The 58,174-nt window shown below is 46.8% G+C and overlaps 1 protein-coding gene across 6 annotated transcripts; it reads left to right on the top strand.

Moving 5' to 3' along the window:
* Positions 1 to 18,316: 18,316 nt before the first annotated feature.
* Positions 18,317 to 42,209, top strand: LOC141751563 (ankyrin repeat and MYND domain-containing protein 1-like). Of its 6 annotated transcripts, none has more exons than XM_074608616.1 (17): positions 18,405 to 18,899; positions 20,012 to 20,158; positions 23,839 to 24,275; positions 25,253 to 25,469; positions 26,249 to 26,413; positions 27,474 to 27,532; positions 28,932 to 29,109; positions 29,581 to 29,721; positions 32,018 to 32,188; positions 32,888 to 32,995; positions 33,508 to 33,597; positions 34,815 to 34,946; positions 35,788 to 35,901; positions 38,105 to 38,270; positions 39,157 to 39,223; positions 39,802 to 39,956; positions 41,686 to 42,209. In XM_074608616.1, the coding sequence occupies exons 1-17, from the start codon at positions 18,777 to 18,779 to the stop codon at positions 41,850 to 41,852; spliced, it is 2,637 nt and encodes an 878-aa protein (XP_074464717.1). In that variant the 5' UTR covers positions 18,405 to 18,776; the 3' UTR covers positions 41,853 to 42,209. The 6 variants fall into 6 exon arrangements, 5 of the variants coding, with proteins under 5 accessions (XP_074464717.1, XP_074464720.1, XP_074464719.1 ...); XM_074608621.1 differs by having other exon boundaries at positions 18,765 to 18,899; positions 24,128 to 24,275; XM_074608620.1 differs by having other exon boundaries at positions 18,765 to 18,899; positions 23,984 to 24,275.
* The last annotated feature ends 15,965 nt before the right edge of the window (positions 42,210 to 58,174 follow it).

The raw sequence follows: 58,174 nt of genomic DNA, 5'->3' as shown, positions 1-58,174 counted from the left end.
GAAAGAGGAGACCAGTCTCCACCTGGAATGTCTTTTTTACGTCACCACAGGATCAGGGGATAGCTCAGGCTGTGAAGGACCTCAGGAGGTCTCTACTTCAAGCTCCTGCTCAAAACAGGTTCAGTGCTGAGCTCAGACCAGGTTGCTCACAGCTTTTTGCAGTTGGGTCTCGAAAATCTCCGCGGATGGAGACAGCACTCCTCATGGGAGAAATGTGCTTGAATTTGTTTTATTCGGATGATGTAGACCCAGAGGTTTCTGTGGAACATTGACCAGGTGCCCCTAAGGGCTGCGGGGAGTGGAGGAGCCACTCGCCTCCCCGAGGGAGACAGATTTCTCAAGTTGTATGGCTCAGTTTTGCTGTCTGACAACAGCAATGGGGAGCCCATCACACCTCCCGGTGCACAGGTATCTGACTCCTGTAAAGCAGGTACACTGTAACTTTCTTTCCTTGATTTATGGAATAATGTAGAAAACCCATACGCTGACATCTTTTAGACTTCCTGGTGGGAAAAGAAGTGAGCAGAAACCTCTCACCAAGACACACCTGGACTAATCCTTACCAGTCGATACTTGCTGGGTTTCTGTCCCAGAAGCTATAAAGGGTTGTAAAATAATAGGAAAAGTGCAAGATATTTATTAAAAAAAAAAAAAGAGAGAGAAAAGAAAAAAAGGGCATGTGTGAGAGAGAGGAGCAAAAAATTAGTTTGGCAAGGGATTAAATACATTCTTAGCAGAAACCAAACCCCAAAAACCCCAAGGCTACATCAAGATGCTCTTCTGCTTCAAGGAGCATCACCATGACAGCCTGCGGGACGTGGGACACGGGATGTGGGAGGGCTTCCCTGGAAGAGCACCTCAGTGTCTGTGCTCTGCCGAGGCACTTCCCACGGCACCACGGGCTGTCACCAGCAGCAAGCATCATGGCCCTCAGCAGTCTGCCCTGAAACTATTTCTTCAGACAAAACAAGACCCTGAAACACGCTTGTAGTGACTTCACGCGCCTGAAACCCTATTGTAAAACTACATCCTTAGTCCTGGGGACACTCCCCACCCTTTGTCCGTCAGGCACTGCACATTCAGCAGACTTGAGAGGCACCTCTGCTGACTGAAGGTCCGTAGGACTGGTGGGGAAGGAGGTTCACCTTCACTTACCTGGACACGATTCATCAGCACTACAGCTGCTAGGCAGAGGAGAGCAAGAGGTGTTTGCTGGCCAGTCCTCCCCATGGTGGGCGGTGATTTCTCCAGAATCAGCTCAGTGTCTTTGCCTGTTCTTTCAGACCTCTGAGCCTCTTATAAGCAGTGGAAGAGCACTTCCCAAACGTCAGACTCCCAGCTTGCCTTCCCTCCCCCCATTCCCACTTGTTACCCTGCGACAATTTGTGTGGAAAGGTTTTGTTTAATCACTAGCTGAAGTCTGTTTTCGGTATGAAAGTGATCATTATCTAGTTGATTGCAAAGCTGCTGTTGAGTGTTTGGTCCTGTTTCCAAGTGCATACTCGGAAATGCTGAGAGCAGAAGCAGTGCACAGACCTGCTGCTGGCTCCCTGACCTACTGTACATTTCACCATCAGCCTCGGGCAGGTTAGGGAAAAAAGGCTTAATTTGGTTCTCTCTGTCAAATCAAAATAGAGTGCATTTTGTTGCCCAGAGAAGCTGTGGCTGCCCCGTCCCTGGAGGGGTTCAAGGCCAGGCTGGACGGGGCTTGGAGCAACCTGGTCTGGTGGGAGGTGTCCCTGCCCAGGGCAGGGGGTGGCACTGGGTGGGCTTTAGGGTCCCTTCCAACCCAAACCATTCTGTGATTCTATGGTTCTATGTAGAAACAAAGACCCAGAAACCTTAGCATTGTCTGGCAACAGAGACATGTCATCTGTGAGGGCAAGGAAAAAGTGCAACCCTCAGCACAGCTTACCCACATATGGGAACGAAAGCTTCAGTCTTCATCTCCAAGCCATTTCTATGCTGGTAACACAGGGTATTGCAGCCCCGAGGGGTCTGGTGGAGAACCACGCCACATGCATTACACGTGAAGAAGGAAAACAGAAAGTGTCTACAGGCTTTGTAGATGACACTGACTGTCCTCTGTCTTTCTTTTGCTCTTTACAGCATGTATTTTCTCTCCGTGTTTTCTCGCCTATCTTACTGATTCTACTAATTCCATGCAAAATCAGAGCAGGAAATAACTTTATTTTATTAGATTTTGCTTTATCAGCTCTGAGGCTGTGTCAGGAAGCCCATGGGAGATTCTCATTGTTTCACACAGTGTGTGAGCCGATGCAGGCAGGACGCAGGAACAACCACAAGACCACAGATGAAAGGCAAAGTACAAATTTAATCTTGATACCTCGGGGATCGGGGAATCTCTGAGGCAGCACCCGGGCAGAGGCACACGAGCAGGGGACACAGGCACCGCGGAGTGAGAGGGAGACCTTATTCGCAAGAGAGGCCTTGTTAGCAAGAGAGGGAGAGAGCGAGAGCGCACAGACTCCCTGTTCTTGACGGTATTTCAAGAGTTCCAGCAGGCTTAGTTTTCCCACTGCGCTTCGATCTTGAACAACGGGCCAGGATTCTCAAGCGGATAGATGAGGTGTCCCTGAGCCCATAGCAGACTCACGTTATCTAAGTGCATGTTCTACTAGCAAGCACATAAGACTGGACAACAATTAGTGTGATATATGTGTTTCCCAGCACCCCTGGTGCGAGTCACTTGAGCGTATTCACAATCTTCACCTGCCCTGCTTCATGCTATGGGAATTCCCTGACTTAACTCATTTTCAGAAGAAATGTTCTGCACAATGCAGGGGTTGAAAGATCCTTTGCTCACTTGCCATTACAGCAGATATAGATAATGACTGATAATAAGTAGATGGAAGTTTCTTTCAGTGCTATAGCTTACCGATGAGTGGTGTAACAGGTCTCAAAGGGGCCTTCTATGCCATAAAATCCAGTCTGTGCTTGTGGGTAGCTGCATCAAGTCCTCTCATTTGAAGTGTAATCACCAGAGCTGGCAGGAGTACATCACTACATGAAACCAGCAGGAAAATTATTCTCCTAGACACCTCCCAGCTGGCTGCATGTGCTTCCTCTCTTTGCCATCTTCCCGAAGGGGACACAGGTTGAAGAGGGCTTTATGGGGCTTGGAGACGGCAACCCTGCCCCAAGCTTCCCCAGCACACAGAGGGCAGCTGTGGGGGCCACCAAACCCACCTTAGCGCATGAGCAGTGTCCACACAGCAGGTGTGAGGCTGTTCACCCACGTGCAGCTGGTGGCAGTGGGGGAGCCTGGACGAGGGCTGTGGACACTCATGCTACCTCTCCCCAGCGAGGACCTTCTGGAGCTGGCTGCGCGGAGCTGTGGGCACCTTGCACATGGGCAGCTGCTGCTGTCAAGCAAAGGCAGAGCCAGTCACAAAGCTCTGGCCACGGCAGACATGGCAGTAAGGACCTTCCAGTGCTGATCCAGTGGTGTGGGTGAAGGCTGAGCCCTGGCCGAAGCACTCCTGCACTGCACGCAGCACATGGCCGATCCCTGTGCACACTCTCAACTGGGGTCTTGTGCACGCTCTGACGCTGTGTGCATGGGCAGCGCGTGCCCAGGGCAGCTGCACTGGCTAGCGATGGCAGCCGATGCTTCCCCATGGGGCCAAGCGGGTCCAACCTGCCTGTTTTCCTGGGGTTTTCTCTGATGTCGTCATCATCTTAACCAGAGGTCCCCCTGGTGTGACTTCTGGGCCTTGACACTGGGATCTTGCTCGGCAAGGCCTGGGAAGGTTTATTTGCCCAAAGCTGTTATCCAAGGAGCTCTGCTTCTTGATCTGTGCTGCAAAGAAGAGACATCTCAGGATGGGTCATTGCACTGGGGGGTGTTGGACACAGAAGCCACCAGAAACAAACCATGGGGTGTATGTCAAACCCTGACTCACCAACCCTGCCCAGAGGTACGACGAGATGGGGAGAAGAGGGTGGAAAGACAAACGTGACAAGGATAAAGTGCTGGTTACTCTGGTGAAGGGGAGGGTCTGCAAAAGCTGGAAGGGTTTGAATTTTTCCTTCCCCTGTTTGTACACTGCTCAACACCTCCTCGTAAGCTTGACTGTCAGGGCTCATGGCTCTCCAAAAACTGCTTCGTATTTAAGATGATGCTTTCCTCTGCAGGAAAAAAGACAGTTGAAATTAAGATTTATGTAATTGCTGACACACACTGAAGACTCAGTGGAAGAGATATCTCATCAGTAACCTGGGCAAAAATATTATTACCGAAGACTGTAGGAGTAGCAGGAACAGAACCTGGCCATGCCTGTGATAGGAGGAGGAGTGGTATTTGACAGGTCCTGAAATAACTGAAATGACTGAAATAACCATCACACTCGGTGAGAATTACAACTGAGTCAGTTGTCCTCTGGGTGGTAAAGGAGCAGACAACTCCATTTATAGGGAGAAAAAACTTATTTTCTGGAACCCATGAGTTCAGAATCCCTTAAAAAAAGGTCTGTAGAGACTGAATAAGCTGCAGAAATAGCAGTTTAAATTTCAGCCACAACTCTCAAAAAATTATTTCGATATTGCTCAATAATCAAGAATCAAAAGACATGCCACTTTCAATCATCTGACTCGAGAAAAATCACTCAGGTGCCCGTTGTTCACATTGCGGCTTGCAGAACCCACATATGGCTGGAGGAAGATGCGAGAGTTTGTTGTGTGGAAGTGATCAGATTCAGATGCGCAGCAGAATCTGCTCCCCCAGAAAGCTCAGAAGACGGGGGAAATATATCTGCTATGCCCTGAGCCATGGAAGGAACATACATTCAGTCACAGCACAAGAATGGAGCCAAATAGGAAAATGTAAAAATGCGGATGCAGTATTTCCAGTTGGATTCGCAAGGCTGGATCGGACTAAAACCCCACCCAATGGGGAAGCCATAATCGGATATTTCAAGAAAGCACGGACTGCATGAAAATATGTGAACTCTTTAATTACTCCTGGATAACTGGGATTTCATCATTCAGTAAAACACCCCACAACCATCATACTAAAATTCCCAAGTCACAGAAAGAGCTGTGCTGTCATTTCAGTCGGGACGGACAAACGACAAGACTCTCCTTGAAGAGTTAAGTTAAGCTCTCTCCTTTGTTACAAACTTGGCTTTCTTATATATCTGATCTTTTGTTCACGCTCCGTTCATGCGTTCTTTCTGCGCATTCAATCGGTTAGGTTACACAGCACAGGCGCTCGTAGCTACAATACGATTGGTTATCGAAATCCTGTTCACATTGCTCAAAATCTGCCTTTCTCACAGCCTAACTCTCCTTGTTCTTTGAAGCAATCTTCTTCTTTCTCCTTTTTGTTACATTGTCCTTATATGACACAACTCGCGGCCTTCTTATGGGTACACTGCAATCTCTATCTCTTCTGTCAAGGGGTCTACGGACCTGCCGTATCCCCCAACACTGTGCCATGATGAGGTGCTGTGCTGACTCTTCTGGTGTTTCCTCTGGGGTATGCTTCTTCTAGGCAGAGGCAAGTAAGTTGGTTTAGATCCTTTCTCCTTGATCCTAGGTTAAAAAAGACTTATCTGCCCAGGGACAGGGCTAAATACAGTAGCTTGCAATTCATTCTAGCCCCTATTTCTTGATCTTCCCCTTTCGGACAACTATCATCTGCCTTCATTAATTTCAGAAAACTATCATCCGCCATCATTAATTCCTCTCCAGCCCCTGCCATTCATCAGTGTCGTGGTTCCAGCGGGGATAGGATTAATTCTCCGCAGGCTCCGGCAGGGACACAGGTATTCCATGCCATGGGAGCCATGCCCAGGCTGGAGCCAGGAGCTGCCGGCGGAGGGGGTGGGAGGTCGCCGCTGGGAGCAGGATGGGGCGTCCCAGGTCTGGCCGGTGAGCGATGGTTCCGTCATTGTGTTTCTACATTCCTCTATCCGTGTTGTTGTTGTTGTTTTCTTGTTCCCTTTGCTGTTGTGTTAAACTGCCTTTGTCTCATCCCCAGAGTTTGGCCTCTTCTTACGATGCTCCCGCACAGCCGTGGGGGGGTGAGAGAGCGGCCGCCTGGTTCTTCTGTCCATCTGAGGCCAAACCAGGACAACCAGCCAACGCAGAAGTCCCCCTGGCTCTGCAGGAGGGCTTGTTCTGAGATGTCAGGGCAGGGATGAGGTTTCTGTGACAGCCAATATCAGAGGTCGAGGGAATTTGGGTCTGGAAAGCAAGCAGCATCCATCTCTTGCTATCTGTTTTCCTCCTCCCTGTTTTTCCCAGGATAAGGATTGGGGAATTCTCCTGGGAGCTGTGCCAGCTCCCCTGGCCTCTGACAACTGTCTGCAGCCATTATCAACCCAGCCCACCGCCATGACCTCCCCTGGCATCACGCTGGAGCTTTTACAGAGCATTTCATCAAGGGAAAAGCATTCATTTTCCTCTATGGCCAGATGTTATATAAGGAAACCTACCTGGAAATAGACGTACATTACCAGAGACAAAGAATTTTGTCCCTGTATTAAAAGTCTATCCTGCCTTGACTGGCTCAGCCTGCTAATCCCACTGGATTTTGCAGGGCAAGGATTTAAGCAGCTGAGCTTAGAAGGAGAAAGAAAGGAAAAGAAGGGAAAGGGAAGGGAAAGGGAAGGGAAGGGAAGGGAAGGGAAGGGAAGGGAAGGGAAGGGAAGGGAAGGGAAGGGAAGGGAAGGGAAGGGAAGGGAAGGGAAGGGAAGGGAAGGGAAGGGAAGGGAAGGGAAGGGAAGGGAAGGGAGGGCAGAGAAGAGCAGGGCAGGGTTATGCAGGGCAAGGAAGAGCAGGGGAAGGGCAAAGCAAGGCAGGGCAAGGCAAGGAAAGGCAAGGCAAGGCAAAGCAAGGAAAGTAAGGCAAGGCAAGGCAAGGCAATGACGGGCAAGGAGAGGCAAAACAAGGCAAGTCAAGGCAGGGCCGGGAAGGGTAGTGCAAGGAGAGGCATGCAAATGCAGGCCAGGGCTGGGCAGGGGAAGGCAAGGCAAGACAAGGTAACGCAAGGCAGTGTAAAGCAGGGAAAGGAGGCAAGGCAAGGCAAGGCAGGGCAAGTCAAGGTGGCAAGGCAAAGCGAGAGACGGCAAGGTAAGGCATGGAATACAAGGGCAAGTCAGGACAGGGCAAGACAAGGGAAGGTAAGTCAGGGAAAGGCAAGGAACAGCAGGAGAATACAGGGCAAGGCTGGGCAAGACAAGGTAGATCAGGACAAGGCAAGGCAAGACAAGGAATGGCAAGGCAAGGCAAGTCAGAGAAGGCAGGTCACAGATGTGCAGGAGAAGACAAGGCATGGTGGTGCCAGGCAAGGCAAGGCAGAGCACGGCAGGGCAAGCTAGGGTAAGGCAAGGTGAGGTGAGTCAAGACAAGGCAAGGACAGGGAAGGGAAGGCAAGCCAAGGCAAGGAAAGGCAGCGCAGGGCAGGGCAAGACAGGGCAGATCGATGTAGGGCAGGGCAAGGTAAGGCAATGCATGGCAAGCAGGAAAGGCAGGGCAGGGCAAGTCAGGTCATGCCATGGCAATGCAGGGCAAGACAAGGCAGGCCAAGGCAGAGCAGGGTAAGCAAGGCGAGACAAGGCAAGGCAAAGGCAAGGCTAGGCAAGGCAAAGGCAATGCTAGGCAAGGCAAGGAAACGCAAAGGTAAGAAAACGCAAAGGGAAGGCTAGGAAAGGCAATGCAAGTCAAAGCAAGACAAGGCAAGGCAAGGAGCAGCTACCATTTGTCTCCTGAGCAACTTTTAATCCTCTGAGTCCCTCTGATCTTGAACAATCAGTGAAGCAGTGCAGAGTAGGCCTTGCTCTGCAGTTTTTCTACCTCCCAACAACAGAGGCTCGTTAAACTGTCTGTGTTGAGTCTACCTGGGTACACCATGCAGCACACAAAGGTTCTGGTTTCATGTGCAGTCTATGGACATGTTGGAAACCCAGCCATGAGACTCGCTGTACAGGCGCAGCATCCAGTCATAGGAACTGCATTAGCCTACATCTGTGCTAAAATACGGACAAAACCTCTGTGCCTCTGATTAGCTACAATCATGGCACCCTTTCTCTGTACAGCATGTAAATGTTTGCAGATGAAAATAGCGACGGTATGAGATGCCAACCCTCTACTGTGCTACGTGGCTATTATTCTGTCCTCTTTGAACTGGAGGAATAAACCTTCCAGGAGGGAAACATTTTTACAAGATCCAATAGTGAACTTTGGCATGGTCTCATCAGCACAGTAAGAGAGGCTGGTGTCTGGATGGATGATGGGAGGTTTTAGATGCAAGTGGTAAAAAGAGGCACTAAAGTCAATATGTATGTGAAGAAAGAGCCCCCATTTATGGTCAGCCTTCCTTTTCATGTCCCTTACAGATTTCTCTGTGTTTCCTGTTGCTTTCTGTATAGGCTCTGAGACACAGGGGAGTGACTTTTAACAGTGATTCAGCCTTAAATTCTAGTCTTAAATTCTAGTTCTGCTGTTTACTGGCCAGTCTCTAGCAGGAGTAAACAAAATTTTGTTGCTCTTGACTTTTCTGCAATGGCAGAAACGCCCAGTGATATAACAATGCTGCTTGGTACTGAATGTTTCTCCTTCATGGACTTAGTCCACAGCACCAAACTGTATAGCGCATTGTTATTAATGCACTGGCACCAAGTCTGGTGCCTTTCTATCTGGAAATGAGATGTAAGGCTCAGTCTGTGCAATACACCAGGCTCAAACATATCCCAGGAGTTAACTCTCTAGTTTTCTAGAGCTTTCCCCAGTTTTCCAAAAGACACATGTGAGTGGTCAGATGTAGGTGTTAGTCAGGAAGACCAGCTAGGCGGTGTAGAGATATCCATTGGCTCACTTGATTATCCCCATTACCTAGTGGAGTAAAATAAATTGAACCTTTCAAGAAATCTGCATACCAAAAGAGTCATTTAATGAAGTTCTACCTTTGGTCATACAAACACCTTCCAAAGGAGCTAAACCAGTCCAAAACCCCATAACAAACCGTCTCTTCTATCCACCCCTATAAGAGCCCTATGTGACTACCAGACAAGACTGCAGGAGACGTCTTACTTGGAGAGCTAGCTATAAGGACATTGCTATACCAGCTGTAATTGTTTGAAACAAAGAAATCTTGACATTTCAGAGCTTTTTTAATTTCTACAAATGATTAGCAATGAAAAGCAGCTCACACAAGCTATTCAGATATCCTCAATTTCTCCATTCGCTATTCTTTTTCTCCCCACTTTGTTCTGTACTGGCTTTATGATGCAACTGTTGGTTAATCAGGATCAATGAGCAATCGCATTTCCAAATGGCTCAAATTTTAAGGCTGAGAAAGAACAGTGCTACACTGGTACAGAAATGGCGGAGGAAGCTGACAAAAATAACTGGATCTGGATCAGTTCCTGCTGTGCTATGCTGTGTGGAATTTCATTTCTGTCTGTTTGTAGGAGCAATAGTACCCTTTGTCTGTCTCCCAGATTTCACCATCTGCAAATGTCTCATGTTGTCCATGCTGATACATCCTATTTAAACTGGAATCTGGGGAATCACTGAACACCAAGCACCTTTGTAGGTTGCTGCTCACTGACTTGAGTCAGGATCTTGCTCTCGGTCTCGATTCACAAATAGCTATGTATTGTGGACTGACCAAGTTGGTGAGGAACGCAGTGGCAGCAAGGGTGAGTTCTGTGGCTGAGCACTAGGCTGAGGCAGACAGCAGGGTTCCCGGAGCCAGGGAAACCTGGGGAAGAGCCAAGGGCCCTGCCAGGAGCCGGCAGCTCTCGGGAGCAAGGCTGATGTGGCTTGGGCATTGCCGGGAGCAACCACAAGAGATTTAAATGGCCTTGGCTGCGTGCAATATGTTTTGCATTAAGGTTTTCTTTTTCCTGTTGTTTAGCAACAGCCCTGCTGAATTCCTCACCCTGGGGACCGACGGTGGAAACACAAACATGACCAGACATTCTCCAGCTCTTTTGTTCTATTACAGTGCTCAGAAATCACCAAAATATGTGGTCTACAGCAGCAAGAAAAACAAAAAACTAAATAAGTGTATGGCAGCATCTCTTAATAGCATGGTACAAGACCCCTCACTGGAGAAGATATGCGCTCGCTAGGAGCTGCAGCTAAGCAGAGGCATGCCAGTGAAGCATCTTTTCGGACAAGTTTGGGAGCATCATTTGGGAGCTTTTTTTTGCTCCAGGCTCAAAAGTCCAGCTTGTGAGCCTGCGCAACAAGCTACATGCTGCTTCATAGCTAGAGGATGTATGCTTTCCATTTGGAACACCTCGATTTCTCCTTTAAAATTAGGATTTTTCTGGAGAAAGCTTTGCGTGTGGGTATTTTCTGAAAGATCGCAAAGGGCCTGAAACCAAAAATAGCAATTGTGTGCTACAAGAGTTAACCCTGCAAGCCATGTGCACTTTAAAGGGTCCAAAGGAAGGCTATTTGCTTTATCCTAGCTTAATTTCAGCATCAGGTAGTAATGCAGTATTCAATAAAAATGTTAATTGCAGTTATCTGAGCAAAATGGGATTTTTGAGATACCAGCTCCCCCTGTTTTTACAGGATTTGAGCTCCTTGCTTAGCTTGTCTCATAGGAAGCATCCTTAAGTTCAATGGTACAAGACTTGAGTAAGGATTCAGGATAAATGAATTATAGTGTCAGTATTTGGCTGCAAGACGGTACAGTTTTACAGGAACTATGCTCTTTGCCTCTCTTGGCTTTGTAGGGTTTCCCAGTGTTGTGAAACGTGGAGGGAACATCTAGTACCTCCCTGAAGTACCTGAATGGAAACTTCAAAGCAGCAGCTTGTAATTTTTACTCAAATCACTCCAGTTCATCCTCAGAATACTCTCCCCAACTACCAAAATCTTCTCCTTACAGTCCCTACAATTTCTAACCAGCACTCCCCTGTCTCCAAATCCTCCTTGCAATGTTGCTAATTCTCCTCATACCCAAACCCTTCTACAGTTAATACAGCAACCTTCCCGAGCCCTCTACCCATTTTTCTGGTTACCATTTATTTGGCTTAGAGCTCTTGGTAAGCTAATTTGTTATTGAGAGCATGTGCTGATAAACTCACTGGCCTTCAGAACACTTAAGGGCACAGTTTGATGGTTTCCCTGCAGGCAGCGGTTGTTTGGGTCAATCTCCTATTTTCACAAACCAGCTTTAATTCTTGAGGGATGGGGAAACAGAAAAACTGACAAGGGGTCAAGCAGACACACAGATGGCAGGTTGGTGTCAGCTTTGTTTCCTTCAAGAGACTGAAATAGCAAATCCTGAACAGCACACAGATGTGATCATAACATCCACTTGCATGGGATAACACTGTAGAAGGAAGAGGAAAAAAGATCAAATCAGGTGCTGGTATAACAGGCATCTGCAGAACTAGGACTGTGCCAGTGCCGTTTTAAATATTTATCCAGACTGATATTGCATGCAGGCTGTCTGCCTTAGTTTTGTGACTGGAAGGTTAAAATATTTTTGTGAAGATAAAAGGAAGATGTTAGAACCAGAGTGATATAAGACAGACTGATAGAAGTGTATATTACGTGTGAGTAACTACACTGGGAGTGCCTTAACTTGTCCCTCAGGTGGTTATACATACGTTACTTTTAATTCCATGAACATCTGTACTTTCTCCTGTCTCTTTCAGGGCACAAAGTGAACAGTGCTCAGACTTTTGCATTTTGTTTCACCTTCTATGCTTAATGCGGGGTACTAGACCACTTGTGCTGAAGTTACTCCCTGAATCCAGCATTATTGATTTCTTCACTTTCTTTTCGATTAAAGACTTAATTACGAACTCTGTGAGCTTCAGACACATTAATTAACCTTCATAAGACCTCTGCGAGATCAGCAGGCTCTGTTACAATCCGAGGCTCAGGGAGATGACACCAGTCAAAGGTACTCACTACTTTTGAATGACTCATTTGGAGTTACTTGATTTGATCAGGCTTGATTTGTCAGCCTCACATCTCTGCCTGGGAAGATCATGGAACAGATCCTCCTAGAAGCTATGCTAAGGCACGTGGAAGACAGGGAGGTTATTTGAGACAGCCAGCATGGCTTCACCAGGGGCAAGTCCTGTCTGACCAACCTAGTGGCCTTCTACAAGGGAGTGACTGCATCAGTGGACATGGGGAGAGCTACGGATATGATCTATCTGGACTTCTGCAAGGCCTTTGACATGGTCCCCCACAACATCCTTCTCTCTAAGTTGGAGAGATACGGATTTGATGGGTGGACTGTTCGGTGCATAAGGAATTGGCTGGATGGTCGCATCCAGAGGGTGGTGGTCAATGGCTCGATGTCCAGATGGAGAGGGTGACAAAGTGGTGTCCCTCAGGGATCCGTACTGGGACCGGTGATGTTCAATATCTTCATCAATGACAGAGACAGTGGGATCAAGTGCACCCCCAGCAAGTTTGCCGATGACACCAAGCTGAGTGGTGCAGCCGATGTGCCAGAGGGATGGGATGTCATCCAGAGGGACCTGGACGAGCTGGAGAGGTGGGCCTGACCCAACCTTATGAAGTTCAGCAAGGCCAAGTGCAAGGTCCTACCCTTGGGTCGGGACAATCCCCGCTATTGATACAGGCTGGGGGATGGCGGGACAGAGAGCAGCCCTGCGGAAAAGGACTTGGGGGCACTGGTGGGTGAAAAGCTGGACATGAACCAACAATGTGCACTCGCAGCCCAGAGGGCAAATCGCTTCCTGGGCTGCATCAAAAGCAGCGTGGCCAGCAGATCCAGAGAGGGGATTCTGCCCCTCTGCTCCGCTCGGGGGAGACCCCACCTGGAGTGCTGTGTCCAGCTCTGGAGCCCTCAGCACAAGAAGGACATGGACCTGTTGGAGCGGGGCCAGAGGAGGCCACGAAGATGCTGGGAGGGCTGGAGCCCCTCTGCTGTGGGGACAGGCTGAGAGAGCTGGGGGGGTTCAGCCTGGAGAAGAGAAGGCTCCGGGGAGACCTCAGAGCCCCTTCCAGTCCCTAAAGGGGCTCCAGGAAAGCTGGGGAGGGGCTGTTTGCAAGGGCAGGTAGCAATAGGACGGGGGGCAATGGTTTAAACTGGAGCAGGGCAGGGTTAGATTAGCCATGAGGAAGAAGTTCTTTACACTGAGGGTGGTGAGACACTGGCCCAGGTTGCCCAGAGAGGGGGTGGAGGCCCCATCCCTGGAGACATTCAAGGCCAGGCTGGATGAGGCTCTGAGCGACCTGATCTAGTTGAAGATGTCCCTGCTCACTGCAGGGGGGCTGGACTGGATGGCCTTTAGAGGTCCCTTCCCACCCAGCACATTCTATGATTCTGTGATCTCAGCAAATGAGAATATTTTATGTGCAGCCTTCTCCGGCATGCAGCTCTGAGCACACATGAGTTCCACAGACCACTTCTCAGGCTGTCAGGAATGAGGTGCATCCACTAATAAGCCAATGTAGGAAATCTGGGTAGATAACTGAGCGCTGCAACATGGAAAGAACTGAACAGTAGGTTGCCTGGCAGAATAAAAAAAAAAATTGTCATGGATAGACTTGAAAGAAGTATCTGGTAATCTCCATCCTGTCTCTTTTCTTACTGCCTGAACAGCTTTCACCTTTCTGATAGATCTTTTCTTTTCAAGATTATCTCTCAGCAATTGCTAAATCCAGGTGTCATTTCAAAACTAACAAGGAAAAAAAATCCATTACAGTTGGCAATTTCTAGCCCTGAACAAATGGGCTTTTTAAAACCTTTTCCTTTGGAGGGTGGGAGTGGGTTAAGGAAGAAAATACTTCATCAGATTTGCTGCAAAGCCATTTGTAATTTCAGTCACTGCTAGTAAAAGTCAGTGCAGTTTTATAATTAGGTACTTTCAGTCAGAAAAAGACCTCTGTATGTGATCCATTTCAAATGGAGAGGATCAGTCACAGCTTGTGCAGTCCTTCCTGTGGAACTGGCCTTAGCGTTACCTGCTTCTAGGATGCAGCCTCTGATCTCTCTGGGCAAACCTGTCCCATATATACAGCCCGGGCAAACCTGTCCTAAGTATGCAGCCTGCCATGCTGCAAATTTTGTCAAAGAAATTATATTCCCTTCAGCTGCTTTTAAATGCTTCATTTTTTTTTTCAGCTGTCACCACTGGGTCATCGCCTGCTCTTAAATCACACCTTGCTGCTGAATCTATTCTTCCAAGGCTGCCAGGAAGGTTATTTAATTTAATTTAGAGTATCTATTCAAACACTAACGAACTGACTCCAACCTGGGAAACATGGCAAGCATCACTCAAACACCATCTTGCTTTTGTTCCTTCTCCTTCAGAAGGGAACACGGAGAAACGTCTTCTGCTAGAAACGGCCCCACGCTGAGAGTTGCCAGTGGTGATGGCAGATGAGGAAGATGGGAAGCTATAAAACTTCTTTTGCTTGCATCTGCCTGCTGAAACTTGCATAGAGGGTGTGATATATGGTCTGGCAGACAGAAGCCACCAAGACCGGGAGAGGGGACGCTTCATACAGATGATATGGGGAGGGAAGGGTGTGAGATCTTGCCAGCCAGGTACTGCTTTGTTAACAAAATAGTGGGGAGAAAGGGAAAATTTCCTTGCAGTTGCAGTTCTCCTGATGGGACTGGCAAGTGGGTTCAGTGAGTCTGAGGTAAAAGCCCTCTCCAAGGCCTCAGCTCATCTTCCCAAGGGATCTTCCCAAGGGATCTTTGAAAACAACTGCATTTCTGCCAGAGCCTTTGCTGGGTCTGTGGCATTGGAGCTGCTTCATTTTTGCAAGCAGGTCTCCTCTCTGATTGGTGATAGTCAGGGAAGGTGACAGAGACGGAGTGTATTTGCTCTCCGATTTCCATGGCGTGGATAGCCACTTTGCCCAGCAAACAAATCCTGACAGTTCAGACAGAAGGAGGCAAAGGAGGGTTTCAGAAGTGCACAGGGCATCACAGGATGTCCCAGCCTGTCCTAAAACCAGCACTGCTCTCAAACACTTGACGTTCCAGGAGCACTGCAAGTAAGGAGAGGGTAATCCTCCTTTTCCGGCTTGCTCGTATTCTCTACCTGAGATCTTCTGTAACCAGAAATATAAGCAAAGTTGTTGATTTGGTCCCTGAAACCAATCGTTTGCTGTGCACTCAGAGCTGCTGTACTTCCTACATACCCAAGAGTGCAAGCATTAGCTGGTCCTTCAGAGGCAGGGAGCTCTACAGATGAAAGAGAGTGGGAAAGAATGGCATGAATACAAGGAGGCCTAGAGAGAAACTTCAGGAGAGTCAAACTAGAGACATTCTGGCAAACCTGGGTGGCACAGTGCTGTGAACTGCTGCTGCCTGGTTCCTGTGCTTGTCCTGGGCAGCTCTGCAGGGTCTTGGCACCCTTACCACATTCCCACATAACTTCTGGCTTGTCGAAGGCTGGGGAATGGTTGCTGGCAGGAGGTATTAACACAGAAATTGTCTCTCTCTTGAGGAAGGAGTTCTTTAACCAATGCAGACCTAGAACTGCTGATAAGCACAGAGACAGTGACCTTTCAAAGCTGGAGCGCTGCAAACAGAGGGTGCAGTGTCAGCACAGGTTGCTTGCCCTGAGGAGCATTAAGAACAGAAAAGGAGCACAAAGTGATATTTTAACCTCAATTAATCAGAAGTGCTGTTTTCCCCAGCAGCATTTTGAACTTTCATATCATTTTCCTTTGAGATCTCTGCTGCGCTGTATTTGTTGCACCCAGCCGGTATCAGACCTCAAGGACTGGGGAGGGTCCTGCTGCCTGAAAGAGTGAATGAAATGTTTCAGAACTGAAAGCTGTTTCAGAGTTCGTGGATCAACTGTAAACCAGACTGTATTGGTTCAGCCCCCATGCTGATAACAGCTTGTTACAAAAAAAATTCAAAGTAAACCAACCACCTAATTCAGGCTGTTGCTCACTGGAAAACTACTGTTACAGTAAGCACTGATATAACTGATGATTATAATGAAAGAAAAGAGAAATACGAGCATGTTGCACCTTGCCTAGAACAACTGAATTTTTTGAGGGCCCAGGAGGTTTTATAAAATGCTGATGTTAATCAAAATGCAAACTATTCATTTGGCTTGACACATTACACATCTCCCAGGTATTTTGTGATGAAAGTGTCAACTACTTTTACCCTTTTTTTCTTCCCCCAGATTTTTTTAAAAAAAGTTATTACAGAATGAATTGTCATATTTGTACAGCACGTTGATCGCAGAAGTGCCAAGTGTAAGCTTTAAAGCTTCCCTTAGGAGGACAGGGCTCAGTCTCACCTCTCCCACCTCTCAGGCTAACGGAGTTGTCACCAGACCTTCAGGTTACTTCTACTAGTTACACTTGCTGTCACCCCAGCTGATAGAAAGAGCATGTCTCTGTCAGCTGGTGGGCAAGGTCATCCCACGCGGGACCCTCGACGGGCAGAGGGATTCTTCTATTTCCTCTTGGCACCCTTCTGTCCTTCCCATTGAGCACTCTCTGCTCCATCTACTGGCCTGATTTCCAAAGAGCAGAGCCTGGCTGCATTTTATAAGGGGACTGATCTTCCCTGTGTGTGTGGGGAGTATTTTGCAAATGTGGTAAATATGACTTCGATTTATCACGGTAGCTTGTGCCAAGCCAGTACCTCTTTTTGACGGGGTAAACGACTCCCTGGAAAAGGGAGATGCAATATCTCTAGTGTCTCTGGAATGCAGTAAAAGATTTGGTGCCGGGCTCTGGAAAAAAAAATTTCTTCCAGTTAAAGCGCACATTTTTGCAAATGCTGTAAGTGATGGATATGGGGAGGGGGTGAGGAACTCGATAAATCAAAGTAAAAAATATCAATGTTCAACGGGGTTCTGTATAGCTGACTACAGGTGGTTAGCGACCTCCCTTGAGGATCAAGTGTGGGACTGATCTTGACTAACATTTTCATTTCTGGCCTCAAAGCTAAAAGAGGATCTCACCCAGAACTGTGTGTAGTATTTTCATCAGGCAAGAGGAACTAAAAGGGGAAGAGGTGTTAACACAAGAGAAAATGGATATGAAAGCCATTTATAATTCTGTCGAGACAGTGAGATTATTGCTTTTTAAAAAGGAATAAAGATGCGAAAGATCTAACTGCTTTTCCCATGAAGTCTCCCCAGTTCATGAAAGACAAGGAACTACTGGAGGCAGTCCAGCAGAGGGCTACGATGATGATCAGAGGACTGGAGCATCTCTCAGGTGAGGAAAGGCTGAGAGACCTGGGGTTGTTCAGCCTGGAGGAGACTGAGAAGGTGTCTCATCACTGCTCAGCAATAGCTAAAGGGCAGGTGTCAGGGGGATGGGGCTGGACTCTTTTCAGTGGTGCCCAGCAACAGGACAAGAGACACTGGGCACAAACTGGAACACGGGAAATTCCATCTCAACATGAGGAAAAACTTTAATTTGAGGGTGCCAGAGGACTGGCGCAGGCCGCCCAGAAAGGTGTGGAGTCTCCTTCTCTGGAGATATTCAGAAGCCACCTGGACGCGTTCCTGTGCCACCTGCTCTGGGTGACCCTGCTTGGGCAGGGGGTCGGACAAGATGATCTCCAGAGGTCCCTTCCAACCCCTGCCAGTCTGTGACTCTGAAAAATGTAGTAAAAAAAAAAAGAAAAATAATCACGATGAAATTCCAGCAGGCCTCTTCTAGTCCTGCAGTTTTCTGTCAACAGCAAATTATCCCTAATTTCATTCTAATAAACTATAACCTCCCATTACAATTTACCATAGAAAGTCCTCCATATCTCTTGAAGAGAAACACTCCAGATTTCTTTGAAAGCTGTGTGATCTAAAATTCATACCACATGATATGCCCAGCGGCAGTTGGCAGGTGATGAGTGAGCGCACTGCCGCGTGTAAACGCCTGAGGCAGACAGTTACTGTTTGGCATCTTCCACACCCTGGCACTGCATGTGCAGTCTATGGCTTTCAGATTGCAATGTAATTCTGAAAATTAAACCAGAGACTGTAAGTTTCTCATAAACAATTAAAAAAAAAAAAAAAGAATTACAAAAGCAGATCTGAAGTCTTTACAGCTAAGTGACTTTTGTTTAAGCCCATTTCAGGGGTTTAGCGCTCAGTGGAGATTAAGGAAAAACATTGCCATGTATTGACTTAACTTCAGATTCGCTGTGTTTAAACTGATTAGTTGGCTTCTCTAACAATGCTGGAAAATCTGGCACTTTGGAGGATTTTAATACAATTTTTTTCACACAGACAGACAACCCACGCTAACCTAACGGTGGGCCAGTGCCAAGTCCCGGCTGGCGGAGGCCGCTGCCCCAGCCGCCTGGTGACCCGGGTTGACATTGACTGCATTTATTTCCGTGACAGCCGTTTACGCTAAAATAACGATCGGCCCTGCTCTCGCTGGCCTGGAGCTTGGAGTTCATCAATCGATCGGGAAAATGCTGTGGGTTTGGTAGATACCAGCGTGGACAAAGCGGGGCGAGCGGCCCGGGAGAGCCCCCGGGCCGGCCGAGGGGCCGGGGCCGAAGGCGGTGAGGAGGGCCGGGCTCGCGGCTCCACCCGCGGCCCCACCGGGCGGCCCACGGGGCCACCCCCGGGAGCGAGCGGTCCTGCCCCTGGGCGGCGGCCTCTGCCTCCCGCGGACGCTCCTCAGGCCTCTGGCACCGCCCCGCCTTCAGCCGTGCCCGCGCGGGGGCCTCTCCGCGCCCCGCCGCTACGGGGGCCGTGCTCCCTGCCCCGCTCCGGGCCCGCCCGGGTGTCCATGGCAACGCAAGGCCTCGCATCCCACCGGCCGGGGTCGGGAGCGCTGCTGGTGGGGCTACCATGGCGGTCGGCGCCGGCAGAGTTTCCAGTCTGCCGGTGGCTGAGGGCGGAGAGGCGGCGAGGGCGGCCGGCTGCGGCTCCTGCCCCGGGCAGGGCCTGTCCCGCGGGCCGTGGGCCGGCGAGGTACGGCGCCGGTGGAGGGCGGGGCTGCGGGCCTGGGCGCGGGGGAAGAGGGGCCGGCGGAGGCGCCTCCTCTCCGCCGCCCGAGTACGATCGTCCCGCGGGCCCGGCCGGGCCTCCAGCGGCGGCGGGCGCAGGGGGCCGGCGGCGGGGCCCGCCCGTCCCCCGTCTGGTACCGGCGCTGCGCAGGCACCGGCTGGGCCCCGTCTGCCGGGGCTGGGTGGGGGTGCCCTGGGGGCTCCGTGGGGGAAGCTCACGGCATCGCCTCCGTGTACGGAGAGGGGTCGTGAAAGGCAGGGCTGCCTGGGCTGCCTCCCAGACATGAAATATCTTCCAAATGTCTGATTTTGCTTCAAAATAGTGAACACCTTAAAGTGTTTGTTACTGAAATCAATGCCAGTTGACCAAATTTCAGCCTGCTCATCTGACAGTTCTTGACTGCAGTTTGATTTGATAAGGTTTTCTTCACTGAAGAGAGAGGGGGTTATGGACAACCTTTTGACTTAGCATCTGCCACTTTCATACAGTCCGGCACTATGTTTACCTATGATGTGAAATTCTGTCAGTGCTTTCTACTGAAGAGTAAGGTGGCAGTTTTGGAGTAGCAGTCGTATTTATCTTTTAAGCAAGTGGTGTGTAAAGGTTTAATAATCCAGTCACTTCACCTGCATCTGATAATTGAGGACTCCATGGTTCTGCTGATTTCCCTTCTGTTTTGAATGCAGAATGCTAGGTGTGTATTGGCATACAGGTCTTTATGAAAGCTGTTGAACGATCGAGTAGATGTTGGTTTAGCCTGCATCATCTGGCCGTGGATCCAGGGATATGAATGCCAAGATACATCTGCTGAAGTAGTGTGAACTACTGATTGCTACATGATGGAAGAGCTTCTAGAGGAATTAGTAGAATCCCAGCTGAGTTTTGAAGCCCGTGACTAAAATGAAGTTGAGACCGTGCCCCGTCTTATCTTAAGTGTGTAACAGATTCCTCCTCTTCATGTGTCAGTTTCCTGCACCTTGTTTGTCCTGCTCTGTTGCAGTCAGGAAGCATTTCACTTATGTCTGTCCTGTCAGTTGTATCATTCTTCTTGTTTTGTCCTCTTTTGTGGATTACAGAAATATGTGGGACAGTTCTACGTGGACCAGCGCCATGGGAAGGGGATTTGCTACTGGCCTGATGGTTCCAAATTCACGGGAGCTCTTTATCTTGGCCACTTAGAAGGCTATGGGACCCTGGAATGGAAGGATGGCAGAAAATTTCAGGTAACGAAAAATGCTGGTTTAATACTGTGATTTCCTTGCCTTTCAAAGTCAGCATAAGTACAGGAAAATTTGACTGTGAGTTTTTTTCAAGCAGCTCCCTTATTGTTTTGGTTCTTTAGAGCAAATTCGTCATGCTTTGATCTCCAGTGAGTTAGGGCAGTCTTTTCAACAGCTTAGCTTCTGCTGTACTCAATTTTTGCATGGGGAAATACTGAAGGACATGATCATAGAATCATCAGATCATTTAGGCTGGAAAAGATCCTTAAGATCATTGAGTCCAACTGTGAACATAACACTGCCAAATCCACCACTAACCCATGTCCCTCAGCACCACGGCTACATGTCTTCTAAATACCTCCAGGGATGGTGACTCAACCACTTCCCTGGGCAGCCTGTTCCAATGCTTGACAACCCTTTCGGTGAAGAAATTTTTCCTGATACCCAATCTAAACTGCCCCGTATGCAACTTGAGGCCATTTCCTCTCATCCTATCGCTTGTTAGTTGGGAGAAGAGACCGACCCCCACCTGGCTACAGCCGCCTTTCAGGTAGTTGTAGAGAGCGAGAAGGTCACCCCTCAGCCTCCTTTTCTCCAGGCTGAACACCCCTAGCTCCCTCAGCCGCTCCTCATCAGACTTGTGCTACAGACCCCTCACCAGCTTTGTTGCTCTTTTTTGGACACACTCCAGTTGTTTTTCTTGTAGTGAGGGGCCCAAAACTGAACACAATACTCGAGGTGCATCCTCACCAGTGGGGGACGATCACATCCCTAGTCCTACTGGCCACACTACTCCTGATACAGGCCAGGATGCTGTTGGCCTTCTTGGCCACCTGGGCACACTGCTGGCTCGTATTCAGCTGGCTGTTGAGCAACACCCCCAGGTCCTTTTCCGCCGGGCGGCTCTCCAGCCACTCTGCCCCAAGCCTGTAGCGGTTGCACGGGGTTGTTGTGACCCAAGTGCAGGATCCGGCACTTGGTCATGCTACACCTCATACCATTGGCCTTGGCCCGTCGATCCAGCCTGTCCAGATCCCTCTGTAGAGTCTTCCTAACCTCAAGCACATTAACACTCCTGTCCAACTTGGTGTCATCTACAAACTTACTGAGGGCGCTCTCAGTCCCCTCATCCAGGTCGTTGATGAAGACATTAAAGAGAACAAGCCCCAATACTGAGCCCTGGGGAACACCACTTGTCACCAGCTGCCAACTGGATTTAACTCCATTCACCAGAACTCTCTGGGCCCGGCCATCCAGGCTGTTTTTTACCCAGCAAAGCGTACGCCCATCCAAGCCATGACCAGCCAGTTCTCCTGCAGAATGCTGTGGGAAATGTCAAAGGCTTTTCTAAAGTCTTGGTAGACAACATCCACAGCCTTTCCCTCATCTGCTAAGTGGGTCACCTTGTCATGGAAGGAGATTAGGTTAGTTAAGCAGGACCTGCCTTTCATAAACCGTGGCGACTGGGCCTGATTGCCTGGTTGTCCTGTATGTGCCATGTGATGGCACTGAAGGTGATCTGCTCCATAACCTTCCTTGGCACCAAGGTCAAACCGATGGGCCTGTAGTTCCCTGGATCCTCCTTCTAGCCCTGTGATGTGATACCCTCTGTCCAGAACTAAAAAAACGATGCCTGGAAAAGTTTCCTATTCTGGTATCTAACATATAAGAATTCAGTATTTAGTCATCTTCTTTGATGAAGATCTTGTTAGTTAGTACTCTCAAAAGGCATATTAGGATGCCAGCAATATGAAACTGGAAAAATACTGCATTTTAAGCAACTGTGGAGATGGACAGCAGTCTGAACTGTCCAGGTAGCTAGTTACCTGTTTTGCATCATTTTCAGACCTGGTGTTGCTAGTAGAAGCTGGAAATCTTGTTTTCTAAGAGATTCTTCATTAGAAGGTATATCTGAAAAGTCCCAAGCATAGGGGAACACTGCCCACCTGTTCCTACTGATCCCTGGGTAGCTCTGCAATTTGTCAAATAATATAAAACATATAGAAAAACAACATGACAGTCTTTGCATTGGGGTGATCAACAAGAACATAGCATTCTTGCTGCATGTTGTTAATGTGGTACTAATTACAGATTTAGGGTATATACAGATTTAATTTGGGTATATGATAATGAATTTGGGTATATGATGCATAATCTAAAGCGCAGGGGGGAAATAGAGAAGCTTCAGATCATAACCATACTCAGAATTTTATTCTTGCCAGTGGTAGCACTTTCCTCCTGCGCCTTTATCTTTGTAGCTAAACAGCTCAATGTGAAGTTGCTAATTTTTGCTCCAAATAGCTATTTTGAGGTTGTGATAGCTTAGTTTGAACTTGTCTTGAACAGGTGGGTTCAAGAACACATATGGGCGATCCAGACATGCATGAGTCTGCGTAAATTTGGTAATGCTCATCCCTTACTTACTGTAGTGTCATGGCCAAACTAGGATACCCTTATAGGAAGACTAAAACTCCTGTCCTGTAGTGCTTTATTTGATACTGAGACCCTTCTGTTGGCATGTCTTGTGGTGCTTGTAAGGTTGTAGATATCCTAAATTTGGTTACCATTGTAAGAAAGGAAATAACTGTCCATTCCAGATTCTGTGTCTGTGTAGATGTGTGCCAGATGTGTTTGTTTTGATTAGGTAGGAAAAGCTAACCATAAATCTGTCCTGGCCTGAAAGGTAGCAGCCTGGATAATAAATCTAAAATTGGTCACAGCGTTAGCAAAGGCAGCTTCTGCTTTGTTTATAACCATGTGCTAACTAAACTGTTGTTTGTTTCCTGCTAACCTTCTTACTGTGGGAGAAAATAGTCAGTCGCTGAGCTGATGTTACAGATAGTGATAATGAGGAGACAGCCAGAAGTAGCTCATCACCAAGGATGGGATAACAAGAAGTAGTTAATCACTTCGAGCTTCTTCTATGCGTCAAGTATGTACTCCTGTACCAAGTAGGACAGAGCTGGGGCTACTTCAAGGAACATCCTTATCATCCTCAAGAAGTTGGCAAACTTACACTAAACTTTTACTGTCCTGAGACGACTCAACACCTTAAAAGGGTGATGTGAGGAAGGGTCTTCTCACCCAAATGACCACCGAAACACTCACGCTTGTGCAGTAGTGTTTTGACGATGCAGCAAAATTTGATACGCATGTGCAAAAAGACTATTCGGTCATCCTAATGAATATGTAAGTTTAGGTGGAGTTATGTGTTAGGTAGGCCGAATTATGAGAATCTTTGGTGTATAAATAATGGGTGAATATCCCCAGTAAAGTGTGCTAGATTTGTGGGTGTTCCCCCTAGCACTAGACATTGAATAAAGCAGTATCTCCTCTCTAAACTACTTTTGGTTTCGGGAGCTTTTATTTCAGGTAACAACAGAATAAAAATAAAAAGAAAATCTTGCTCAGGCCCTAAGCCCATCAGGAAGTTTCATCCAAACATTACATCCCACTGTAGTTAAATTTAGGGCCTTCCACTGTTCCTGGGCTGGAAGACTTGTGTTTGCTATTAAATGGACCAAAGCGAGTGTGAAAACTTTGCTGTTCAGATGGGCTTCAGCAGTTATTGTTCTGGCACTAGGAAGTGGACCGGTAAGGCCAGAACCAGACAGATTAGTTTAAATAGAAACCGGACTTGTTTGGTCTCTGACTGATACTAATGAGTTTACTTGTTTCTTAAGGGGCTGTACAAAACTGATGAGCGATTTGGACCAGGGATTGAGAGCTATCCAGATGGCTGTCAGGACGTTGGTTTGTGGCTCAGGAATCATCTAATTAAACTGTGTACTGAAGTACCTGGTTATTTTTCTCTCTTGGATTATCCAGCACACTACAGATACATTGATGACAGTTCTCAAAAGAAGTATATTTCAGTTGAGGAAGACCCGTTTCTCCGAGACTATAAACATCTCCCGTTTGATGATAAGGATATTTTTCCTGAAGGAGTCTTTGCATATTCTCGTAACACAGATCATCTTACTTTGACACGCTCCTTCCTGGAAGAGTGTGATGCTTGGTATTTTCAGAACACCCCAAAGCTGCCTGAGGAAGACCCATGGCCTGTTGCAAATGTAACCCCTCTACTCGTTAGAATGCAGATGCATGTTTATAAGCACAGGTAACTGTTGATGATTTGTTTATTAAATATGGATTTTTAGAAATTATTATCCATGAGTGTTCATTATTTTCAAAATGATGTTGCAGGATAAAAGCTGCACTCCAGATTGGTTTTTATGGCCTTGAGGTTACACAAGTTGCCAATGAGGATTGGCAGAACAAGAAAAAACCAACATATTCATCTCTCAGTTCACAAATTTTATTCCTTTTACTGAAACATCAATTTTATCCTGGTTACACCTGTAAAAATAGTCTCATTACTCATTAGCATGTCAGAGTTTCTGGAAGTCCAGTTTTGAAAGGAATTAGGAGGCAAGGGCTGTAGAGACCTGTTCTGATCTCCCCTGTTCCAAGAGTGTAGTGTCTTGTGTAGGGGTAGAAATATGGAGATGCATAGAGCCGGATTTTTGGAAGCATTGAAACTCTGGCCAGTGATACCTTTTTGTGGTTGTTTTGACTCTTGTTCTTTAAGGCTATACAAAACATGCTGCAGCAAGTCTACAGCTAGTAGAACTGCCAACTGCACATCAGTTTTTATGTGGCTTGGTACTTGTATGTGGAGATGCTCGTTGGCCCCACGGAGTACTTCCTTATTTGTTTTTTTGATAGGAACACAAGCTACCTATACATATTTTATAGTTAAAGCAGATGATGGAAATTAAATCCTAAACAGATGTCACGAATGTGCATGATAAATTGGTTCATAGAAAAACATGGTAGTTAGATTTTGTTTTCTTTTTTAGTAGATGTTTCATGGCTGGACATTTTTTAACTCCTCTGTGGCAAAAATCTATATGCTGCTGCCAGTAACTGGTTTGCCTTTCTGCCATTAATGTAAGCAAGCTTACACTATCTGAAATAGTTCTTAAAATGATAGCTGGCCTTATTTTCTTCTTGGTGTCTTTTTTCTTGAATTGCCATAGTGGTCTAAGAGTGCCGAGCTGTTTAAATGTGCCATACTTTTTTCTCCTTTTCTAGGCGCTGTCAAGGGGAGTTCACTTCAGATGTCAACCTCATTCTCAGTGGCTCCCGCAGTACTTATGGGCCTCCAGGCCCCAGGGAACTTGCCTCAGAGCAGCTAATTCAGAAAGCGGCAAGAGGAGACTATGATGGGGTCTATGCGGTTCTGAGGAATGGGCTTGCTCATCCAGACATAGCTGACAAACACGGATACACAGCACTTGCTGCTGCTGCTGTAAGACTCTCAGCATAACTCTTTACCACTTGATGAGAAAATTCCTGGTATAGTAGGCAGGATTAAAATTTTCTCGTTTCATTACATAGTATGAGAGGAACGTTCAGTAAACAGGAGAAACAGAAAAGCGGTGTGACAAGACTAGTGCCTGTAATGACTGATCTCATGCCAAACCCCACAGGAAATAAATAACCTAAAAGAAGCCCATCAGTAAATGTTAGAGATGCTTTCAAATGTCAGTGCACTAGATCTATGTTCTTGGATGTGACTGTGCTTTATTATATTTTCCCCTAATTGAAAACTGATTCAGACATAATTGTTTTCTTTTTGCTGAAAAGTGGTGGTGACTAGAAACCACGCATGCACAACTTCAATTTCTATAGGAGGGGGGTGAAATCCTGCCCCCCCGCCTTTTTCTTCAGGTCCTTTTCAGCTACCTCAATACTTCGCATTCATTGTAGATGGCTAGCAAAATCTAGATGATTGAGAACACTGTATTTCTCCTGTAGCCATCTCAGTCACTTTTAATCTCTTTCCGTGCATGAATCCTCACTGAATTCCTGTGAAGCCGCGTAGTTAAAAATTAGCTGAAAAAAACGTGTTCTGAACCCTGTAAGACATGTTTCTGTATTGTGTTTCTGTTTTGTGGGAAATAAAAATTTGAATTAGCTGTGCAGTGTAGAGCATGACTACTTTAAAACTGTGTTGTCATTTCTTTCCATGTCAAAAGCTAAAAGTGTGTACGTATATGTGCAAGTATGGTTGTTTTCCCTTTACAGGTTCATTCCCATAATGATGTTGTCAATCTTCTTCTTGATAGCGGAGCTGATGTGAATAAGTGTAGTGATGAAGGATTATCTGCTCTCTCCATGTGCTTTATTCTCTTTTATCCAGAAGAATCATTTAAGGGTAATATTGCTGAGAGGCGCTTCCACAGTTACAAGGTTCGTTTACTTCTAATCTAAAATGACAGAATCATAATGTATTATTTCCTCAAGATGTAAGCTTGCTTTTTAAATTTACTGTGTATACTCCTAAGAAAAAGTCAGAACTTTTATGCATTTTGCTCTCTGAGGATGTAGAATAATCTCTACGCTCACAGCTAACTCCTGTCTCAAAGGACTGAACTCCAGTGCAGATACAAGCTCACTCTGCAATTGAAATACGATGCTGTATCAATAGCAGAGATGTGAAGCCGTGTTGGCTAGGTGTTTTTACACGATGAAGATCCAGTGGGACAGCTGATGGGAATTACAGAAGCGTAAGTAGAGCAGTAGGATGTAGGTAATTCTCCTGGTACTACTTAATCCTCCTGGCATCACGGAGGTGGCTAGTAAAAAGCAAGTGTACGGTCAGAAGTGTGCTGATCCTTGGGGAATGCTCACAAAGGAAGAGTCATATCCCTGGAAGAGAAATGCCTGTTCTGAACTTCCTACGCAGGAAGAGTGTAAGAGTGCAAACATGGGAATAGGGAAAAAAAATGAAAGCAAGGGTATCAGGAATCACCAGCCAGGACGAGAAAACAGATAAAAAAGGGGTCTGTGTGGGAACTGTGTGGTCTTTGAAATGTTTCAGTGGAGTCTAGAAATGGGAGGGTGCTGCTGAGACTTTCATATGAGACTAGACAGGTGGTGGCCTGTGCCTTGAGGAAACCTGTTGGAAATGAGGTATGCAGCTTGAAAATCTGTGTCTTATTTTATTTCATCAGGTTTTTTTTTCTTTTAAGCTAGGTGATGTATACTGGAAAAAAACTTTTAACTCTTCTAAATATATCCTAGACATTATGGAAAACGAACAAGAAGAATATTCCGTTATTTTAAGAGATTTTTTTTTTTAAACTTAGTTACAAATTACTTCTAAATGATTTCTCTAACAGTTGTTAACAAAAATCCAGTATTATGTGCTGTATCGTGTTACTGTTCTGATCTGTTAATATGCTGAGTCATGCATTGGAAGAAGATTTTTTTTGATTTTGTAACCTCTTTCTTTTTTAAAATCTTGAAGTGGAATGAACAATCAGAATCCTCAGAAACAGTCAGTGTGGCTGAAGACATTATCTCAGAGTAAGTCTCATGCACTATAAAGGGGAGACCAACTCTCATAAACCCTTTTGTATAAAGAAGGTAACAGTATTTCACATATTTCACAGAGGTATTCATCCATTGCAGGGAAAGATATTTTTTGTTTGTTTAACTGGGTAAATCTTGTTTGCCAGTAGAAACCACTCATTATTTATACACCCTAATGTAGCTCGTGTCAGCAGTGGGCAAACATTCCCGTTGAAAAGTAGTTCCAGCAAAGGACGTCATGCTTGAACAAGATAAGATTTCATGTTAGCGGAGTGTGAAAAGCTGCTAAATGTGCAATGGACACTTGGAGTGTAGTGTAGACGTAAGGAGGGAGAATATATTAATTTAATTTCTTGAAATCTTGACTACATGTGAACTTGTTAGTTGTTTTCTGCAAGTGTCTGTTCAGCAGCGTCAACCCTTTGTGGATCTTTGAAAGGGCCACACTTTGCTTTTTGCTTTGCTTACAGAGCAGTCACCAAAGATGATGAAATTTTTGTGTTGGGCTATATGGCAGCCTAGGTAATTTTGATATCTTAAAACCCGCAAACTGAAATTTCCTGGTTGGCTTTCTGGCCTTCATCCCCTTACATGTTACTTTTGTGGCACATCCTCCCACCTCCCATGATTCTTCTTGTCTGAAATATTGTGCATATTGCATGTTGTTCATTGGAATATAAAGATCCATTGTGGGTAAAGCTGAGTTAATACCATGCCTGAAAAGATGAGTCTCTGTTGAGAACACTTTGTGATGATGGAGTTTCTGGGTGATTTCCAAGTGCCGTTTGCCCTTTTTTTTTTCTTTTTCCTTTGGTAGCATCAGATTTCTTTTGTGTGTGTGTGTGTGGATTGTTTGGCTCCATGGAAATGTAGATGGCACCTGAAATATACTGTCCTAGTCTAGCATAGCTCCTGTCCCAGCTTTTGTTTAAGGGGAACACCGTACCTTTGTTTTCTTGGGATGGATGAATGAGGTGTGATTGAGGAAGGAACTTTCCAAGGAGTCTTCGATGGCAGGAAGGAGGAGTCTGTGTCTTTCATTAAACAAGTCTAAGATCAAATGTTTACAAGTCATAGGTGAGCGACTGGTGGAGATGCAGAGAACCTTGCCTGGCTTTGCCTGTCTGTTTCCCACACTGGGTCTTTTCATGACCGCAGGGACTGCTTTGCATGCTACTCCTTTAGTTTAGAGGGCTGAGAAACACTGGCAGTGCTGTCCCCTGTTGTTGCCTGGGTGGTGTAGGGCAGTTTGATGTGGCCCTAGAGACTGCCATGTCTTCCCTCTGCTAAGTGACAGTTTTCATGTCTATTACGTGGGAGTCATTTTAGTCCACTAGCTTTTAGAGTTTTCTTGGAAGGTGCTAATACGTTATTCTGGTATTTTTCATGTCAGTTCTAGACGACAGAAGAGATGGGAAACAATCCAGCTGCTGCTTCGTCGAGGTGCAGATCCCAATGCGCCCTGGGTCCCACCACACCTTCTGTTCTTTGCTGTTAAAGCTGCAGATGCAGAAGCAGTGAAACTCCTCTTAGAAAGGGGAGCCAGGGCTGATGTGCGGCTTCCACCCAAGGTTTTACTGGATTATAACTCATAATGTGGGATTGTAGATGCATACTGAAGCTTCAGTGTCCTACTGTAAAATATCCTGCATGTCAGAATCACCTTTAGAACGGCCAGAAAACTGTTTAAAGCGATTATCCTGTTCAAAGATATTTTTTTTTTCATAGAAAGAACTCAAAGCTCCTTACTCTCCAAGTGTTTTATCATTATATTTCCTGGTTGCCAAGTTTGTGAGTGGCTGGGAAGTACTTGCGAAGCTGCTCCTCAAATTGGTAATAGCTGTTGTGATATTTAGTAAGCTTAGTGTCTGAGACCTTTAGTGTTCCACAGTCCTATAACTCCAGGCTCTGGGTTTATGGTGGCTGTTTGTGAGACACAGCATGTGGGAAGAGTGAGCTTGGATTCTTTGAAAAAATATTTAGCGCTGTTGAAGTGCTGCTTGTGATAAACAGGAGTCTTAATGCTATGTTTGTTTTTTCAGCTAGGGGGGTTAACTCCTCTCCACATAGCTGCCTCAGTTCCTGGGGAGGAAGGGGTCCGGATAACACGATACCTCCTGCATTCTGCCCCAGATCTTAATGCAAGGGCGGAAGATGGAAACGAGACATATGGTCCAGACAAGGTATGTTGCTTTTTCAGCTCATCTTCTTTCAGCTGTTGAAATTCAGATTGCGTGGGACCTAAGCAGGCAGTTGAGGTTCCTGCCTGCTTGATTTCACAGTGAAATCTTTGCATTTCCCTGAAAGAACCTTAAAAAAAAAACAAGCAAAAAGCCACTTGTGTTCTATAGTATTGGGTTGCAGTAAACATATCCTTCTGTTTTTGGCGCCCCAGAACATTTTGCTATCATGCAATATATAAAGCAGAGTTTAGAAGGCTCTTGTGTGTAGTCCAGTACAAAAGCCTGAAGATACGACTACAGAAAGAGATATGTCTGTGATGGGACTTGCTTGTTTCATCTCCATGGAACTGGCCTAATATTTCTTTTCTTTCCTTATTTCTCTTTTCCTTGAACCCAGGCTGTCTCTGCTAGATTCCTGTGGCGTTCTCTGTGCCTCCTGCAGAAGGCCAGTTTAGCAGTAGACTTTTTTGGTAGTATAGCGCTTTTTAGTTTAGAGTTACCAATTTTGATGATAATTCTCTACTGCTGACGGAACTATACCAGCAATACGTGCCTTCTCTGGCATTTGTTACCTGAGAAATTACTTTAAGTTTCAGTAACAAAATCCTGTAGTCACAGAACAGCTGAAATACTTGAAGTGACCTCTGAAGATCATGTAGAATAATAACCCTGCTCAAAGCAGGATCAGTTATAGCAGGTTGCTCAGGGTCTAGTCCAGTTGGGTTTTGGGCATCTCCAAGGGTGTGGACTCCACAATGTCTCTGGGTAACCTGTTCCAGTGGCAACGCTTTTCCTAACGCAGCCCAGGATGCTGTTGACCTTATTTGCTGCAGGTGCGCACTGCAGGCCCATGTTCAGCTTGCCTACCAAGACCTCCAGGTCCTGTTCTAAAAGGTTTTTTTCTGTGTGGCCAGCCCCCAGTGTGTACTGATGCCCGGAGTTATTCCTCCCCAGGTGCAGGGGAGGAATAAGACAATTTCCTTTGTTGAATTTAATAAGATTCCTCTCTACCCAATTCTCCAGCCTGTCCAGGTCCCTCTGAAAATCAGCACAACTGTGTGGTGCATTAAAGTACTCTTCCCAGTTTTGTATCATCTGTGTATTTGCTGACGGTGCACTCTGTCCCACCGTTGAGGGCGTTAATGAAGATGTTAAATAGTATTGGCCCTCGTATCTGCCCCTGGGCTATAGCACAGCTGGACTTAGTGCTGCTGATCCACCTCACTGCCCATTTGTCTGGTCCGTACTTGTCCAGCTTGTCTAGGAGGATGTTATGGGAGACAGTGCTGAAAGCCTGGCTGAAGTCAAGGTAAACAACATTCACTGCTTTCCCTGTCTTTCACCAAGCTGATCATCTTATTGTAGAAGGCTATCATGTTTGTCTGGCGTGATTTCTCCTTTGCAAATACATGCTGACTGCTTCCACTCACCTGCTTATCTATAGTGTGTCCGGAAATGGCTTCTCAGAAGATTTTTCCATCATAGGCTGACCAGCTTGTAGTTCCCTGGTTCTTCCTTCCATTTTGCCAGAAATGCAAAGAAATTCCTCAGAAACCTCCCCCCCCCCTGCTCACCCTGACCATTCAGAGGTAACCAGACTGGCCTTGCAATGACATTGGCCAGCTCCCTGGCACACCGTCAGGTCCCAATCATTTAAAAAAGGAGTTGGCTTATGTAACTAGCCTGATAGAATTTATCCCGTCGTGACAAGGACTAAGGTGAATGTCTGCAGGACAGGGAGATTTAGATGGCTTTGTCAGTTTGTATTTTAGTACGTTGTCCTTAAGTAGTAAACAGGAGAACGTTATACTTATTTATCAACAGTACTTAGTTACAGAACACCCAGACACAGTGTAGGCAAGATTTACTTTCTCAAATATCACTTTTGGTTTTTATATTGATCTGGTGACTCTACATTCATAGACCTTAAATGAATGACATGTGAATGAGCTTGACTCAAGGCAGGCCCTTTGTGCCTGAAAGCGTGCTTCTTCCCCCCGCTCCCTACACTGTATCATGTGGCCCAGTAGAAGTTATTAACATATATCTCTCAAATTTGCCTTCCCTGGACTTCTCCAGTGGTTTTATTAAACTTCGTAGTGTGCAGTGCGAAAGCAGTCTAGCAGATGAGACCTGAATGTAGAGATGAAAGTAGAAAAAGGGTGGCTGTTGTTTTTGGGGGGCTGAACAAGTCTTGTCCATGATTGAGACCCAGACCAATGGGTGACCAGGCAAGTTTATTTTTTGTTAACTTGTCTTTAAGCTATGTTGTAAATGTGCACATCATTTCACTTAGATTCCTCAGCATCAAGCCAGAGAAGCCAGTTTGACAGGTGGTGTCACTTTGCAACTGAAAAACGAAGCAGGACCACCACAAGGGTACTCTTCCTCCTATAGTGGCCCTGTCCCTGAGGAAGGTGGAAGGAGTGCGTTGCATATTGCATGTGAAAGACAGGATAACAGTGAGGTAAGAGCATAGCATCTGAGGCTCTGCTCGTAGGGAGCAGTTCTACGCTAATCTCAAATGACATAACTCGGCAGTGAAGATGTTTTGTCCCTCTATAAGAAGCTGATTGAATACCAGGAATAAACTACTTTTCTACTGGATTATTAGTGTTGTACTGATTAAAGATCTATTAGCACTTGAGGAAAAAAAAGTATTTCTTAAATCTTCAGAGTTCTGTTTGACAAGAGAAACCCCTTTAGTCAAGTTTCCATTGGTTAATTGGCTTTTAACTTAATCATTCACACAGCCAATTTGAAATTGGACAGTCTTAGTTTTGGCATGCACTAACCTCTGTGGATTTGATTTTCTACTACGGTAACATTCTTCTATCAGATTTGGGATGCATACAGTTGGAGAAAGGTATTTGAGAGAGGAGACCTCCTCCTTCAGAAGCAAACCTGCACGTTCCTTCTGGTGGCGGGATTAATGAGATTTGATAATCTGGTTGTGAAGAGGTTTCATGTACACCACCACTGTGCTTGGTGTTCTCAGTCAGGAGACAGTGGAGGTGTATTTGTCTATAACATCATAGTTTAGGTGAAAGGTTTGAATGTGTTTTATGCTGCTCATTTTATTAATTATACTATTATTATTCAATATTAAAAAGTTAACTTTATTATGATCTAATTTTGCCTTTTCCCTCTGCACTTGCCTATAAAGCATGCCAGAGATGTTATCCGCCTCCTTTTAATGCATCAGGCAAATCCAAACACATTGTGGAATGGCCATTCACCACTTTCCTTAGCAATTGCCAGTGGGAATGACTTGGTGAGCATCTTTAAATGCCTTCATTTTTTTTGGGGTGTACTTCTCCATTCACGTCTGCTTTCTCTGATGGTAGCCAAACTACATAATGAGTGGTGCTTGCAATCATACATTTTCAGTGAAAATAATAAAGTTTTTATTTTTCTTTCAAACCTATGGATGTATCATGAGCCGAACTAGAGGAGTCCTAAAGGACTATAGTATGACGTAGCCAGAAATATTTGGGTAGGATGCAGAAGGGACTAGCATTCGGAGAACTGCGTTCATTTTACAAATCACAAGAACGTTCAGTTCTCTTACAGGCTGCCTCCCTGCCCAGAGCAATCCAAAACACTTCCTTCTGCGTCTAAGACAAAAGTGTAGCCACTGATGGTAAGAAGGATGCTGTTCTGTGAAAAGATTGATGATCAGTCTTAGAAAGGATTTGCTTGTAATGAAGCTTAGCGCTCCACAGATGAGGCTTAAAGTTCACACCTTGGAATTCAGTGTGTTAAGTTAGCTGTCTTCCCGAGCAGGGAATGGAGTCCCTTCTGCCCACACTGGGCCCCCAAAAGCAAGTCCACAGCAGTCGGGACGGTGCAAGAGAAGATATGCAGCCAAAGCAGGTGACGAAGCAGATGTGTCTGCAGTGCTCTACCGCTCTTTGAATAGAGCTCGGTGTGTCCAGGCTCCTGCTCATCTTCTTTGTGGAAAGCAAGGCAGGAGAGTGATGGGGTGAGCGTGGCACGCTGGCTCCCCGTGGAGCTCAGGTGTTGTGTGGCCAGCACACAAGGCCGTGGCAGGAACACTTGTAGGGGGACAAGTGTGACTGACTGGAGCCTAGCAGCTCAGGTAAGCTGAAAGAGGCAGGGTTGGAGCGTGATTTCTGCTCCCCTGTTTATTTTTCTCCAGTACAAAAGCACACAAGTAATCCAGAGAAGCATTCCCTTGGAAACACAGCCATGAGGGCAGCTAAGGGGAAACCCTTTTCAGTATTTTTGATGAAATCGGCATTCGACCTTTTGTTCTGTCACTACAAAATTTATACTTTACATAGGATAAATGGTAGAACATAATAGAAAATATCTGCTGTATGTTGTTATTCCTTAACTACATTCCTTTCGCTGGAAAGGTTGGAAGGGTATCAAATACCTATAAAAATAAAACTGGATGCAATATAATGTGGAGCTAGAGTGTGGACTATGGAAGAGGTTATAATAGAAGTGTGTACAACTGCATACAACATAAAATAGATTCTCTGAAGTGTTTGAAACAGAACCTTTTTCTTTACACTGTCTTCATCATTTTTAAGACAGTTCTGGTATTTTTCTGGGCAAAAGTGCTTTCTTGCAACACAAAAATACAAACTTCATGATTTTGAATGAAAGTCCCATATCCAACAACTTCTGCTGATTCTCCCACCTTCTCAGAGGCTAACGTCCGATGAAGTAATGATCTAATAGTTTGTAAGTGATCAACCTATCCAATCCTTATCTTTGTGGTAAAGCATTTTTTTTTTTTAAAAATACACTTTGTGAATCAGACCAGGTGATTTTTAAAGCTAGCCTCTCATGTATTTGATACTGTTGTTTGGTAGAGTATTCCATGGTGACATTACGATTCAGGCTAAAAGAAGTGAAAACTACTGTCTGCTGGACTAAATTTGTGTGTGCTACTGAAGCCATGACAGATACCAGCAGGTACTCCAGGTGTGCGGTGGTAAATACCGTAAAGCTTTAGGGGCTTGACTGACCTGGCTAGGGTCTCACTTTTCTCCTGTAGAACTGTCAGTAATGGCTTCTCCAGTCACTAACTTGTCCCAGTTGCGTATGCACGTTTGCAGGCAGTGGTTGAACTCCTCAAACATGGGGCTGACCCAAATCTACCATTAAGTGGGACAGTAAGAAGTGCCCTCTGTGCAGCTGTCAGTACGGCATATGAACAGCAGAGAACGACAGCACAGAGGATTGCTTTGGTAAGATAACATTTGTGTGTTTGTTGTTTTTTCTTTAAACTTGGGAAAGCTGATTTTTGTCAGGTACATTGAGTCCCCTTTCTTTTTAAGGGTAAGCTGATTTTTTTTTTTCCAAAACAATTAATTTGTTTCTGTTCCTAATACTGTTTGTTTCTGTCCTGAGGCACAGGGCGTTTGTGTGGAAATTACTTTTCATGTTTGAGAAAAGAGGATGATAACCTCTTTGCGTAGAAGAGGAAAACCAGTCAAATGGGGTGGTCGTAGCACCCGCAGCTCTGTCAAATCTGACAGTTCACCTTGTTTATAAACACAACCAGCACCCGCATGAAGAGAGATGCGTTGTATTTGGTTGTTATTGTAAAGTGGTCAGTACCACTTGTGATGACTCCACTTTCTCATCTATGGCAGCATTTGGCCTTGTGAAAGTTGGAGTTTTTCTCCTCATCCCAGGGAGCACGGGGCTGATCTCATCCAGAGTGGGGGTGAGGAGGGCTGCAGCTGAGGGGCCTGGGAGCAGAGGCAATTCCCCCGGGTGGGTTCTCTCCTTCCCCCTCCCTCACTAGTTGTCCCTGCTTCATTTGTTGCTGCAAGATTGTGAGATATCCAGAAACAAATAGCAATTGCCTGCAAGAAGGTTTTATTTAAAAAAACACATTTAGATTTGACAATTCATCATTATCTGTAAAGGGGCAGAAGAAATGCATGGTTTGGGGCACAAAATAGTCTCACAAATAGAGGTGAAGCTCCGATGCTCAGTCCTGTTTCTTTAGCTGTGGAGTGAATGCAATTTTGTGGGAAGCTTTTCTTTTTGCTCGGATGTGTAATGATTTGCCTTCTTCAGGTTGATAAGCTGCTTGAAGCTGGTGCAGATATCCTTGCACCAGTTACTCTTAGAGAAGGACAAAGAAAAGCTGTGGGAACAGCTGTTGACTATGCCTATTATAAATATAATCAGGTATGACTTCATTTCCAATATCTGAAAGTACTGTGCATTTGCGTCCGCTCACGTGCATGGCCTGTTGTGTCCGTATGAATTGTCTAGGGCCTTCTTCAGAAACTTTCACAGAGATTTACTTTTTCCCTTCATTTGTTGTGAGACAGTTCAGCACCAAATGAAACATGAATCACTTGAAGTCTGAGTACCTCTGGTAGTTTGGCCTGTGAAGGCAATCCTTGCTGTCACATATTACAGTAAGATTCCATTCATAATTGGATTGGAAAGAGTTAATCGTAATCTTAAACCCAGGAATTAAACCCAAAAGTAATACGTGTTTCCGTGAGGCTACAATCAAATGAGGAGAAGTTACTACGGGTTATATATTACGGTAATTTTGGATGTGTTGTAAGCTATGATATGACATTATTGATCAAACTTTAAAAGAATGTATTTCCTAAATAAAATACATACTTAAATAACATTTAAAATTAAAATACATTACAATATGTATTATATGTTATGTTAAAATAACAAAAATACATATTTACATAAATGGATTTACTAAAGTAATCCTTAATCATGTATCAATCCCTTATAAAAAGAGTCTTACTGTGAAGTATAACTAATAAATTTCTACCTGATGCTTTTTACTGGATATATTTGTTTAAAAAAACATTTAAAAGTTCTGAGACGGTCTTGATTAGAACTAATATAAGATATTTTTTTTATAGCTTTCTTATTAACAAGAAAGCTTAAGTGATAAGTCGATTGCTTGCCTCTGGAACATAAACAGTAGTTGTTCTGAAAAGAACAAAAGTAATAGTTCACCTTGCTCCTGGGGCAGCCTGCTTAGAGCTGACGGGGGTTTTTGCATCCGACACCAACGTTCTATGTAGACATTAAATTGTGATTTCTTTGCTTGCAATCGCAGCTGATCCTCGAACAGGAAAAGAAATTAAACAATTTATAGCTGTAATCACAGCTCCAACTTAATCACCATATGCCAGGTACCTTACCTCCCTGCCCTGCTCTGGACTTTTGTCTATCCTTTCCTTGCTGGCACTTGCTACAGGGAAGCAGTATGGGGACTTGAACATACTAGTGGACAACCAGTGCCCTCTAGCTGACCTCTAGCTGTCTTTTTCATTTCCAAGAAACTTTTTGATGCTTCCAGAAGTGCTCGGAGAGGAGCTCTGCAAGATGAGGGCAGCTTCCAAGTGCAAGGTTCTGCACTGGCGTCAGGGCAACCCCCAGTATCAGCACAGGCTGGGGGATGAGAGGATGGAGAGCAGCCCTGCTGAGAGGGCTTGGGGCTGTTGGTGGATAAAAAGCCTGCACATGACCCAGCAACGTGCGCTGGCCGCCCAGAAACGCCCCCCAGCCTGGGCTCATCCCCAGCAGCGTGGGCAGCAGGGCGAGGGGGGGATTCTGCCCCTCTGCTCCGCTCTGGGAGACCCCCCTGCAGTGCTGCCTCCAGCGCTGGGGCACCGACAGCAGAAGGACACGGAGCTGCTGGAGCGGGGCCAGAGGAGGCCCCGGAGATGCTGGGAGGGCTGGAGCCCCTCTGCTGGGAGGACAGGCTGAGAGAGCTGGGGGGGTTCAGCCTGGAGAAGAGAAGGCTCCGGGGAGACCTTATTGCAGCCTTTCGGTCCCTAAAGGGGGCTTGTGAGAAAGATGGGGACAAAGTTTTTAGCAGGGCCTGTTGCGAGAGGACAAGGAGTAATGGTTTTAAACTAAAAGAGGGAAGATTTAGACTAGATATAAGGAGGAAATGTTTTATGCTGATGGTGGTGAGCCCCTGTCCCAGGTTGCCCAGAGAGGGGGTGGAGGCCCCACCCCTGGAGACGTTCAAGGCCAGGCTGGATGAGGCTCTGAGCAACCTGATCGAGTTGAAGATGTCGCTGCTCACTGCAGGGGGGTTGGACTAGATGGCCTTTAAATGTCACTTCCAGCCCTAACTATTGTGTCATTCTATGATTCCCCCTTGAAGAAACAGTTGAAAATGGTTTTAGTTAACTTGTTGAGCGCTCACCAAACTGATAACTGGAACAACTAGAATGTCTAACCTGGAGATGTCCTGTGTCTCATATCACAGACTGAGCTCCAAGCCAGGATCCAGCAGGGACGACGCTGTGCTTTTGGAACGGGTTCGCTTTAACTCTGAAACACTTGTGTGTTAGTGTTCGCATACACTAGTGGATTAACTCATGGTATGTTGCAGGACAGGAGAATTGCTCACACACCATACCACATATTGTCAGCATCTGAGCAGGAACTTTTTCAAACATGCCAGTCTCTGCTGGAACACATTACAGCGAAGCTCCGTGAGCGTGTCATCCTGAAAGAGAAGGAGTGGGATCAAGAAGAGCTGAGAAGATCCAAGAAATGTTAGTTCAAGCCTAAAAGTAGTTCAGGATTAAGGGTAGCATCACCTGGTGTGAAGGGGAATTTATTGTTATAATTCCAGTGTTACTGTCTGAAAGGGTAACTTCTAATAAAACTGCTCCTACATGTTTGGTAAGGAGATGTAGGGGTTCTACAAACATTAAAGAATGGACAAGGCATTGTGAAGAAAATTTGGATATGAGTTCAGTGCCTGTCAGCTGCTTCCTGGTGAATCCCTGTACAAGATCTGTTACCACGTGTTAAGAAGTGATTGAGGGAGCTTGCTCCTCTTCCACGGGAGAACCTTGGAATTCCTTGGAATTCAGTGCAGCGAACAGGGTGCATGCAATGGTGACCGTGGACATGTGGCATATCTTCATTCCTTATGGCAACTTACTCTCGGGTCTGTTCCTAAGACTCCCTAAGACTGATACTAAAGAGTATCAGTGCTCTTTTGCTATTAGAGCATCCACAAGGAACAAACAGAGATTATTTAAGTTGCATCTTCAGTAGTCCTCCAGTGTGGAATGTAGGTCTCCGAATACCAGTCTTAGGGGCAGAAGATGTCCCACGCTGGGGGAGTGAATGCTGAATATCAGATTGTTACCTTTGCACTTCAGCATAACCTGTGACTCTGTGGCTTGTCACAAGCAGGAAGGAAGAGTAAATTACCTGGGTGGTTTCTTCCTGTGACGTAGCAACTTGGCTGCTTTTTTCTTTGCTTCTGAAGCTTGTTGATGGAAGATGCATTTTATTATGTATCTTCAAATTTTATGCAGACAGAGATGAGCAAATTTTTAATGAAGATGGATTTTGTGACTAGTGCTCTAATTCTCAAGTCAGAATGCTGATTTTTTGGTTTCCCCCGTCCCCCTTTTGTTCGTGTAGTGGGTTCAGCCGTTCCTACGCGCGTTTCAAAGAAGAAAGGAGGAAGCCATCGTGTGGAAGAAGTGAGGTAGGGCGGAGATACTGCAGCAGTATCAACTGTTCTCAAAAGTCCTGTGCCCTGCTTTCTTTTCCTCACCAAAACTCTTGTCGCACTGCCATTTTTCTCCTTTCTAATTTTCCTGTCTGCTCTGTAGTTAGCTTTTTTCTCTGCTTTTATCACATCACTCCTTTTCAGCTTCAGACTTTACCCCAAGAATCTGCATAATATTCAGTTTTCTTGTGGGAGGCAGCACGTCCTTGTGTTTTAAACCAATTAATGACGTCAGTACCTTAGAGTGCAGGGCAGGATGCGGCTGTGGGTTTGGTGAAGACTTGGCCGTGTTTCTCGCTAGGACACTTGGCTTTTCTGAGGGCTGTTTCTGGGGGCTGGCTTTGCAGCTGGCGTGCAGTCTGTTCCCCGCAGACTCCGGTGACAAGCTGCAGAGTCAGCTGTTTCTTTATTGTTGGACATTACCGTTGGACATTATTTCTACATTGTAGCCCTGTTGATTTAGTTTTACTGCTGTCTGAAAACATGCTGTCAGCTTGAGGAAACCCCTAAACAAACAGTAACGTGCTTTCATTTTACAACTACCTTTGTTCTAGATTACCGTTCTTTAAATACTGCTATCAGTGCGGACGGTCAGTTAGCGTTCAGCTGTCACCTTGCACGCGCTGTCATCAAGTCTTCACTTGCAGCGAGACCTGCAGAAAGAAATCCTGGAACGAGCGGCACAGGCAGGAGTGCTTGGGATTGCTGGGTAAGTCTGACTGTCGTTACTAGACGAGTACAGTGGTTTGTGCGTGTGTACTGACACGGGTATGTCTGCCTTGTAATGGACCAGTAAAATGTGTTTTATGAAGGAATTTAAATAAAAAGGTTCGGTTGATTCACTTTAATAGTTGTGTTTTTTGCAAACCTGCCAGCTTTGAGAGAGCTGCTACTGTGCCATTACTCTCAGTTTCAAGAGAGAAGAATCTTTAAGGTGAGCACAGAGCAAAGGAAATAACTTTCTCTAAGACCAAGGTTAGCTACTGTGGACATCAGTAGACAACTTTCCAGGCTGACGGACCAAAATAGATCTAATAAGCTAGGCAGAGTGGAGCTTTCCATACAAACTCTACCTCTTAATCACCTCTATCTGTAAATTTGAAGAGAAATCAATGAGATTCCTGACTCTTATGCGTGGAATTGTTGATACCACACTACTGTGGTTCTTGTAAGACACACTTGTGCTGATAAAAACGAGGCCACATTACACACCCCACATGCTACATAGCAGTAGAAGACTACCGTGGTAGAAATTACACTATTTTAATTATATCAGATGCATGAGAAATCTGCAAATGTGAAGATGAATACAGAACTGCTGTATTCACAGAAGTTCTGTGATTGATCTGCCTTTTAGTGACCGCCTGGGATGAGATTTTTAAATCTCAGTCCATGTAAAATCCCGTGTGTTGGGGCTGGTCTGTCCCACTGGCGGTAAGTTATATCAAACATACCTGCTTACCAGTATGGGCTCTGAATAGGATCAAATTATTAGAATAGAATAGAATAGAATAGAATAGAATAGAATAGAATAGAATAGAATAGAATAGAATAGACATCAAACTACAAGGACAAATGGTGGGTAATATGGCAGCTGTACACTGGAGGACTTAAACAGGAAGAAAAATTACATTGATTTAGAAAGCTGAATTTTACTACCTTGTCTTTAAAAATGTAATGTATTAGGGATACAGCTGGGAGTGCTGGGACGTTAACTAGTAATTATATAAGTTACTGCTTTTTGTACCATACATCTCCTGTATGGCAAGTGCCAAATTTCATTCAATTCAGATTCAGTGGATTCAGTTCAGAACAAGTCTGAATGTCTTCCTGTAGACAGACTGTTTCTCAGCAATAAACAAACTTCTTCTTCAGCAGTGTCTTCCTTTCTAATTAATTTTCAGGTAGAAAGGCTTTTGTTTGTTCCTTTGTTTTGTTTCTTTTTTTCTCTCCCGTGGTTGTCCTTAATAACCTGAAATTCCCTAACTCAGACCAGTTTGAGCAATTCAGTCTGTTGCTCTGAGAGCCTCTGATGCCCTCCGCCCTGTTTCCCGATTCCTGGGCTTTTCACTGTAGGGCAACGCGATTAGCATTTATTTTGTGCCTTCTGAGCAAAACTCTCAATGTTTAACCGAGTCCTGAAGTAATACTCAGTATTAATGGCAGGATTAATGCATTCTCAGATATGTTTACTAGAAGAGACAAGTATCATTTGCACTCCCATGCGTGGTCATTGTTTGCCAGGAAGTTTGTAGGTAGGTGAGCAGGTAGCCATGGCTACCCGAGAGCTGTGCCTCTTCACATCACATTTCATGAACTATTACAAAATGGGAGCTTCCTCAAGTCTTGTACCTGCTTCCAGTTTATTGTTCCAGAGAAACTGAAGGTCACCCAAAGAAATATGGCTGGGTTTATTTTTTTGTTTTTGTTTTTTTCAGAGAAGAGTACAGGTGGAGCAGCTCAGCGTGCAAGCGGTGCAGGATGCAAAAAGAACGTCACTGGCAAAAAGGGGGAAAATGGAAGAGAAGGAAAAGATGAAAGGAGAGGTGGAAGAAGGAGTAAAGTGGGGATTGGCGGACAAGAGCATCACGGGAAGAATGACTGACTTGTTTCAAGTCACTCCTACTATTGTGTGGACAAGTTTTAATATCACTGTACTTTCTGCCTTGTACCCCACTTCCACTAAGATTAAAAGTGATCTAATTGGACATGTTTTGAGAAAGTAAAGTCAAAACATCATTCTAAGGTACTGCCTATGAGCTCAAGGATGATAATACCATCAAAACCCAGTGTGTGGGGGTTGATACAAGTTATGTATTTAAGTAAATGTTTGCAATTTGAATTATAGTCTTCACATTGGTTTTAATGGTTTAATGGGGTGTGTGTATATGTACATGTAAACCAATATTGCCCATTATTAAACTTCATTAAAAATACTTCCTCCTAAGGAGAACAGAGGGCCCATTTGGCAACTGGACTTGCTCTCTAGGGAGGTTTGTTGCTTCATGGAGGGGGTAGATCTGGGATCCTGAGGAGAAGTTGCTGTGGACTGTTCAGCCCTTAGACTATTACTCCTTGATGTTAGCCACATGGGTACGGACAATCCTGCCAGGAGAGTCTCTGAGCATGTCAAGAGTGACTACATGGCTCTAGGGGTGAGGGTTAAGGTCAGGGAGGCCCACATGATTTTCTCCTTGATCCTGCTGCTGAAGTGGAAAGGCAGAAGGAGGAGCAGATGGATCTCGAGGTTCATCACTGACAATGGTTTGACTTTAAAACCACAGGACCCTCTTTAGGGGTCAAGGACAGGACTGGTAGGGAGGGATAGAATCCCCCTGACAAAGGCAGGTAAAAACCCCATCTTTTCTAACAGGCTGGCCAACCTGAGGAGACTAGGAATAGGACAGGAGGGAGGTGATGACCCACATTCAAGTGAGGAAGTGGTGGACTGGTCTGGCAAGCAAAGGTGCGGAGTGGTGTGTTTAATAGTCCTCAAAATCAATCAAGAGAACAGGGCAGAATGGGGCCCACCCACGAATAAGGAAGTGCTGAGAGGACATCATGAGGGAAGTTCTCATCTTTTCTTGGGACACCAGCATGACTGTGTTGCACCTTTCTGAAGTACCTGTACACTAATGCGCTCAGTATGAGGAGCAAACAGAAGGAGTTAGAAGTTTATACGCCATTAAAGTTTGCTGATGACACAAAGCTGGGGGGGTGGCTGACACACCAGAAGGCTGTGCCACCATACAGAGAGAGCTGGACAGGCTGGAGAGTTGGGCGAGAGGAACCTTATGGAATTCAACAAGGGCAAGCGTAGGGTGCTGCACCTGGGGAGGAATAACCCCCTGCACCAGGACAGGTTGGGGCTGACCTGCTGGAGAGCAGCTCTGTGGAAAGAGACCTGGGAGTCCTGGGGGACAACGGGATGCCCATGAGCCAGCAATGGGCCCTTGTGGCCAAGAAGGCCAATGGCATCCTGGGGTGCATCAAGAAGAGTGTGGCCAGCAGGTGGAGGGAGGTCATCCTCCCCCTCTGCTCTGCCCTGGGGAGGCCGCACCTGGAGCACTGGGTCCAGTTCTGGGCTCCCCGGGTCAAGAGGGACAGGGAACTGCTGGAGAGGGGACAGCAAAGGGCACCGAGATGCTGAGGGGACTGGAACACCTCTCTGATGAAGAAAGGCTGAGGGGTTTGGGTCTCTTCAGTCTGGAAAAAAGACGACTGAGGGGGGATCTTATCAATGCTTATAAATACTGAAAGGGGGGGTGTCAGGAGGATGGGGCCAGGCTCTTTTCAGTGGTGCCCGGGGACAGGACAAGGGGTAACGGGCACAAACTTGAGCATGGGAAGTTCCACCTCAACATGAGGAGGAACTTCTTTGCTGTGAGGGTGGCAGAGCCCTGGCACAGGCTGCCCAGAGAGGTGGGGGAGTCTCCGTCTCTGGAGACATTCCAACCCCGCCTGGACGCGTTCCTGTGCCACCTGCTCTGGGTGACCCTGCTCTGGCCGGGGGTGGGACTGGGTGATCTCCAGAGGTCCCTGCCAACCCCTGCCAGTCTGTGATACTACCATGTGCTTGGGTTGCTCTGTGCAGGCACGTTTGTGTGAGGCAACGCGTGGGCAGTTTGTGACCTGCTCTGGGGGCCATGCCGCTCAGGGCACAGGGCACCGGTGGGTGGAGCTGTAGAAGTTTGTTGTTCCGAAGGTGACCATTATCACCTGGCTCCAGATATAGCTGGGTAGGGACCTGGCATTACTCGGGCCAGTCTGCCTGAGTCCCTACGGAATCAGGAGCGGAGCAGAAGGGGCAGCTGACACAGGTGGGATCTGAGCAGGAAAAATCAGCAGTTTGTATATGACAAAGCCCTGGAGTGACCGGCACTGCAAGGGGGTAGCTTGCTCCGTTCGTGTTTGAAAGATACTCTTTGCTATAAAAGAATACACTTTTAAAACAAAATAAACAGACGCAGGCCTCGTTTCGTAAGGTGCTCATCAAAAATCTCCCCTTAGCACCAACTAAAAGGAAACGTCTCCCATCAGCCGCCACTGCTGTGATGCCAGAGCAACAGAGAGCTCAGACGGCGTTCCACCCCCTAACGAGGTCTGAGGAAGGCAGTGCTGAGTTGCCTGGGTTAGGTAGAGAGCCTGGCAAATCTCCCAAGGACACAAACATAATAGCAAAACTGAAGCTTCACGCAGTTTTAACGAGTTCTGCGGGGGGTTATTAGAGCGGGAGTCGGGCTGACTGCAGCAGTCATTCTAACGGGACTGATTACTCAAAGACGACTGATTACCAAAGGCACCGGTAATGTTAGACAAAGAAAGCAACGGACAGGTTCTTTGCCAAACAACTGTCCAGAGTCAAATGCAAGGGGCCAAATAAAAATTCCCAGTCCCACAGAACAGTGATGGTCCCATAACGAGCCTGCCAGTGGAGTGTACGTGTGTGTGTGGTACAATGTATTACACGAAAAATCTTGCTGTGGGTAAAGAGCAAGCTCACTTTCTACACAAAGCCAAGAATTTATTGTTTGCATAATTGAAATCTCAGACGTCTAACCAAAGAATCATTTTCAATGCCAATCTAATTATCACAGAAAAAGAAAGAATACTTTTATGCAGAGAGGACTTCATCATCACCATCATTACACACACACTGCCTAGTTTCTGCTCCCTCTCATGGTGTTATGTTCACCCTTCCGCCCTCTGGATCCTGAGGTCCGTAGTTTCAATGTAGAAGCGGTACCGTGTGGAAGTGGTACCGTGAGCTGCCTGCCTCTCAAGTCCTGTGCCGGGAGGAGTGCAAGTTGATGACTTCTTCCTCCTCACTCTAGGATCCGCTTTGGGTCATTTTTATTCTTTTGCTAACATTTTTTTACACCTTTCTTTCTCTTCATTGGTCTGCAGCTCCATGTTACATCTGATTTTACCATCTATAATATGTTTTATACGTTAGCTCTGTTTGTTACCTCTAAAACTGTTTTTGCCCAGCTCTAGCTCTGAATTACTTTAACTAACTACTGGTGAGTTGTTCTCTAGCCGTGGTGTCTCCAGGACCAAGTCTGTGACCTGTCGCTTATCATTCCAGACCTACACTCTACCAATCCCCATGCCTTTACTTGCGAGACCTCTGCTGTCACGCTTGGCCTGCATTTCTTGACGCTACAGCATTATGTTAGAGTCAAAAATAACTAATTCTGCACTGAGTAATTACTGATTCCTACTGTCTATATAAAAATTGGTGTTATTCTGTGCAAAAAAGAAAAGAAAAATAGAGACAAATTAGGCATAGCCACCTGGCCAGAAGAAAAAAAATCAGTGATACAGCTACCTCTAGTAAAAACAACACTCCAGGAAGGTGAAGACAAGTTCAGACAGAGCAAGCCTGACCAGTCTGAGTCCTGAGGCCCTGCAAGTTCAGTTCAAAACCTGTAACCCATTATTAGCAACACCAGTACTGTGTTACTGGGCTCCAGCTGACACTGACCCATCCATCCCCTATGGCCCCGGCAGTAGCAGAGGTAGTCAGGGCCAGGTATCCTGACCTGAGCGCTTGCCATGGCCGCGAGGTGATGCAGATCTTAAAACTGATAAGTACCCCTGTCCCTCCACTCTGGTTCTCCCCACTCAGCCACCCACCGCCAAAACACCATGAGCAGCGGCCCTTCTAAGCACACGTAGTCACAGTGGGCAATGTAATAATGTAATGAGTGCATCACACAGACAGGCATGGAGGTGACAGTTTTCCCTGGAGCTATGAGGATATAACCAACCCCAAACAGAAGCTCCCAGGATCCATAATCCCCTCATTTCTGCAGGCTTTGGGCAAATCCCATGAAAACATCACCATAAAATTACAAGGAAGTGGAAACACAGAGCATGAATGAAAGCTGCGGTTTTGGTCTGATACTCACAACCTTGCCCTTTTGCCTGGAGAAGCACAAGTGCCACCTACGACGTGAGCTTGGCTGTGGTCCCAGCGTTGCTGAGCTCTCTGTGAGTGATCAGAGAGCATGTACTGAGCAGCATTTGGTGATGTGCACACCACAGCAAAGGGATATCCACTTCAGGGTCCCTCTTAAAAGATGTTGATTCCAGCGTCTCTCCCATTAAGCTCATCACAGCTTGGATTTCTGTTTGGCCTTTCACCCCTCTTCAGAATTGAGATGGTATTTGCTCATTTTAGCCTTTTCTCACTTCTCCTCTCTGCTTTACTGGCTTAAAATTTCATTTTGTTTTGATGCATTAAGATCTTCAACCCCCCCTTCCTTCCTCTTGCAGAGGGTGACTGAAAAGTGAACTGATCTCCCATCTCCACCACTCGTTAGGAAAGGCATTGAAAAACAAATCATAGGTCTCCTGAAAAAAACAAACACCACTGATTGCTTCTTGCTCCTGTCCTGGCTACTTTGTCTCCATCACTCATGATTTTATAGAAGAAAATACATTATTTTCAACTCTGCAAGACATTGCCAAGGAAGCTGTTCTCAAATTACTACATGCAGCAACTGAAGATGGAACCCACCTCTCCAGTGAACCCCAGGGACATGGGAATCATGAGAATCATATAGTGGTTTGTGTTGGAAGGGATTTTAAAGAGGAACTATTTCAACCGCTCCTGCCATGGGCAGGGTCATCTTGTGCTAGATCAGGCTGCTTAAAGCCCTGTCCAACCTGACCTTGAACACTTGCAGGGATGGAGCATCCACAACTTCTCTAGGCAACCTGTCGTGTCTCAAAGGAAAGGCCAAGCCAAAGCCCATGGGTACCTCTGTGCCACCTCCAGTCCTTAAGTGCCACACTTAAGGCCAAGGCCAGACCTCCAATGGAGAAACCTCCACCCAGACCAAATTATGAGCCACCTCCAGGGCATAAGCTTCATCCTCAAGCAAAGAAACCAAAGATGGTAAAAGAAACCCTCCAGTTTCACAGGTATCTTTCTTTTTTTCCAGCTCAACCAAAATTGCATCTGTGCAATCGTCTAATGTAGCTCTGTCCTGGTTCCAGCAGGGATAGGGTTAATTCTCCGCAGGCTCCGGCAGGGACACAGGTATTCCATGCCATGGGAGCCATGTCCAGGCTGGAGCCGGGAGCTGCCGGGGGAGGGGGCGGAAGGTCGCTGCTGGGAGCGGGGCTAGGGTGTCCCAGGTCCGGTCGGTGAGCGGTGGTTCCATCATTCCTCTATCCGTGTTATAGTTGTTGTTTTCTTGTTCCCTTTGCTGTTCTGTTAAACTGCCTTTGTCTCAACCCACGAGTTTGGCCTTTTTCTTACAATTCTTCCCCATGGTGGGGGGAGTTCGAGAGAGCGGCACGTGGTTCTTTGTTGCTGTTTGAGGCCAAACCATGACAGTCCTTTTTGGCGCCCAACATGGGGCTCGAAGGGTTGAGATAATGACAAAATCCAACTAGAGCTTGTTAAAACGCATTTGTGGTGTGCATTTATTGTATTAGGTAAATAGTCGCTGGTCACCATGTTGCTCGGTTTGTTCTCGTGGCTGTGTTATGTAAATCCCTATATGGCCGCGATGCTGTTTGTCACCTCTGGGAGAGGGATCAGGATTATAATTTTGCTGTCCTGTGTGATATCAGCTTATGATATGATAACATAACTGTTCAGACAGTTATTTTGGGGTGTTTACGTGGTATTGCTGACCTGCCCGTACCTTCCGTCTCTCGGAATTTACTAGTAATCACACCCAGTCTATCGGGGGGGACACTTTCCCCAACTCTTTTGCCTCTCTTTTCTCCTTTGGGCCAGGTATGGCAGCTTTTGTGAATTTTTAATATCCTTGGGATGCTCAAACATGCCTGGTCCTATTGTTATGCCTCCTGAATGTGTTCCGGGTCTTGTTTAGGGTTAAACAACCGTTTAAGACTACCACCCGGAGATCTGCTCCGAGGCTGGATAGTCAGGGGTGGCATGGAATGTGGGAGAACATGGGCAGGTACCTAGAGAACTTCTTGCCTCCAATGGTCTGGGACTTCACCCCTGAACAATTACAGGATAAAGTGGTAGAATATTTGAAGGGAAAATGCTGTGGCTATTCCAGAGAGGCACAACTCACCGCACTGTGCTGGGCCCTGGCTGGTATCTACCAGGCACTGCTCCGTGTTATGCAGCACCCTCAGGGGGAAGAGATGGAGACCAGACCGACAGACACTGCAGCTACTGCAACCCCTGCGACGGACACTGCAGCTACTCCAGCCCCGGTGGCAGCCACTGCCACTGAACCAAGGAACCAACCCCTGCCAGTATCAGTTGCCCCCATACAGAAGAAGAAGTACATGAAGAAATCAGCTGGCTAAGAGATGATGATGAACCAGGGCCATCATGAGAACAGGAGGAAGAGGCAGAACCTGTCTGACCTACCCATTCTGGATTTCAGGCTTTCTTTAGGCCTTTCCTGATTTCCCATCTGAAGACAGCTCTGGAGGCTGCCTCGGTACAAACCCGGGGTTGTCCCTCCAGGGAAAACCCCGAAGGCGTTCAGTGGGCTGGGCCTGCCTCAGAGAGACCCAACATGGTGGCCAGTGTCTCCTGTGGGCAGCCAGAGCCGCTTCCCTCAGAAACCGGCATGTTTCCACTGGGAAGAAGCGTTTGTGTGGGTTAATGTTGGCCGCTTCACTCTGAACGTTTTTTGCTGTGAGTTCCAGGTAATTCAAGAAAGCAATTTTCTGGCTGCCGTCGCTCTTGTTCCCTTACAAATGGGTTAGGAAAGATCCGCCTGGTCTACAAACCTCCTCGTGGAGCAGCATCCATCTATGAGGAGTCTGTTTAACCAGGCCCTAAGCTGTTCAGATACATGCCACATGCCGTAAACAAGAACTCTGGAACGAGAATGGTGATTTTTAAATCAGGCGTACGTCTGTATGTGAAACGAGTGGTAACAAAAGCAATACGTGTTCGTCCAATGTTAACTGTAGGGTCACTGTCCCAGAAAAGGATCAAGAAGGGGAGGTGTGAGAGTGACAGGGGGAAAAAAAACATGGGTTCAAAAGTCTCAGTGAGGAGTGAAAAAGCATGAATTTAAACCACAGAGGCACACAGGGTGTGGGGAAAAGGGTTCTTTTCGAATGGGCATTGGGCATGTCTGTCTTCCATAGCGGCGGCAGATGTACTACAAGACTCACCCCATGGCTCTCTTTAACATGCACTTGTGATCAGGTAACGACCCGTAGCCTTTAAAGTCTTCCTCCGTGACTGGTTACACACAGGGTCGCTACCGTGGGTGGTGGATTTTGGCCCCTGGAGGGAAATATGGGCTCACGGTTCACGTGCACCCACTCCCAATGACCTGCTCGCTCTGAAGCCCATTCCTGATCAAAAGCCCTTGCTCTGTCGCAGAGGCTCCTTCTGCACTTCCTGCTCTCTGAGCATAAATGACCTTTTTTTGATTAAGCACGAGTCCAGGCAGCTGCAGTAGAAAGCAAGTTTGAATAAAAAGCTCTTGGGCCTGACCTCATGTCACGGCCCGTGCCCCCCAGCCGCCTGCTGCTCCCTCGGACACCTCCCGCACTTCTCCGATGTTTTTTTCCCCAGCACCATGTTTCCCACCTGGGCTGCCCCTCAGGTCAGCACACAAAGGCTTACATCCCTCCCCACCCCTGGCTGCTGCATTTATTTTATTTTTCAACACATCTTTCCCTCACGGTACGCCCACGTTCCTCCTCATCAAACCTGGAAATGGCCACTGAAAGGATTTTGGTGTGTCTAACGAGAAAAGATGGGCTTTAACACTGGAGTGACATTTCCCTGCAGTTCCTTGCTTCAGCTGCTTAGAAGGGCATCCCCCATCCCACTTGTGTCTGGACAACTGAAATTGGGGCGCCAAAAAAGATTGCTCAGAAAAGGAGCTGCTGCCTGTGGAGAAATAAATGTGACCAATGCCAAAGAGGAGACGTCTGCACCCTCAGAGAGAAGGTCTGGCCCTGCGGCCCCCTGCCTTCGCCAGCGGCCATTTCTCTCTCCTGCTCTTCTGCACCAAAAGGGATCCGACTCCAGGCACCCAGCAGCAGCTTGGTTTACTGAAAGTTTAAAGCAATAAATGAGCTTTGGATGTATCCAAACATGAACATCTCTGAATCCTTTCTGAAAGGTTATGAGATGCTCCTATGAACCTGCTGACAATTGTGACACGTTTGTAAATGAGAAAAGAAGTGGTGAACGAAAGCAATCCACCTTCCCCGTGTATCAGCGTTCTTAATATATGTAGTATTAGTGATACATCACAGTTTCATATGGGAAAGCAACCCTTGCAGCTCCAAGGCAAGGGACGAATGTGCAATTTTTCATTTTTTGATCATTTACCAGATTGCCGCACTTGCTGATTTTCTACTGCAACATTTCTTTTCAAATCATTGTACGCGTGTACGTGTCACTGTTCCTGGTTACATCAAAAGAAACCTGCACCGTTTTAACGCGTTTGCTGGCCTGTCTCTTCCGAGGAGAACTTGAATTTTCCCCAACAGGGGAAAATTGGAAACACGATGTCCTGGTTCCGGCGGGGATAGGGTTAATTTTCCCTGGTATTCCATGCCATGTGAGCCATGCCCACCCTGAGCTGCCGGGGGAGGGGGCAGGAAGTCGCCGCTTGGAGCGGGCGGGGGCGTCCCGGATCCGGTCGGTGAGCGGCGGGGAGCGGCGGTTCCGTAATCGTGTTTGTATATTCCCCTATCTGTGTTGTTGTTGTTGTTTGCCTGTTCCCTTTGCTGTCCTGTTAAACTGCCTTTGTCTCAACCCAAGAGTCTTGCCTTTTCTTCTGATTCTTCCTGTATTAGGAAGGCCCGAGCGAGCGGCACGTGGTTCTTTGTTGCCGTCTGAGGCTAAACCACGACAGTCCTTTTTGGCGCCCAACGTGGGGCTCGAAGGGTTGAGATAACGACAGAATTCAACTAGAGCTTGAAAAAACGAATGTGTTGTATGCGTTTATTGTATTAGGTAAATAGTCGCTGGTCAGCATGTTGCTTGGTTTGTTCTCATGGCTGTGTTATGTGAATTCCTATATGTCTTATGTACTCCTTCCGATGATTTTTGTTACTTCTGGGAGAGGGATGAGGATTATCATTTTGTTGTCCTGTGCAATATTGGCTTATGAGATGATAACATCACTTGTTAGACAGTTACTTTGGGGCTTTTATGTGGTGTTGCTGTCCTGTCCGTACCTTGGGCATCGTCTCTCAGAATTTATTAATAATTACACCCAGTCTGTGGGGGAAACGGGGGGGGGCACTTTCCCCAGCTCTTTTGCCTCCCTTTTCTCCTTCGGGTCAGGTATGGCAGCTTTTGAGAATTTTGAATATCCTTGGGATACTCAAACCAGCCTGGTCCTATTGTTATGTCTGCTGAATGTGTTCCACGCCCTGTTTAAGGTTAAACAGCTATTTAAGACTGCCACCTGGAGATCTGCTCCGAGGCTGGATAGTCAGGGGTGGCATGGCATGTGGGAGAACATGGGCAGGTACCTAGAGAACTACTCACCTCCAATGGTCTGGGACTTCACCCCTGAACAATTACAGGACCCTGATAGAGTGGTAGAATATTTGAAGGGAAAATGCTGTGGCTATTCTAGAGAGGCACAACTCACCGCGCTGTGCTGGGCCCTGGCCAGTATCTACCAGGCACTGCTCAGAATTATGCAGCACCCTCAAGGGGAAGAGATGGAAACCAGACCAGCAGCCACTGCGGCTGCTGCAACCCCTGTGACGGACACTGCTGCTACTGCAACCCCTGCGGCAGCCACTGCAGTTACTCCAACCCCTGTGGCAGACACTGCCGCTGAACCAGGGAACCAACCCGTGCCGGTATCAGTTGCCCCCATACAGAAGAAGTACACAAAGAAATCAGTTCGCTTAGTAAGAGATGATGATGAACCAGGGTCATCACGAGAGCAGGAGGAAGAGGCAGAACCAGAGGTAATTACTCGATGCCTATCCTTGAGTGAGCTGCGGGATATGCGAAAAGATTTTAGCCGACTTTCAGGCGAGCACATTGTCACCTGGCTGCTCCGGTGCTGGGATAACGGGGCCAGTAGCCTGGAATTAGAGGGTAGGGAAGCCAGGCAGCTGGGATCCCTGTCTAGGGAAGGCGGTATTGACAAGGCGATTGGGAAGAAGACCCAAGCCCTCAGCCTCTGGAAACGACTCCTGTCAGGCGTGAGGGAGAGGTACCCCTTCAGTGAGGATGTTGTATGTCAACCAAGCAAGTGGACTACCATGGAAAGAGGTATCCAGTACCTGAGAGAATTAGCCGTGCGGGAGATGATTTATTATGACTTGGACAATGCAGACTTACCCACAGACCCTGATGAGGTGCAATGCACAAGGCCCATGTGGCGGAAGTTTGTACGGAGCGCACCATCGTCATATGCCAACACACTGGCAGTAATGGAATGGAAAGGTGAAGAGGGACCAACGGTGGATGAGGTGGCTGGCCGGCTCCGGAGATATGAAGAAAGTCTCTCTTCCCCCCTTGTCTCAGCTGTGGAGAAACTGTCACGGAAGGTCCAGCAACTTGAAGAGAATATGTCCTACTCCCCACCTGCACGGGCCAGCGTCTCAGCTATTAGAAGCAGGCATTTCCCCACTCAAGAGAGAGAGTACAGAGGGTACACACCACGAGGCACCCTGTGGTTCTACCTGCGGGACCACGGAGAGGACATGAGGAAGTGGGATGGACAACCTACTTCGACCCTGCGGACATGGGTACAGGAGTTGCAAGGAAGGACAACCACAAAAGGGGATCCCTCCAGGAAAAGTGCCGCCCCAGTTTCCAGTGGGCCGTTCCGCAGACAGAGCAGAAGGCCTGATGTTGCTTCTGATCCTCTTGAAGGAAGTTCCAAGTCATTTATGCAAGAAGTGAGTAATGGTTACTATGACCAGTATTAGAGGGGCCCTGCCTCCGGCCAGGTGGAGGAAAGGGACAACCGGGTTTATTGGACGGTGTGGATTCGATGGCCTGGCACATCAGACCCACAGGAGTATAAGGCTCTAGTGGACACGGGTGCACAGTGTACTTTAATACCATCAAGCTATAGAGGGGCAGAACCCATTTGTATTTCTGGGGTGACAGGGGGATCCCAAGAGTTGACTGTACTGGAGGCGGAAGTGAGCCTAACTGGGAATGAGTGGCAAAAGCATCCCATTGTGCCTGGCCCAGAGGCTCCATGCATCCTTGGTATAGATTACCTCAGGAGAGGGTATTTTAAGGACCCAAAAGGGTACCGTTGGGCTTTTGGCATAGCTGCCTTGGAGACGGAGGAAGTTAAACAGTTGTCTACCTTGCCTGGTCTCTCGGAGGATTCTTCTGTTGTGGGGTTGTTGAGGGTCGAAGAACAACAGGTGCCGATTGCTACCACGACAGTGCATCGGCGGCAATATCGCATTAACCGAGACTCTCTGATTCCCATCCATAAGCTGATTCGTCAACTAGAGGTTCAAGGAGTGATCAGCAAGACTCGCTCACCCTTTAACAGTCCCATGTGGCCAGTGCGAAAATCTAATGGAGAGTGGAGGCTAACTGTAGACTATCGTGGTCTGAATGAAGTCACGCCACCACTGAGCGCTGCCGTGCCGGACATGCTAGAACTCCAGTACGAACTGGAGTCCGAGGCAGCCAAGCGGTATGCCACAATTGATACAGCGAATGCATTCTTCTCAATCCCTTTGGCAGCAGAGTGCAGGCCACAGTTTGCTTTCACTTGGAGGGGCGTCCAATACACCTGGAATCGACTGCCCCAGGGGTGGAAACACAGCCCCACCATTTGCCATGGGCTGATCCAGACTGCACTGGAACAGGGTGAAGCTCCAAAACATCTGCAGTACATTGATGACATCATTGTATGGGGAAACACAGCAGAAGAAGTTTTTGAGAAAGGGAGTAAAATAGTCCAAATCCTTCTGAACGCTGGTTTTGCTATAAAGCGAAGTAAGGTCAAGGGACCTGCGCAGGAGATCCAGTTTTTAGGAATAAAATGGCAAGATGGACGCCGTCAGATCCCAATGGATGTGATCAACAAAATAGCAGCTATGTCTCCACCAACTAGTAAAAAGGAAACACAGGCTTTCTTAGGTATTGTGGGTTTTTGGAGAATGCATATCCCAGATTACAGTCTAATTGTGAGCCCTCTGTATCAAGTAACCCGGAAGAAGAATGACTTTAAATGGGGTCCTGAGCAATGACAAGCTTTTGAACAAATCAAACAGGAAATAGTCCATGCAGTGGCCCTGGGGCCAGTCCGGGCAGGACAAGATGTTAAAAATGTGCTCTACACCGCAGCCGGGGAGAACGGCCCTACCTGGAGCCTCTGGCAGAAAGCACCAGGGGAGACCCGAGGTCAGCCCCTGGGGTTTTGGAGTTGGGGATACAGAGGATCCAAAGCCTGCTACACTCCAACAGAAAAAGAGATATTGGCAGCATATGAAGGGGTTCGAGCTGCTTCGGAAGTGGTTGGTACAGAAGCGCAGCTCCTCCCAGCACCTCGACTGCCGGTGCTGCGCTGGGTGTTCAAAGAAAGGGTCCCCACCACACATCATGCAACTGATGCTACATGGAGTAAGTGGATTGCACTGGTCACACAGCGAACTCGAATGGGAAACCGCAGTCGCCCAGGAATTCTGGAAGTGATCACGGACTGGCCAGAAGGCAAGGATTTCGGAATGTCACCAGAGGAGGAGGTGACGCGTGCAGAAGAGGCCCCACCATATAATAAACTGCCAGAAAATGAGAAGAAATATGCCCTGTTCACTGATGGGTCCTGCCGGATTGTGGGAAAGCATCGAAAGTGGAAGGCTGCTGTGTGGAGTCCTACACGACAGGTTGCAGAAGCCAGTGAAGGACAAGGTGAATCGAGCCAGTTTGCAGAGGTGAAAGCCATTCAGCTGGCTTTGGACATTGCCGAGCGAGACAAATGGCCAGTACTTTATCTCTACACTGACTCATGGATGGTGGCAAATGCTCTGTGGGGGTGGTTACAGCAGTGGAAGCAACTGGCGGCACAGAGGCAAACCCATCTGGGCTGCTGACCTATGGCAAGATATTTCTGCCCGGATAGAGAATCTGGTTGTGAAAGTACGCCATGTAGATGCCCATGTACCGAAGAATCGGGCCATGGAGGAACATCAGAACAACCAGCAGGTGGATCGGGCTGCTAGGATTGAAGTGGCTCAGGTGGATCTGGACTGGCAACATAAGGGTGAACTATTCATAGCTGGGTGGGCCCATGACTCCTCAGGCCATCAAGGAAGAGACGCAACATATAGATGGGCTCGTGACCGAGGGGTGGACTTGATCATGGACACTATTGCACAGGTCATCCATGAATGTGAGACATGCGCTGCAATCAAGCAAGCCAAGCATTTGAAGCCTCTTTGGTATGGACGGCGATGGCTGAAATATAAATATGGGGAGGCCTGGCAGATTGATTATATCACACTGCCACAAACCCGTCAAGGCAAGCGCTATGTGCTCACAATGGTGGAAGCAACCACTGGATGGCTGGAAACATACCCTGTGCCCCATGCCACTGCCCGGAACACTATCCTGGGCCTTGAAAAGCAAGTCCTGTGGCGACATGGTACCCCAGAGAGAACTGAGTCGGACAACGGGACTCATTTCCGAAACAGCCTCATAGACACCTGGGCCAAAGAGCATGGCATTGAGTGGGTATATCACATCCCCTGTCACGCACCAGCCGCCGGGAAGCTAGAACGATACAATGGATCGTTAAAAACTACACCGAGAGCAATAGGTGGTGGGACTTTAAAACATTGGGATACACATCTAGCAAAAGCTACCTGGCTAGTTAACACCAGGGGATCTAACAATCGGGCTGGCCCTGCCCAATGAAAACTTCCACGTACTGTAGAAGGGGATAAAGTCCCCGTAGTGCACATGAAGAATATGCTAGGGAAGATAGTCTGGGTTAGTCCTGCCTCGGGCAAAGGCAAACCCATCCGTGGGATTGCTTTTGCCCAAGGACCTGGGTGCACTTGGTGGGTGGTGCGGCAGGATGGGGAAGTCCGATGTGTACCTCATGGGGATCTGATTTTGGGTGAGAATAGCCAATGAATCAAATTGTGTGCTGTTAATTGCTAAGTAACACTCTCACTGTATGTGCTCATTACTATAATTGCTATCAGTTGTACTACAAGTAAGGCACAGGGATGATGGGATAAGAACTGACCTCAGCAGCTGGCGCCCAGCAACTTCCTCAAGATCTACATCTTCAGCCCACAGACTGTGAGCATGAGCCACACCGGGTGCACCAGTCACAACCTCCGAAAATACAGCATGCAACAGACCAGCACCACCCAGCATCTCACCTGCCCTGAGAGACTGTTCTAACAGGTGGAGCCCAAAGCCATGGATTAAAAGAACTCAATGGACGCTTTGGAGGGATGGCCCATAAACTAAGGGCATTATATCCGCATGAATATATATGTGTGTATATATATATATATGACAGGGGAGAGTGGTGGCAATTCATTGGAACCTGTAAGATCTGGGCATGGCATAGATGGTATGGAATAAGGGGTGGATAATGTCCTGGTTCCGGCGGGGATAGGGTTAATTTTCCCTGGTATTCCATGCCATGTGAGCCATGCCCACCCTGAGCTGCCGGGGGAGGGGGCAGGAAGTCGCCGCTTGGAGTGGGCGGGGGCGTCCCGGGTCCGGTCGGTGAGCGGCGGGGAGCGGCGGTTCCGTGATCATGTTTGTATATTCCTCTGTCCGTGTGATTGTTGTTGTTTGTTTGTTCCCTTTGCCGTTCTGTTAAACTGCCTTTGTCTCAACCCGAGAGTCTTGCCTTTTCTTCTGATTCTTCCTGTATTAGGAAGGCCCGAGCGAGCGGCACGTGGTTCTTTGTTGCCGTCTGAGGCTAAACCACGACACACGAGGATTGGAAATATGCTTATGTTCAATTAAAGGCTTAAGACAGGAATTCCCTGCAATAAACTTGTTAAACGTAAGGAAAAGCAGCAGCTCTTGCAGTGCAGTGAGAAAGTTTAAACATATCGAGCACCCAACTGTGCAAGACCTAGAGGACAGAGAAAGAGATTTAGGGTTTCCCAGAAATGGACCAAATCTGTGTCTATCTTCTAAAGTTAATTGGCCTCATCTGTCCCTGGTTAATGTATGCTGCCCCCGCTCACTCCCCCCTCATGTCCCCTGATGTGTCACAAACATAAGAGCACCACAATACCCCTTCAGGGACACCAAAACCCGTGATAACCCTCCAGAGATGGCCCAACCCACCCATAGCAACCCCACAAGCCTTCCCAAACTCCATCAAGGGCACCCAATGCCCCTCAAAGCCTCCCTTTAACCATCTAATAGCCCCCAGGATCTTCCTAAATCCCACCCACGGGACCCAAAACCCCCTCAATATCCCCCATAGGGAACCCCAAAATACCCATGGGAACCCTGCCAAGTTGCATAGACCTATACATGTCTTCATATGTGGTCCTATCTGCTAGAATTGTGTCTTTTATGGAGACTGCCAGTGGCGTTGCATTTTTTCTTATTGTATGGGGTTGAAAATGCACATACTAAATGGGAAGACGATTAGGATTCTGTTGCAGTTCATGCATTTCCACCAAAACTTCCAATACTGCTGTATTCGTGGCATTTTTACTGGCATTGATGGAAAGAGGCAGTTTGCATTTTTAGGTTCCATTCAGCTTTCTGGCTGGCTTTGCAAAACTGACTTAAGCATGTGCTCTGAGGAGATGTGAGCCTTGAACCTGGTAGCGTTGCTGCTTCAAACTGCTAGCTCTTGAGAAAGCTTCCGTTAAACACAAATGATTTTTGTCGGGTACCAAGCTTCCAAGGACAGGCTGGCAAGAATTTTTCTTTTCTAGCTAGGGTAGATGTTCATGGCAATAATGCGTTACAATGAGCAGTAGACGCTGCTACTTGTTTTGAAAGCTTGC

The sequence above is a fragment of the Larus michahellis genome, chromosome 15 (assembly GCF_964199755.1).
Source record: "Larus michahellis chromosome 15, bLarMic1.1, whole genome shotgun sequence".
Taxonomy (NCBI): domain Eukaryota; kingdom Metazoa; phylum Chordata; class Aves; order Charadriiformes; family Laridae; genus Larus; species Larus michahellis.
Note: the sequence above shows the minus strand (reverse complement) of the source record. Positions and strands in the feature narration are given on the sequence as shown.

Bases quoted from the DNA above. Each gene is read 5' to 3' on its own strand.
- LOC141751563 (XM_074608616.1), top strand. From the start codon at position 18,777: ATGGCGGTCGGCGCCGGCAGAGTTTCCAGTCTGCCGGTGGCTGAGGGC. The intron at 29,722-32,017 runs GTATGTTGCTTT...CATTTCACTTAG, and splicing joins AGACATATGGTCCAGACAAG to ATTCCTCAGCATCAAGCCAG. The intron at 32,189-32,887 runs GTAAGAGCATAG...TTGCCTATAAAG, and splicing joins AAAGACAGGATAACAGTGAG to CATGCCAGAGATGTTATCCG.